This window comes from Grammomys surdaster, unplaced genomic scaffold, assembly GCF_004785775.1.
Source record: "Grammomys surdaster isolate TR1022 unplaced genomic scaffold, NIH_TR_1.0 274, whole genome shotgun sequence".
In the NCBI taxonomy this organism is placed as follows: Eukaryota; Metazoa; Chordata; class Mammalia; order Rodentia; family Muridae; genus Grammomys; species Grammomys surdaster.
The window spans coordinates 1,449,282-1,521,370 of NW_021604715.1; positions in this window are offsets into that span (position 1 = coordinate 1,449,282).

Here is a 72,089-nt window from a genome sequence, read left to right on the forward strand (position 1 = left end):
TAAGAAAGCAAGCTGAGCAAGCCATAGAGAACAAGCCTGCAAGCCAGTAAGCAGGGCTCCTTTGTAGTCTCTTCCTCATTTCCTGCCTCCAGGTTCCTGCTTGAGCTCCCACCCTGACCTCCGTGTACATTGTAAGCAAAATGAATTCTTTCCTCCCCAGTTAGGTTTGTTTGTTTTCTCACAGCAATAGAAAGCAAATTGCAAACAAGGACAGCAAGCCAATTTAAAACTGAGCAAAGTACTTGAACAGATTCTCTCTCTCTCTCTCTCTCTCTCCCTCTCTCTCTCTCTCTCCCTCACACACACACACACACACACGCACACACATGTTCACATACAAATGGCAGTTATATACAAGATAAAATGCTTGACATCATTAGTTGTTAAGGAAATACAGATTAAAAGTACAGTGGGATAATGAGATACAAATGCATACCCAGTCACCAGGATGGCTGAAATGGAAGTTACAGAAAATAACAGTCAATGATGACTTGGATCAGTGGTAGCCCTTGTGCATTGCTGCTAGAAAGCTCAGATGATACAGCTAGTATAGTAAATCGTTAGATGCTTTCTCAAATAGTTAAATATGGAACTACTGCATGACCCAGCAGTCTTTTCTTTCAAATCAGGGAGTTGATGGGTATTTGTATACTAATATTCACAACAACATTATACACAATGACTAAAAGATGGGACATAACCCAATATCTATCAACAAATGAATGGAAAAAATATGGCATGTCCATATAACAGAATATTACTTGCTCAAAAAAAAGAATGAAAGTGTGCTGGATGTGATGGCACATGCTTTTAATCCCAGAACTGAAGAGGCAGAGGCAGGGGATCTCTGTGAATTTGAGGCCACCCTGATCTGTGTAGTGAGTTCCAGGACAGCCAGGGCTACAGAGAGAAACCCTGACTCAATTAATCAATCAGTCAATAAGATGATATATGCTATGACTTGCATGGACCTTTAAAACAGGATGTTGGGCTGGCGAGATTACTCGGTGGTAAAGCACTTACCATGAAAGCATAAGATCTTTTGGATCGCCAGTACCCATGTAAATGCTATGTGGGCACAACAGTCTGACTGTCGTCATAGTGCTCAGGAGATGGACTCAGTGGATTCCAGGACCTGCTGAATCAAATTGGTGAGCTCTGGGTTCATGTGAGAAGCTCTGTCTCAGTATATAAGGTGGAAAATTATGGAAAAGAATATGAGATACCAACCCCTGGCCTCGTTATACACACACAATATATATATGATACCCACATACATGTATAATGAACACAAAATTAAAATAACAGTATTCAAAGTGAATATCATGCGAGCATACCTTTATGAGCTATCTGTATAAAGGAAAACGGACAGTACCAGGGGTTGTGAGGAGGCAAAAAGAGACTCATTGTTTTATAGGTACAGAGCTGTATGGGGCAGATGAATAGTTTACAGTGAGATAGTACTTTGTGCAACATTGTGGATACATGTAATGCTGCTGAACTGGATATAATGAATCCCTCTGTCTGAAATGCCCATCACCTCTATAGTTGCATGATTATGACCTATCCATTCTCAGAGCTGAGATCAAGCATCACTTGTCGAAGTCTTCTTTCCTTGAGCTCCTGCCTTCAATGAGACCTCACAAAATCCTGTATTCCTTCCTGTTGGAGCACCTATACAACTCCACTATTGCATAGCTGCAACTGTTCTACTGAAACGTATCTTCCCTTAGGACTAGAAGTTTCAGGAAGATACTATATACAGGTTTTGCTCATCTCTGACAAGGCTGCCTCAATTATGTTCCAGAGAAACACCTGTTTGTATTCATTCTTGTCCTGTCTGAAATGACTGTTCCCTTACCTCTGCTTACTAGCTTTAGAGCTCCAGAGCTTGGTTCAGTTAACAAGCTCCTATTCAAGGAATAAATGGAGGCATCATAGAGTTCTAAGGCTCTTCCCAACCAGCAGTTCTTTCTCCCAAGGAAACTAACTGGCTACTATGTACTTTCAGAAATTCCTTTCCTGAACAGGTCTTGTTTCCTCTTAGAAGCCTCTACCTTTGAGCTTGGGCTGACCTAAGCTCAAATCCTAACTTTGTTATTTGGTAGCTTTGTAGCTTTGGAAGATTTCTTTCCTATTCTAATAATTGTCAACATGATATTTTAGGCTACTTAATACAAAAGGTTCTAGAAGCTCTGTAAGGTACTGTTTGAGTAACATCTTTCTTTTTTAAAACAACTTGAGACGTCACTGACATATGAAACATATATTCTTAAAGTGTCTAAGCTTGATGTTTTGATATACACTGTGAAATAATTGCCACAATCAAGCTAATTACCATATCCACTGCCTCAATATAATTAGCTCTGGATGTGTTTTGGGATATTTAAGATATATTCCTGTAACACATTTTACGTCTAATAATAATTACTATGGGCTCCCTGTTGTACATTAACACTCTAGAATTATTCATCCTACAAAGCTGAAAATGTGTGCCATTTAGCCAGTGCCTTCTTCTAGAGCTTCTTGCTCCTTGTGACTACCAGCTTATTCTCTGACTTGCTGACAAGGGACAGGTGGGAAAAGACAGAGACAGTTGATAGACTATCAGAAGTGAAGACATGTTCAAAAATTTAAAAAAAAGAATATTTATTCTTGGCCAGGATTGCTGGTGGCTTCTGTGTTCTGCACATCTTCTAAGGTTGTCTTTCCACACTATTCTACTCTATTAAAAGCAGAGATGGAGCCCAACTATTACCTGTTTGTAGATTCTATACACCTTCGGAGCTGCTTGCAGTGGGAGGAGACATAATAAACAGCAATTATCTGAGAGCCTACTTCCATATAGGTCCTGTGCCCAGCTTAAGAGTAGTAGGTAGAACGATTCAGAGAACTGAACAGCTGCTTCCACATAAAGGTTTGACACTTGTTCTGAAACATGTCCTAGTGCATGGTCATAATTGCTGTGTGAGCATTCATCTGCACAGCAGCTAACAGTCACTTGGTTTCAACCAGGTTTCAACCCCCTATTTCAACCAAGTGCTCCCCCCACCGCCTCTTGTTCCTGTGTATAGTCAACTTCTCCCCCTGATCTGCCTCTCTCTGGAATGGGCTTGCTTCTTTTTCCTTTCCTCGTTCATTGTTCAGACCTAACAAAGCAACAGCAGCCAAGAGGAGCAATTTCTCCTTGGTTTTACAGATCTGGCCGGCTCCCAATAACACTCTTGCCCATTGCTGCTGAGGAACAGGAAGCCTGAAGTGAATTTGAACTACTATATTGTGCTACTCACTTTCCATGAAGTGTTATGAATAAAAATAAGCGGCTAGTATTCAGATGACCCAGCTTCCAGCATACCGTGGCTGCTCATTAAGTGGTAAATAATAATAACATGTTTGGTGATGCAGGAAGTTTGATTTATACTCATTATTATTATTTTTGCTTTCTTCCTAATCTGTGAACTTGGATCATGTGGGTTGGACCACCCCATTGTTAGGGGAAATTAGTGAGGGAAATTAGTGACGGGCCGCACACATTTCCCTCCACCTAGCACACCACAATGACAATTTACCTGTCAGCCTTCCTGACACTAATCTTTGCCTGTGGCTCTTTCTGGTCTGACTTTCTAAATCCCCTTGTAGTTATTTAAATCTTTGAGGCTGCTTCTTTAGGGAGATTGAGAAATGATGGTCAGGGGTAATATATTATTTCTGGGGTGGAAAAAAACAGCCTTTTCAGAGCTTTCTCTCATTTCCACCAGAGCTTGAACTATATTGTACTTCTTCCAGGTATCAGCAAATACGTGGGTGGTTTCAGAGAGGCAGCTTTATAGAGTGTGGGTAATTGCTTGGTCACGCCTATCAATCAGCAAGGCTGTACTTGAATTTCTCTGATTAACTACAGACATTTGGTGGCAACATTTGATGTGGGTCCAAGTTTCAAAGGTACACATTTATTCTTAGCAGCGTTTTCTCCATCTCTTAAGCTATCACAATTATCCAAAGATGTATTTATTTTGCAGCTTTTGTAAATTTCAATGGTCAAATTGTGAAAACCAGGAGAATGCAAAATCTTATGTCCAAAACATTTGTGGGGGAAGGTGTGGATATATTGGATCCACTGAGTGACCCTGCTGCACTCTCCTTGGGACTCTTCACTCTATGACATGTTTGTTTCCAATGGCTTTTCTTGTATCCCTGCAAACTGTTACTTTTGTCTTTATCTAAAAGACAACAGTGGTGACTCTCTGCAGTCAAACAATTGTGCATTCTTTGCATACTGACCAGACCAGAGGAGCTCTTCAAGGACAGACATTGGAGTCTCTTATCTCTTTCTCCTTCCCATACTGCCCCAGAAGCTAACTGCCCTACTCATAATGGAAGAAAGGCTCAGGACTGGCAAACTGGGCTTCCCATACCCTAAATTACAATATAGCAGCCCAAAGGAAAAGGCATATGCATATGGATACAGACAATGAAGTAGATGGTGTCAAACAACGGTCAGCATGGAAGTTTTCAGTGTTAGCGTCACTATGTGCTCAGTCCAATAACCCTGTATGTTGATGTTTCAGTATCTTGAGAGTTGACCTATCAAGGGCACATTTTAAAGTATTTTATTTTAAATTAACACATAATATTTACATTTATTTATAGAGTATGGGATGTCATTCCAATACATGGGGCAATTGGTATACCAACCACCTTGAACATTTATGATTTCTGATTTGTTTATGTTATGAACTTTCTGCTCAGTAATTTTAAACACATAAGTGATTCTCATCCACCATAGTTATGCTTCCTACCATGCTAGTCATCCTTCCCAAGTGCACCCCCATTCCCACTGACTTTACCCTACTCTCTTTCTCCCATGCCCTTCCCAGCTTCCAATGACCTTGGTTCTACTCTGCTTCTATGATCTCAACTTTTTAGCTTCACATCAAGATAGGAAGATGTGGTATTTGTCCTTACTTTCCTAAATTCTTTAACTTACCACAAACCAAGGCTACATTTCTCTACAAAAATCCTGTTTTAGGAAACAGAAGGGTTTGCCCCATTCAGTTTGCTTTTGGCTGGATACATATTCATACCTTTGATCTATCCCTTATTAAATGGGAAACCATCGACAGGTGATGACCTTGAAGCCTGTTACTGTAAACTGAGGAGTCACAGCCTTGCTCTGAGTTTTTAGGAGGACCGTATGTGATATGTGGTAATGCCTGTCACATTAAAAGGCCCAAATAAATGCCTTCTTCCATCTTCTTATCTCTAAAAACAAAACTAGTCTGGCTACACTTGACTTAGAAGTAGAAAAAAGAGTAAAAGAAATATTGCCTAATGAAAAGCCAGCCGACTCTGGGAGTCAGGTTATCAGGGTAAATTCACAAAAGGCTTTTTAACCATTTGATTTAGAGACTGAAGGTATGGAAACTTGGTTTTTGACTCACCCCTTTGCTCATGTTATCAATAGTTGTCTTCCTACCAAGATACACATGGGCTTTTGTAGTTTGGTCTCAACGACACAGATAAGGACATAAGGGACCAGCCTGGCAATTATATTGCTTCTGTTGGAACCATTCAGATAACTTAATGTTTGAAAACTGGTGGCTTAATGTCCTAAAAATGTCTGTCCATGAAGGGGATTCTCAGGGTGTGATCCATACTAATTTAGCCTCAATTCAAACTTAAAACTAAACAGCAATCCATGTGAAAATTACTAAGGAAGAGTCAGATGTGGTAGCACTAGGGCCTTTAATTCCACACTAAGGAGGAGGAATGAAGCAGATCTCTGAGTTTCAGGGCAGCTAGGACTACATAGAGAGAACCTGTCTCGAAAACAAAATAAAAATAAACAAAACTAATTATTAAGGAAGAAGAGAGAACCATTGCTAACCTAATATTCTCATTACATATCAGCAAATATATAGTTTTGGTTTTGTTAATGTCATCTGAAGTCTATCATCTAAAACATGAGACATGTCGAAAAGAAAGTGGTTTTTTTTTATAATTTATTTTTTCTCAAATTGTAATTCATTCACACAGGGGTTATAAACACAGAAAGGCAGGATGTGGGGAAGGGAATGACACTGGAGTGTGGGTGTTCAGGGGGAATACAGATATCTTCAGAACCGGGTATCGGCTGGGTGAAGGTTCAGGGGACAAGTCACTATGACTCTGCATATGACTCGCTTGACCTTATCTAAGTTGGTATTATCTGCCAAGGCTACCTATTTACAGGGTCTATGACTACTCAGGCTTGTAGATTTCCACAAAAGGTGCCTGTTGTTTTTAACAAGGGTCACACCCATTGTTGTTGCTTTTGAGTTATTGGGCTTGTTCTTTCTCTCTCTCCCTCCCTCCCTCCACCTCCCCTCTCTCTCCCTCCCTCTCTTCCTCCTCTCTCCCTCCCTCCCTTCTTCCCCCCTCACCCTCCCTCTCTCTCTTGCATGCACATGCACACACAGTCTCCTAACATTAAACCCAAAATTGGGCTGTCATTCTGACTGAGAATTTCTAGTTCTGTTTTCTCACACTGACACCTGCCATCATCTTTATCCTGCCCTTGCTTTAGCCTTACCCTTTTGTGTCCAACCATCATGTTTCTTAAAACAGCATTCTCTAAGCCTCCATCTCTGCACTTAGGCATTTCAGCCCAATGCGAGGTCTTTTGGCTAGGAGGAACCCTGGATGTGCAGGCACTTAGATATAAAAACCTACAAGGACTCACTAAGGACTATTTGTGTTGCTGTTAAGATTCTATCAATTTAGTCCTGGCTGGCCTTGACCACCACCACTCCCCATACATACACCTCTGCCTCTTTAGTAATGGGATTACAGCTATAAGCCACTACGTTTGACTTGCATTTGCTTTGCTTAGCCTTCAGCAGACAAAAAGGAAAAGAACGCATGCTCAAGCACTCCAGTCTGATAGCTGAATGATAAGCTGTCTGGGAGGAAAGAATGAAATGAAAAGAAGCCTAAGTGTCTATAGGTTGGAGATCTGTCAGCATCAAGGTTTGAAATGCCGCTACAGTCATGTGGAGTGTGGTAACTCTTAAAAGGAGCACCTAACCTTTTCCAGCTTTGTCATGAGAGCATTTAAACTGAATTCATATCTCAGTGACATAAACAGAGTCCATTTCTCAGACATTTCTGGCCCACGTCAAACATTTGCAGCAGTAGTTGAGAGCTTTGGCTTTACCGGATGGTTGAATTTAAGAAGATCTTCATTAAAATCAATGGAGAAGAAAATTAAGTCATTTAAATTGCTATTTCTGGAGTTGTGGAACTTGAAAGTGTCCAAACAAGAAATATTCTATTATTTATCATGGTGCCTTGATTCATGGCCCTTTAAGTTCTCAAGCTAGTACTCTTCCATCTTTCTAGCTTGTCTGTGTTCCTGGTAAGGCTAAGAAAGAAAGACACAGTGCATTAAGCACTCAGTAGCTCCGGCCAATGCTATCTTCACAGTGCAGACGGTTGAGATATGTGCAAAGGTCGGTAGCAGATTTCGTGCAGAGGTTCTGAATTGATGGCTTGTGCCCACCAGGGAAGAAGACATTGCCAAATTTCATTCTTTGTTTTTCTTAATAAACCAGCCTTGTGAGTACAGAGGAAATCCACTCATGATATAACCAAGAAGGTGCTTGGGATTCACTTTGGTGGGTACTAGGGATTGTTGGTTCATGGACAGTTGCCTGTGATTCACAGGCCCCATGCAATATGTGAAAGTTTTACTAGCTTCATTTCAAAAGCACTAAAACTACCTGGGCAACTTTTTGATTATCTCCTGTGGTTTACAGCTTCCAGCTCATGTTTTTTAATATCAATTCCAATCTAACTTCCACCAAAGATAGCATAGGTTTGTAATGTGAGTTTAAGGGGATACACAAATCCACCACCATTGCAGCCAACCATTTATAGGGAGGTAGAGATCTGATTTTTTTTTCTCCAGAGAGCATGGTACTTTCACTAGGTTTTTATAAAGCATCACAGCTCCAGAGACTCGCGGCAACTTCCTTGTTTACAAGAATTTGATATAAGCATGTGTCTTTTCTTGTTGAAATTGCATTGCCTTCATCAGAAAGAGCTGCTATGCAAGCCAGTCCACCCTTCCTCCCAGCCTCTGTCTTGAGGGCATCGTTTCTTTCTCTTTCTGGTTATGTTTTTCTGACCATGGTCTTGGTCATCACATCTGCCTGCTTTTTAATCATGTATGAGTGCTCTTCTTTCCCTGCCTATATTATACCCTCTGGTCTTTTCCTGCTGTCCCTGCTGTTGGAGTTGCAGAACCGAGGCCCTTCTCTGGAAACTGGAGGTGATATAGGGAGATCAGTCACGTTTAGAAGCTTCCTTGTGATCCATTATAATGGATCCCTAATTATGTAAGCTGCATCTTACTGAATGCTTCTTCTGTTAGCCATTCTGTTTAAATTCCTTCTTAGTCACATGACCTTCAGGTACGGGAAAGGAATGTGGTTTCTGTACCTCTCTACTTACCTGCTCTTGTACATTGAATCTGCTTTCCAGAGTAACCATATCCTATTGCTGTCACTCTGCTTCCTAATAGCTACCTCGGAGTATGTATGAATGGTTTGGAGGATTAAAGAATCTTGAACAGGATTTAGCTACTCTATATTGAGTGCTGAGCATGTCCCAGGCACTGTGTCAAGAATCTTATAGATGTGCTCTCCTGAAACCTTGGGAGCTGTAAACATTCTCATCTCTGAAATTCCATCCCCATCTCCAACGGTAGTGCTTACATCATCCTTATTTGTCTTACTGCCTTCCCAGTGAAGGGAGAGCATAAATGTGTTTCCAGAAGGAACATGGCCATTGTTAAATAGTGTTCCTCCACTGGTGGACTTGCTGCCATCGGCCTCCTCTTTCAGAAGTGCTACTGAAATCTTCTCTGTGGCTGCTTTGTTCATTTGCATTTAAATTCTTTCTCTAGTGTCAATACTGATAGTCACAAAGGTTACTTCAACTGCTACATCTCAAGTGAGTGTCTCCTCCAAACACAATTACTAAGCAATGTTATTTGGCCATCATAATTAGCTAAGTATTTTTCAACCTTGAAAATGCCTGTTTCAGTGGTTAATAGCAATGGGAAATAAATTCAGGCATATATGCTGTGGTGGTGGTGGTAGTGGTGGTGGTGGCAGTGGTGGTGAGGGGTGTGTGTGTGTGTGTGTGTGTGTGGTCATTACTGCCCTATTATGTGCATCGGCTCTATTGTCCACCCCAGAGCTGTAATCGCAGACAAGCTCCCCCTGCTCCTCAACACACTCCAGCAGCCGCCTGCTCCTGCTGTTCAGCCAGTGTGTGCTTAGTGAATGCAAATTAATATTAATATCAATCAGCCTAAGCCAAATCAGCCTCTCTGGAGTAGGGAAGTGAATCTGCATAAAATCAAATGAGATAATATATGAGAAAGGACTCTGAAAATTATAAAGTGCTATACAAATCAGGTATTTTTATAATAAAATCATAATTTATTACAAAGCCAAGTATGAATTATTTTTAAGATGGTCTCCTAGTTTAGATTAGCAAGTGCTCAATAAATATTTGTTCAATTGCACTGTTGAATTGTGATAATCAAGAATCGGCTGTTCGTGAAAACAAAGAGTTCTATGAAAGATTTAACTAAATGCAAGAGGTTAGAGAACACGTAAAAATGAAGATTAAAAGAATCAGGATGGTTTCAAATACAAAAGGAAATAATTTATGTTTTCATTCAAGAATTATAATATGAAATCTCTTGCTTTTCAAAATGAGGCAATTTGCCATTTACCACATTGTAAAATTCTTTTAGAAGTTACTACACAAGGTCTTTAATGAATTTTCATTTGAATCAAAATTGTACAGTCCTAATTAAATATTTTATTACATAAAATTAATGTGTGTGTGCATGCGTGTGTATGTGCACGTGCATGAGCGCAATGGTGTGTGCATGTGGAGATCAGGGGAGAACTTGAGGAAGTTGTTCCTGTCATTTCACCATGCAGATGCCAAGGAGCTACCTAGGTCACAGGTTTGGCAGCTAGTGCCTTTACCTGTGAAACCATGTCACTGGCCTTTAATGAAATATTTTAAACTACAGTCCATGATGGAAAAGACATCACCTCATGTCAAAAGCCTTTGGATGCAGAAGTACAGTTTGTGATTAGGTTTCTTAATATCACACCAGTCTTTCACTTCTGGTCACTTACTACTTCATAAGTAAATGTAGAACTTACTTAAGGAGAATTTTGGTTCATCCCAATACATGTTTATAACAATGCCCTCTTTATTAGTTTAAATAAGGGAAATATAGTACTTTCACAGTTAAAATAATATTTATGAGAACTACGGAGTAGGAACATTGGATATTAAGATATAAGGCTTTGTTGCCTTGTGTGTATTTACCCAGTATTTAGAGGGAAAGCAGATGTCTGAATGATGCAACTGAAACTGGCCAGTGGGTAGAAAGAGCTTTGTGTCTGGCATTTAGAGAATCTGAATAGCTTGGTCTGTGTGTGTCTTTACAGTTTAAATTTATATATTAATTTCAAATATTTTAGAGCTCTTGCCACCTGAGAGCTATATATAAAAGCATTTGGGGCTGAGGGTATAACTCCATTAGTATAGTGCTTGTCTACTATACTTGAAGCCCTGGGTTTGGTCTCTAGGACTGCATCAACTGTATGTGTTGGTATGTCCCAGTAATTGCAGCAGTTGTTAGGCAGAAACAGAAAGATCAGGGTGAGTTCAAGGCATGCCTCAGTCACACACCAAGTTCAAGGCCAGCCTAGGAAACATGAGGCCTCTGTCTCAAAACCTACTCAGAAAAGAAAGGAAGGAAGAAAGGAAGGAAGGAAGGAAGAAAGGAAGGAAGGAAGGAAGGAGGGAAGGAGGGAGGGAGGGAGGGAGGGAGGGTGTGAGGGAGGGAAGGAAGGAAGGAAGGAAGTAAGGAAGGAAGGAAGGAAGGAAGGAAAGATTGAAGGGATTTTCAAACATTTTGACCATTTAGATTCTGCTTAAATGTGCAGTGGGCAGCCTATTGAAAAATGGTCATAAACCTTGAAAACCCCTTCAATCTTGCTTTACATAAACCAGTAGCTTATGAAACTTGTGAGCAAAGCTTCCACAAAAACAAGTTCAAGAGATTCTACAAATAAATTTTCAAAAAATGCACTTAAAATTCATCTGGGAGTTGACTCCACAGGTTACAACTCTTCCTTTGAGAACATGCTAAATCCCGAGTTCCATGTCTAACACTACAGAATCTGAATGCAGTGGCTCATTTCTAGAGACCCAGTGCTCATGGAATGGAAGCAGGAAGGTCAGAAGTACAAGGTCATCCTTGGCTACATAGTGAGTTTGAAGTCAGCCTTGGCTACCCGCGACTGCATATTAACAAATTTTAAAAATATGCTTCTCAAGTACATAAGTAAAACAAACATAGGCAGGAGAGCAAATGTAATAGATGACAGCTAAGTCCTAAAATCTTGATGACTTGTAATCATGGGTAAAAACCAAAAAGATGAAAGGTGACACAAAATAATATAAAAGCTGAATTTATTTTTGAAACTGTCAACTGATAAATTATATAATGAGGACTATTTGTCCTGACAGCACACCAAAGTGACAAATCTCTCAAGGACAGCATGAGTCACTAGTATTTTGATGATAACAACAACAAGTAGACCAGAGGAAATCTAATAGCACAATCACAGCCCACATTAGTGTCGATGGACAAGAACATAGCTCTAATCTAATACATTGCTTGAAGGCATGAGTCTCAGAAAGTTCTGTTTCTGCCTATTAGGCCGCCATGCAGATACTTAGACTACATAGTTGGCTATAAGAGTATGTGGTTGGCTATATGAAATGGACAGATAAGTTTAAGATGTCTCAGCAAGTAGATGGCATTTAGAGCCGAAGGGGCAGATAAAAATCAAAATGACAGTGATCATCACCACTGAGAACACTGTGGTAGTGTAGATAGGTGGTCATAACAGAACATCACAGGCTTAATGATATAAACAAAAGAAATATGTTTGCCCACAGTTCTGAAGGGAAGAAGTACAAGACCAAGATGTTAGCAGGGGATGATTTGTTTTTAGGCCCCTCTCTTTACCTTACAGACATTCATGTTCTCCCTGTGTCTGTTGACATGACACTTGTGCATTTCTGTGTCAACAGTTTCTCTTATAAGAACACCAATCAGATTAGGTTGGAATGCAGCCTAAAAGTTCTATTTTCATTCACTAGCCACATTAAAGGCCATATTCCTGTATACGGTCACACTGAGTGACTCAGGGTTGAAGTTTCAACTTGAGACTCTGGAAGGATGGGACTGGGGATATAGCCTTGGTTTCTATAACCCCTACCCAAAGGTAAAGAATGATCAAGGCACAAGTAATCCCATAATGGAATCTAATAATTGCATCTTGTTCCTATACCATCCAGAGGTCAGTAAAGAGGCATCAACAAAAAAGGCAGAATAGGAGTAGCCAAATGGAAGAAAACTCAAGAGAAATGGGATGTTTGGAAGCCTAAAGAGGAAAGAAGTTTTGAAAAAGAAGAATGATCATCCATGTCTAATACTGTAAGAAATGAATCCAGATAAGAACTGAGTGTCTAATGGAAACCTGTGAATACGAGCAAAGTGATGGCGAGAAGTGGGAAATAGGAAGACTGTAAGGGCAAAGCCCTTAGAAATGGGAGATAGACTAAAATGTAGTTTTAGGGGTGAGTCAGAGAAAAACATTTTACTCATAGCAACAAACCCCATGTATCTGTTGAGTGGATGACACTGAAAAAAAAATGAGTCAGTTCTCTGAGTCTGTCCATACCAGCGTCTCTTTGTCCCATAGCTGCCTCACACTGTTCTTTCTAACTGAACCCTCTTTACCCATCCAGACTCAACCTGTTTGCCTGAATCCAAGACCTTGATCTTCTAATCACAAACTATATGACTTTAAGCAAGCCACTTCTCTATGCCAATCTTACTTCCTCAGTTCTACATTCTGAACAAAACTATCTATAATATACAACAGTGGGTCAGGTTTCAGGTTTCATTGAATCTGCCTCTTCTCCCAAAATAGCTGAGCAACTGCCCTCATCAACAGCTTCCACTTCTAGTTTATTCATGCACTCTCAGGAAATGTCTTTATGAAGGACCAAGCCAAAGGGACATGTAGATGAATAGTGGGTGACACTAAAAGCTCAGAGGCTGTTCCCTTCTGTCCCAGCTGAGCTTCGGCTGATCTTTCTCTATTGGATGTGTGTGTGTGTGTGTGTGTGTGTGTGTGTGTGTGTGTGTGTATGTATGTATGAGAGAGAGAGAAGATAGATAGATAGATAGATAGATAGATAGATAGATAGATAGATGCAAATAAAATATGTTCTTCCTACAAGAAATTTCTGTGACTATACAAGTCTATTTTATACATTTTGGGCCTTTTACACATTTTGGGTGATGGTGTTATCTACATTTGTATTTTTACTGATCTGATTCACTAGATTATATATTATATATTATTGAAGAAAAGAGACTAGATTTTCTGAGGATTACTTTGGGAAGGTAGGTTTGAAAGGGAAAGGAAATAACTTACTGGTTGGCTGCTACTTGCTGGGAAGTTAAAGTAAATTACATATATTAATTTTGATTGAAACGAAAAATAAAACTCTGAAGAAACAGACAGTATTCCACATATAAACAAATGGAGGACCAAGATAGGTATGGTAGCACATGACTTTAGCCCCAGTACTAGGGAGGCTGAGCCGGAGAGTTTGTGGCCAGATTGGGATACACAGTGAGAACCTACCTTTAGAAAAGAAAAAGAAAGAAAGAAAGAAAGAAAGAAAGAAAGAAAGAAAGAAAGAAAGAAAGAAAGAGAAAGCTTTATATTCTCCTTCAACCCCTTACCCCTGCTTCAATATTTCTCTTTCCTTCTTTCCCCAAAGCCACATAGCTAATCAGAGACTGAGGCACGATTTGCCTTCTAGATCCAAACTGTAATGTAGCTCTTCCCACTACTTTGTCTCACACACGTTAATGCCAAGAAATGTTGGCTGCATTTGAATTTCTTGCTGGGGCTGTAATTACTGAGAGGAAATGACATTTTGATTAGCCCATGTTTTTGCAGTTCTACCGCCAAACAAACAGCTTCTGCTTTTCTCATAGAAATTTATGATAGTCCTGGTCCATAGCCAGCTCTCTGGAAATTGGTTATCTTGATACAAATGACAGTATTTGTGTTTGCTTTCCTTGTACCATCATCAGAAGATTACAAATGGTGATGACTCATGAACTGGTGACACTCAAAAGGACTGCTGAGAGCATCCATCTAGAGTCCCTTCCTCTAGAGGTGAAGAAACTGAGACCCAGACAACGAAAAGTACCAGAGTCAGGATTGATAACTCTCTTTGTCTTGTGGTCTACTTACTCCATGTTAGAAGTAGTCCCTTTGTCCCTCAAGCAGCCCCAGATCCCTTAATGCCCTCAGTCCCTTCAGTTACCATGTTTAAAGGGTAGACCCTTGTTAAGTGAATGCTGGATGAGGTTAGGAGGGAAGAGCCATGAAAAAGATATAAGTCCGAGCTTGGGACATCTATAAGCCTTAGACATTTTTGTTGTTAGAATCTTTTTTCTTTAAGAATTTTTTTATGCTCTCCTGAGCGGTCAAATTTGAGGTGCTTTACCTGTGCACTCTTTGGGAACATCAATCAGTCTTAAGTTTACTTCTGTGACATTTTCTTCTTTAAGAAACAAGCAGCAGCAGCAACAGGTACAGTTCCAGATTTGATTGAATCTGCCTCTTCTCCTAAAATAACTGAGCAACTGCCCTCATCAACAGCTTCCGCTTCTAGTTTATACACGAGCTCTCAGGAAGCATTTCTATGAAGGACCAAGCCAAAGGGATATGTAGATGGAGAATGGGTGGTGCCAAAAGTTCAGAGGCTATTCCCTTCTGTCTCAGCTATCTTTCTCCTGACTGTTCTCTGTCTTTCAGTGCAAACAGATTGGCTATGGTTTGAAGAGGCTTCCTTCTTTGACTAAGCCTCACTATGGTCCTGCTGCCTCTGCAAACATGTATGTGTCCATCTGATCCACTGTGAGCCAAAAAAGTACATGCCTTGCCACGCTATAGGGAAAGTGTTTATCACACATGTGTCACCTATGACATCCTAATTCATGTTGGGAATCAAAGCCAGCACACTCTCTATGGATCTGCACAGAGCAGTAAATGCCCCATGTGTGAAAGGGAATACTAGCAACAGCAAATACCAAATCATTACAGCAATTTTTGCTTCATTCACAAAAGCCTCATAAATTGTTCCTTTATGTCCTCTTTTATGTTTCCTAAGTCCTTCCAAAAGACAAGGTTCAGTGCTTTGAGCCTTGGTGATTGGAACCAAATCGACCTGTCAGTCACTGACTGAGCTAACAGTTATGCAGCACCCACCATATGCTATGCTTGACACACCAGGAGACTGCAAAGAAGGGTCCAGAGGACACACAGTAGGCATTCTGAGATAGTGTGCAAGCATGGACTAGTGAAGCTCCAACCTAGCTCACTGATGTTCATCTGTGACTTGCCCCTCCGCTGGAGCAGGCCAGTAACTGATCTTTTGCCTTCAGATATCTCTATATCTGTACTGACATCCATCCCAAAGAGCCTCACCACTGCCTTTTACCAACATATCAACCAAGATCAGGGACAGCAATCAAAACATATTTTCTTGTTTTTGAAAGATAGCTTCCTGTTATTGAGAAGTATTTCAAAACTGTGCTTAGCTTTTTGCCAGTAATGGATGTACCATGCAACCAGTGCCTAAAGCAGCCAGCCAACTCAAATCTATTGAACCATTTTGGTACAGAGATGGCTGTTCTGTGCCTCTCTATCGATCACTTCCATTTGCTTGAGTATGTCCATTATGTAACAGCACATCTAAAATGGGCTGTTTTAAAGGACAGAAGATTTTCTTTCTTCCTCTTCTGTTTAATGAATAAGCCTTGCAAGACTAACCCAGGATGACTTCCTGCTCAGCTCTTGTTTCTAGGTCTTGTTGAAGAGGGAACATTGATTTAGTTGTCCAGAACATACTCTATTTCCCTGAAGAGCTTAGATGCTGGAAGTTGTAAAAAGAACATTGAATTAGGGGTCAAAGCTGAGGTTTCAGCCTTGACTTGCTGCTAACAGAGGTACAACTTTTAAAATGTAATTTATTTTCTCTGGCCCTGTTCCTCTGTCTATAATGAAGGAGATGGACAGATGTTAAAAGCAGCTCCTCCACTTGGCACTTGAGTAAATTTGAAAAAGCCAATTCATTTCCTTTGCCCTTGGTTTATAAGCTAAAAAATGAAGACAGTACCAGTAGCTGTTCCCTTCCTTTTTCATCAGGATTAGATAAGAGAGCACAAGTGAAGAGTAAGCACATAGTAGGCCTGCCACATTGTTAATCAACTACTAAAAACTAATCATTAAGATTCTGCTTCAGAGTTTTTATGAATCTTTAAGATTAGTAAATATATTGTCCATCTTTTGAGTCATTTTTCATCCCGACTATAACATCTATGAACTAACAAAAGCATATTAAACAACTGGCCAGAATTGATCAACAAGAAAGCTCAGATAATGCAATTCCTTTCATGTCATAGAATTGTTTCAGAAAATGCTATTTCTTCCAGCTCAAAGAACAAGGAAGTGAATACCTGATACGTTATATCTACAGAAGAAATGCCAGAAGACAGAGATCACTGATTCTCGTATTAGCTTGTGCTTTGGCCCATATGAAAGAAAATGGTAAAGGATTTGCTGCATTTGTTGGGAATCCAGTGACTTTTCTGTTATCTCCCTAAATGTAAGACTGTGGAAATTCACTTTGACGTATACCTTTGCTTTATCAGAATTCAATGAACAATGTGTGATTTGGGAGACATTCACAAACATTCCCCCACTTGAGAAGATTGACAGACAGAGGCAAGCCTATGGAACTCACTAAAGCCAAACTTATCAAAAATCCTCAGCACACACAGCTTCCTTAAAATGCTAAGCCTTATAGAAAATAGCTATCCCATATGGACCTTCAATAATCAGTACATATAAAGTTTTTCATCCCAGTGACCATATAGATGTGCTTTATAAGTATATATAATGGCAATCCCAATCTCTGCATGAAAATTTTACTATCCTTTTAGTGTCAATAGAATTAGAATAACAATGGTCATGTGAAACTACGTAAGTTCTTGACATGAAAAGATAGGAAGCTGAGACTGGAGCCAGGAGACTTTCACTCAGTGACTCCTGAGAGCAAGCCATGAGATGATTGCCATCCCCTCTGTTGATGAAGAGTCCTTTGCTCCTGTCAATGCTCCCTACAATAGGAGGGCCAGATTCAATTTTGGTACAACTGTTTCTTCGCTCTTGATGGAGCTCTCTAGCAGGATTGCATCATTTCCCAGCACACTCTGGCAAAACTGACTGCAGCAGTCATTTTGCATGTCAGTATGTGGAGGTGTGAGGTGAGGCTCTGTCTTTAGACTGAATGTCCGTGTAACAACATTGCTAAAAGCTTTGCCTTGTTATCCCATCTCCATTTTCTATTATGTGTACTAAACTAGTGACAGTACAGGAGGTAATTGCCAGGCTGCCTAGGAGAGCCAATTTGTGCATTAAAGTAATGCTGTCCTGATCTTACAGCGTTGGTTTGTTTATTGTTTCTTTTGTGATACATTTTTTTTTGCTCACCAGCCCATACCTCCATACTCACCACACTGAGCTTATAATAGGGCAGATCTCCCACTCGACATAAAAAAAAAATCAAACTCTTTTCAAAAGTAGTAATGAACTGAAGAAATGGGAATTAGTGGTTGGAGTAATGGGAGAAGATGATCTGGGATGGTGTCTTTGGCATTGGTGTCTCAAGATGAACGTGGGCCTAAGCAGTAAGAAAGAACCTTTCTGGACAGGGGTCAGAACATATAAAACATCGTGTTAACATATAGATATTACACTTAGAAGTGAGAGGAGAACTGCATCCAGAAGGAAACCAGGATAAGGAGAAATGCTGAAACCATGTAACAAAAATAAAAAAGATAAAGTAACTATGTTTGGCCTGAAAAGAAGAAAACTAAGCTATAAACTATTGACTCTTTACAAGATGGGAAAAGGAAGAGTCACACAATTGTTTTCTGTCACTGCAGAAGAGAAATTGAAAACAAATAGGTGGCCATTATAGGAAAGGACATTTCAAATCATCAGAACACATAAACCTTAGAGAAAGAAAAACCACCCAGCAATAGACTTCATTGACTCAGGAAGCAGAAACTACTTCCTTGGGATGCTAAAACTGGCTATGCCTCTTGCAAGGATGGATACTGTATAGTCAATGTTTGTATTCTCTGGTGGTATAGCCTCAAAATTATCTTTTTGGTAATTTTAATTAATCTTTCTATAAGGCTAGCAAGAACAAGGAACATAAATTCATATTTCCTTTCATCCACACACTCAGTTAGCATCCATTAATTTATTCAACAAATGTGTATTGAATGGCTGGCTACTATATCTCAGGTACTGGGCTAAGTAAAGGAATATAAGATTCTGAAGTATAGGTTAGAAAGACAAACACGCATAACTCCGGTAAAGGATAATATATGTGAAAAAGACAGATTAACAGTTAACAGGGTCATAGAAATACTGTGGAGAAATATCTAAAAACAGTTGGTGGAGTAGAAAGTCCAAATTGGCCTAGTTCTTGTCAAAGAGGCAAGGTAGGGAAGACTGAAAGGCCATAAAAACTCTTCTGAATGAGAAAACCAGTATGATCAAAGGCATAAAGATATACTACTGCCCAGCAAGTCTATAAAAGATGGAGCAACTTAGCCACTGCTGAAGAAATATAAATTCTACCATGACAGAGATCAAGAGAGAGGAAATATAGTGCTGGGCCATGCCATAATAGACCATGCCCAGAAGCCTGGGGATGTATAGGATGGAGGTAGGAAGCTGGCTATATTGACATTCCTTAATTTTGTACTACCCTGGGCTTTCCCTATACAATTGTTGTATCTCAGTTGGAACCAGCATAGCAAAACAAAATGAAAATGTAGCTCAGCTATTTTCTGCTGCCACCAAATCAGGTAGCTTTCCAGAATGATACTTCCTGACCTTTGTGTCTATTATCATTTTGATCCAAATGGAACACAAAACCTAACATTGAAGCTATTCTTAGTTTATCACAAATTGAAAAATATTATAGAAGTTTTCTAAGTCATTTCAAATGTTTATGGGCAGGAAATGAAATATTTGTAGCATACCTTCTGGCATGGCCTATCTGCCAATTGATGTGATGGCTCATTCATAAGTTACAAACAAATGGAATCATTTTAACAACTCCAAAATAAAAAGCCTTCAAGATTTTAGCACTGTTTTGATTTTCAAAACAAAGCTCTTACCTCTTTAGAGTAATTCATTTTATATGAGCTTCAGTTTTTATCATGCCCCGATAATAGGCTCTATTAATAAGGCCAGCCACCCTTGAGGAGAACTCAGACTTGTGGTGGTTTCTTTTCTTCCCTTCCTTCTTTTCTTTCTTCTTTCTTTCTTGCATTTTCTTCCTTCCTTCCTTTTTCTCTTTCTTTCTTTTAAGCTTCTCTTTTTCTTTTCCTTTCTTCTTTCTTTTTTCTTTCTTTCTTGCAACCTGCCATGTTATTATTTTCAAGTATTGTACTTGAGAATCCTGACGGTTCTTTCTTTACACATCATCAGCTCTTGGTGAAATGCAAATGCTGCTATGACAGCAGTTCTTGAAAACAATGCATCTGTGTTGCGTTTTTACTGTTCATCTTCATTAACTTTATTCTGAATGCACATGATGTGTTCTGGATCAAAGAGACATTATTGTTACTCAGTTATAAAGCTAATAATGGCCTCAGTTTTCCACACCCTGATTCTCATCTATCAGGTGACACTATGAAAGCAGGTCAGATATCTTATGCATACTGTATGACAGGAAAAGAACAAAGAAAAGTGAATTTATCTCTACATGTAGGAAAAAGAGGCAGCAGCTTCTTCTTTTCCTCAGAAGGAGGAGGAGGAAGAGGAGGAAGAACAAGAGGAGGAGGAGGAAGAGGAGGAAGAGGAGGAGAAAACAGGTAAAATGATTGCTGGCTCTTCCTCTAGACTAAAATACATAAATTAATCTTACTAAGAACCAAATAAGTCTTTGACTTCCACAACTTTGAAACAACTGTAAGATCCCTAGCTTCATTTGCATTGAAATGTAAACATACAACTCCAAAGCCAGAGACACAGGAGTTTTATCAGTAGCTAGCTCTGTAAATTACCATATCACCTTACTGAAGCTAGTTGTAGCCTAAGATCCTAAATTTCCTGCAAGTTGTATTTATTCTTATATACCTAAACTCTGTTGATACACATAAATATGTGCTATATGCTCTGAGCCAGCCAATGGACTCAATGTGATGAATGCATCTGTGTGTTAAGGATAAATGCTTACTTAGCAAGTCCCTTTCCTCGTGTGCAATCAAAAACCAGCTTGGGATGTCAGGATGATTGTGTAATTCACCAATCAATTCAGCAAGTATTTATTGAGTGTCTATTGGGTGTCATGCCCTGTTCTAATAAGGTGTTTTAATACAAATATACTTGCTGTTTTACCGTCTTCCCGCAACCCCCCACTTACCTTCTCTCCTGTGAGAGCAATCCTTGTTCTACATGCTATTTCAATTGGCAGAGTGCAGTTTAGAAAGTTCATGAGTAAGATGGAGAACATTGTTCTTTGAGGACTATTAAGTTCAATAGTCTTTTCTTTGTACTTTACTTCCCTTCCATGTCACATAATCCCAACTGATGATCTCTCAGACGTTCACATATCTTCCTTCACTAAACTCAAGTATATATATAGGCTAACTTGAGTGACTTCTCAGCTTCCAGTCAAGGAAGATTTTACTGGAAAATGTTTTCAAGAATCAAATTGTTTTGCTTGCCACATTTAAAGCCCCTTCTTTATTACCAAATCCAGTGTAAATTAAAAGCAGACAGGCATTTCAAAACGTATTTTGCCTTTAGTAAAAGAATATGGAAGAATTTCCAAATCAACAGGTAAATAAAAATGAAAGTGACCTTTTGTCATTTTGTATTTCTGGGTCAGTTTATAAAGTGACATCAAGACTGAGTAAGTGACATATGCTTAGTATGCAGAAGGCCCCAGATTTTATCTTCAGTTTCAGAAAATAAAGAATTTGAGACATAATAGAAGTTTAATGTAGTTTAATTTTCATAAAATACATGAAGACTGTAACAGAGTTTTGATATTTCAGAAATCCAGTGAATCCATTGTCCCTGTTGCTATGGTTCAGGGCAAGTAAAAAAGCTACATAAAAATTAATAATAGCACACATATTGCTATTTTTCCTATGTGTATGTGAGACTATATACTTGAGCCAGGCTCAGCCAGAATTTGTCTTGCCTTGATGCACACATAGAGCCCTATGACAAAGTGGGAATAATAATTGTGTCTAAAGGATTTGAGTTAAATTCTATCTAGCTGTCATTTAACTACTATAGTAAAGAAGCAGCGACTTCAGTGGATACATATACCAAAGCACACAAGCTTTAAAAAACTGATTCTGAAATGTAACCAAGAACAGATGATGACAACAAGGAATCTTGACAAGGAAGGAACCAGATTCCTAGACTCAAACTGCACTATGTGATACAAAAGCAGTCCAAGTTTTTAACAAAAACTGGACGCATAATAAAGTATCGCACAGAGGAGACGGCTAATTAACAAAATTTTCCTGGGTAAGATAAGATTTGATTTCCTAAACAAAGACTTTTTTAGAAAACAATGGCTATCCAAATAAAAACTCAAGAGTGATATTGACATTAAGAAAAGAACTTAAGTCAAGATCTCAGAGTTGAAACAAAATAATCCATTAGTAGAATCTGTAAGCATTCTTCTGTGGCATTTGAACCACAGAAGAATCAGTAAACCTGAAGACACACAACTAAGATTGTCAAATCTAAGGAACAGGAAGGAAAAGATGCCTGAATTTAAAAACCAAGTCTCAGAAACTTGGGGCCCACTTCCACTACATGGAAGCTCCACATAGGAAGGAATGAAGACCAAAGATTTACAAGAAAGAATGCATGAAATTTCTCCTGGCTTAATAAAAATAGCTTATTATATAAAAGGAATCACAATGACGGTATGAGCTGAGTTCTTATAAGAAATCATGGAATTATGGTCAGTAGGATGACATAGCCAAAGATGTAAAGATACTATGAAAGTTCTGTATTTTCTGTATTGAGAAAACGATTCTGCAGCTGGAGAGATGTTTCAGCGGTTAAAAGCACTTGTTGCACTTATGGAGGACAAAAGATTTGATTCCCAGTACCCATACATGGCAGGCCAAAATTGTGTGTAACTCCAGTTCTGGGGGATCTGATACCCTTTTCTGGCCTCCACAGGTACCAGGAACACACATGATACATAGACATACATGCAGATAAAACATCCATACATATAAAATCAATTTTCAAAAGAGTAAAGTAACCCAGTCCCAGAAAGACAAACATGGTATGTACTCACTTATAAGTGGACACTAGCTGTAAAGGATAATCGTAGTACAATCCAATGACCCAGAGAAGCTAAATAACAAGAAGGGCTCAAGAGGTGGGGGATTGTGAGTCTCCCAGGGAAGGGGAAATAGATTAGATATCATGAGTAGAGTGGGGACAGGTGGGGATGGGAACAGGAGGAATCAGGTGGGAGGATGGAGGACCAGAGTTCAATTCCCAGAACCCACATGGCAGTCACACCTACCTATAACTCCAATTCCAGGGGACCTAAAACTCTCACACAGACATATATGCAGGCAAAATGCCAATGCACATAAAGTAAAAATACTGAAAGAGACAACTGAAATTGATGGGCATTTCAGAGGCGAGGTAAAAACCCTAGTGCAATGGAAAGTCCCAGGAATGTACGAGGGTGACTCTAGCTAGGACCCCTAAGAATAAGGAGCCTACACCAACCGTCTCCTGTAACCAGGCAAGACTTCCAGTGGAGAGATTGGGACACCAACCCAGCCACAGAACCTTTGACCAACAATCTGTCTTGCCAGCAAGATGTACTGTGGTAAAGGTAGTTCAGAAATTTGTGGGAGTGGCCAACCAATGGTTGGTCCAGCTTGAGATTTATGCCACTAGAGGGGTCCTATTCCTAACACTGCCTGGAGAACTAGAAACCAGAGGCTGGACAGCCCAGAGTTCTAGGATAGAGCAAACACGACAGGTAAAACAACAGTAACAACAAAACAACAACAAAGCAAAGCAAATGAAATGATTCCTAATGATACTCTGCTATACTTGTAGATGAGAGCCTATCCCACTTGTCACTAGAGAGACTTCATCCAGCAACTGATAGAAACAGATGCAGAGACCTGCAGTCAAACATTAGCTAGAGATCATGGAATCCTATGAAAGACGAAGAAACGTAGGAGCCAGATACAGAAATGTAGGAGCCTTTGCCTTTTTCTAAAGGGAAAAGGAGTGGATGGGGGAGGGACTAGGGGGAGAGGGGAAAGGGTAAAATGGGGTTGGAGTATAGTATATGAGAGAAGAATGTTTTAAAGAATTTAAATTGCTTAGTCTTTACTTGGAGTTCCTTTTTGTATTACTTAATTTTGAATTTATTTTAGTTATATGCAAATGCAATCCAATTACTACTTAAAAATAAATGAATAAGTGGAAAGGCAACCAATGTTCATTAGTTAGAATAATTATTATTGCTAACATGACAAAATTCTCTAAACTAATTTATAAATCCAAAACAACCTTTTCAGCCAGAATCACAGTTGTGTTTTTTAAAACAACAACAAAAAAAAAAACCAAAAAACTAGTAACCTTCTCTTTCCAAGTTTCCACAATTGTGTTTTTTTAAAACAACAACAAAAACAAAACAGAACAAAACAAGAAACTAGTAACCTTCTCTTTCCAAGTTTCATATGGAAATTCAAGTGACCTAGAAAGACTAGGCTGTATCTTGGAAAAGAATGTGAGAAGAGTCACATTTACTGATTACAACACACCAGTAATCAGACAGTATAGATTGTATAAGCACAGGCATGTAGAGTAAAGGAATAGAGCCAGACTCCCCAAAGAAACACAAGCATCTGTAGTCAATTGATTTCGACAATATCCTTCAATGAGGGAAGAATAGCCTTTTCAGCAATGGTTCTAGGACAGCTGTATAGCCCTCTGCAAAAGACTCAAGTTTTCTTTTACCTTCACATCATATACAACTATTAGCTCAAAGTGGATCAAAGACCTCTTTGCTCTTAACCTATATAAAATTGTCCAAAAGAGAGCAGGAGTAAGTCTTCATGGTCATGGATTTTGCAAAAAAGAAATATGAATGAGACTTCATTAAAACTAAAATAATTTTATATCAAAGGATACTTTTTAAAAACTAAATGCCAAAAAAATAAAAAATAAATGCCAATTCAATATTACATAGACATTTATAAATGATGTATTTCTCAGACTATCAGACTTGCAGCTAGAATATCGGTAAAATTAAAACCCAGTAAGAGGGCTGGAAATGTAGCTCAGTTGGGGACATTATGGCCTAATATGCATGAGACTCTGGCTTCATTCTCTAGAACTATGTAAGTTATACATGGGCTTGAATGCCTATAATTTCAGCAACTTACAACTGGAGAAAGAAGGATCATACATTTATGAGTATCCTTGGGTTTGAGTATGCAATATGTTTGAAGCCAGCTGAGTTTACAATAGAATCTCTCAAAACAAAACAAAACAAAAAACTATAACAGCAGTCTAATTAATGAATATGCAATGAACCGAAATAGAAATTTATACAAAGATGACATATAAATGGCTCATGAGAATAGACTTAACATTACTAAACACAAGAAAAATGAAAATCAGATCTGTAGTGAAATTCTGCTTTATGTTCAGTAGGATACACATAATCAAAAAGGAGGGTAAGGTAGAGCTGATCAGTGCCATAGTGTTTGTCTGGCAAGTGTAGATCCTGTGCTTCATCCTAGCACCAAAACACAAAGGTAAGATAATAGCAAACACTGGAGAGATTCAAACCCTCATGCACTGCTGATGGTAATGTAAAATTGGTCAATCACTTTGGAAAATAATGTTGAGCCCCCAAATGTCAAGAATAGAGAAATAAAAATATACCCTCACTTTAAAAACATACTATGTGCCTGGTTGTGTCATATATAGTAATTCCAAAGTGGAAATAAACCAAATGCCCATCAATTTCTGAATAAACAAATATAGCATACCCATGCAATGGAATGTTATTTGACTGTTAAAATGACTGAATAAGTCATAGATGTTACAACTTGGATGAACTATGAAAATACTATGATAACTGAAATATACCAGATACAAAGGACACTTCAGAGAGAAAGAAAGAGAAAAGTGATTTCCAGAGCTTATGGTAAAGAACTGTAACAAATGGGGTTATTACTAAAGAATACATGTCTTTTTTTCCCTTATGGTTATGAAAATACTATAAAATTAGGTAGCTGTGAATGTTTGTGTGCGTGCGTTCGTACATGCGTGTGTGTGTGTGTGTGTGTGTGTGTGTGTGTGTGTGTGTGTGTTGGTAAGTATGTGAGTAGACATGCAGATGTGTGCATGTAGAGACAAGAACTTCAAGGATTGGTCCTTAGGAACCATCAACTCTGATTTCTGAGCCAGGGTCTCTCACTGGCCTGCAGTTCTCCATGCAGCTAGAACAGTTGGCCTGCAAGCTCCAGGATCTGCCTGTCTCTACCTCCATAGATCTGAGATCACAGTGTTCTGCTTTTATGCACATACTGGGGACTGAACTCGGGGCCTCAGGCTTGCACAGCAAACAGTTTAGTGACTGAGCCATGTTTTCATATTTTTTGAGACATTGTCTCACTCTGCAGCCTAGGCTGACCTTGAATTAATGATTTTGCCTCAGCATCCCACATGCTAGGATTTTAAGTATATGGTACAACATTACAACATTTGACCCTGTTCATTGTTCCCATTGTGTCCCATATTTTTATTTACCAAAGTTTTACCAAAAGGTTAACCAAGAAAACGAAAAAGCTAGTATGAGTTCTAGTTTTGAAGGAACAATATATTTCTAGGATGTAGTTTGAAATAGCACATATTAAATTTGAGCTTAACTGCCACCTAAATCATAGGCAAGGTCAATGGCTTTGTATTCCTGAAAGATCCGAAAAGATCTGCCTAGGAAAGAGCAAGGCAGTGACAAATGGGCTGACCAACTTTCTTAACTTGCCCAGAACTGAAGGGTTTGAGGTGTGGAGGGAGAATACAGGACTTTCTGTTCTAAGGCTGGGAATGTTTTGGGCTAAACCAAGATGCTACCACATCCTATATAACACAGTTTTACCAACTGGATCTAATGGCCTGAATCCAGATGAGTCACAAGCTGGTAAGTGTGTTAGTATGTGCAACAGGCTCCTGCAAGTCTGAAAAGCATTGCAGACAAGAAGGGGACATGCTTGGGCCCTGACAATTAACAGCCCCTTTCTTAAATCCTATACACAAGAAGAATGACAAGGAAAGGGTGTAGTGGGAGATATTTGAATCTCCAACCTGAATAAGACTGGTCAATGCAAACACAACTCAGTAATTATGAATACATTCTGTAAGCCTAGATTGGGCAGATACCCCTACACTACTCTGTTCCCCAGCTATGAGACCCTTATAATTTGAGGAGTTTCCAGACCCTGCGTCTGTCCTTCTACCTCCTGCTTCCCAGTCGTCCTCTCCTTTGTTGTGTTCCTCCTCCGTTGTCATCCTCCAGTCCTCCCCTCTGCTCTCTTCCACCAATCTTTATTTCTCCACCTCCCCTTCCTCTGCCCAATCACTGGCTCCAGCCTTTATTTTACAAATTAAGATAGGCAGAAGGTTCACTAGAATTCATCTGTGTAATGACTCACACCTCCTCTGCAGCCCTTGACAGGAAAGGGGAATTAGTATCAAAATACAAGGCAGGGGCTATCCGCAACAAAAGGGGGCATAGATGTTTTTATTTGTGAAATATACGTGAAATGGGTGGACCACTATGCTAGGAGATACTCTTGTCTCTGCAGTTATTCTCATACTTTCTATTTATATAAACAAATACCCAGTGTAAGAACGGTAACACAAATTCTTTGCGTTCTCCATCTTTCAAATAAAGGCTTCATTTTAAAGAACAATAAACAAATACGGATTACTAACATATTTTCCAAGGTCAAGCCGTGCTGCAAGCAGTGCCAATTAAGCTCTACATGTTCTCTTCTAACTACAAAGTAGGTAATGTTATTATTCCCATTATATGTATAAGGAAACTGGTACACAGTCTGGATAAGTAGCTTACACAAGGTCATAGAGCTAATAGTCGCTAAAGGGTTCAAGTCCTGTCAGTCTGGCTTTGGACTTCAGGCACTTAGTTACAATGGTAAGTTGTGTCCTCAAATGAAATTAATGTGACTGGGCAAAGAGGTTCAGACTTCCTTGGTCAGGGAAAGTGAGGAAGGGCTTGGGCCTGCCCACCTCAAGTGTAGTAAACCAAGAGAATTACCGTCTCTGAACTCTATTGTGAAGAGATTCAAGGCCTGTAGTCACAACTCCCCTGATATGGGACTTAGACAATTTCTGCTGAGGTAATCTTCTTCCCACAGGTCTCAGTTGAGATGTTTGCACCATACACCATAGGCTTCTTTTTGCAGAGAGACATATATTATTTGGAAATAGGTGACTTTTAATGGTTGACTCTAAAACACTTAGAGTCTTCCAGAAAGCTTCCAATGTGAAATTTATGCTTTGCCTTGATGACAGTAAGTACAAACGTAGTGCTGAAGACGACATCTATAGGAGGGATGTGGGTGGCAAAGCCTGGAGAATGGAGCACAGTGAGGATAAGCCAGTAAGTACATTAGCAGAAAGCACAAAGCTATTTCCAGAGAAAATTCTCCAGAACACTATAGGAAATTAATACAAGGAACTGGTATAATCTCACCTAATAAAGCCAGGAGCAGGTGTCAGCTGGTCCTGCAGTCAAAACAACTTAATAAGATTAGGCTCTAGCACACAGAGAGCTTAGGGATCTCATGGCTTACACTAAGTAGGATTCCGTTTTCATTAAGGGGATAGACCAATAAACTTTCTGTTACAGCTGAAAATCGTTCATTCAGTTTAAGTTTTTTTCTTTTAAGTGAATACTATCTGTGAATATTCATGCCATTAAGGATTCTGAGACAGAAGACACCGATTCTCTGCTTTCCTGATCTTATGGTCCATTCAGTAAAATAGACATTTTCATGTCACAAGCAAAGGCATTCTTATAAGCTACGCTAAGTGCTTGAATGAAAGGAGTAGGGTTCTATAGAAAAGACTAACTATAGCAGGTAGCTGTGCTGGGCACCACAGAGCCTTTCTATTTCAGTGAGGTGTGAGCTGATACCTGGAAGAAGAGTAGGAAGGAGTTGGACAAAGATTTGAAGGTAGAGTTCAAAGGAGACATCAAGCTAATTGGGACTACAGGTGGGAAAGGGCTTTGTAATATTCTAAGAATGGAGTGGCTATGTGTCTGCTGAGTAAGGATCAATGGTCAGAGTGCCTTAGAATAAGGATTGAGCAAAAGGATGTTCACATCTTTTTAGGCCTTTGCAGACCATGGGAAGAGTCCGGTTTTACTCTGAGTAAAACAGGAAGTCATTATTGATGGATTTAATTATTATGACAGATAGTGACATTAGCCAGTGTATGATTTAAATAGACCCAAACTATATGTAAATTAAGTTCTGTATTAAGAAGAGATTAAGGCATGGAAAGATCAGCACTTAAGAGTGTGTTTTGCTCTTACTCAGGACCCAAATTGTAATCCTAGCATCTAACTGCCTGTAACAGGGGACTTCACACACTCTTCCAGAATCTTACAGCAAGCACGGCACCCATCCATAGCATGTGCACATATTGTTACAAGTGCACAAAAATAAAAGTAACAACAAATTCTTTTTTACAGAAAATAGAGTAGAGCCAGTGGGATGACTCCACAGGTAAAAGTACTTCTTTTTCAAACCTAAGGAACTGATTTTGACCCCTAGAACTCACAGTGGAAGAAGAGAACCAACTTCTAATGGTTGTCCTCTGACCTCCGTATATGTATTATGGCATGTGCATGTGTGCATGCACACACACACACACACACACACACACACTAATTTTTAAAAGAACAAATTATTTCTTGGTAGAACCATTAATGAGCTGTTGTCAGGAAAAATACTGGCAGTGACTGTCAACAATCAGTGGGTAGATTAGAAAAGGTCAATACAAGTGAGGATACTTTGAGCCAGATACTTTGAGCCAGAATAGTGGCAATATAGCTAAATAGTTTTCTTTTGACTATAAGAGATAACACAGGGCATGGAGAGTATTTGGAATCTGAATAAGAATATGGAATAGTGATTGAAACAGTCAAAGGTTAGCGCCATTGGACCTGGAAATATGTTGGCAAACAAACAAAATTGAATACAGTTAAAATGATCCCATTTCCAAACTCATTATAATGATAATAGAGGTTGAGTTCAGTGGCAGAGCACTGGCCTAGACTGTGCAAAATTCTGGACTTTAAGAAAGTCTAGCCATATAGATGAATGTAGCAAAAGAGTCAAGAAATCAACCGACATACACAAAGTTAACTGATTTTCAACAAAACTGTATTAGGAATTTAAGTAGGGTAAAGATAGCATTATTTAATTTTTTAACATAAAATATAATTATATCATTTCTTTTTTTCTCCCTCTAACCCTTCCCATGTACCTCCTGCTTGTTCTCCTTCAAAATTGTGGCCTCTGGTCTCTTTATGTTGAATTGTTGTTGAATAATTAACTAATAATAAATACAACCTGCAAAGTTTGTATGATATTCCTTGTGTATATATATTTCATAGAAGACAAATTGGTACTGAATAACCAATCAGTGGGCATAGGGGAAACTCCTCCTTGGGGGAAAACTCTTCCCTGCTCTCAGCATTCCTTACTTGGCTTTATTCTTTATCTAGAATTGAGGCCCCATGAGATTTCCCCTCCTGTGTTATCATGTTCATTGCAGTTGTTCTTGTTCAGGTCTTGTTTAGGCAGTCATTTTGAGACTTCATGGATTTTTTTTGTCTAGGACAAAGAAGTAATTCTAATAATCCTAGAATTACTAGATGTCCATATGTAGAAAGAATTAACCAATGATTACCTCAGTCCATAGATAATACATCACATCTCTAAGTATAATATCCCAAATTATAAAGCCTCCAAAAGAAAACGTTGAAATATATGGTCTTGATCTAGATATGTCTTACATCTTTTTTTCTCAGCATTTGAGAGGCAGAGGCAAGAGAATTGCCATATATTTGAAGCCTGAATGGGCTATACAATGAGTTACAGGCTAGCCTAGGCTAGCATGTGAGAACCTGCTGCCCCCCTCCCCAAATAAAAACTTTGACTTAAAAATTCTTAAATATAAAATAAAATTTGAGGAGCTATAGATAGGATATAAAGGGAGTTGGAGGAATACATTGTATGTTAGAATCTAAACTTTATAGCAATCATTACAAACTTGAAAAGATGACTATAGAAGTGACTGGGCAGTTAGGAATCCATGGTACTCTTTCACAGAATCCCAAGCTTGGTTCCCAGTGATTCCATCAAGCAGCCAACAACCACCCACAACTCCAGTTGCACTTATCCAGATACGTAGATTCATAGAACAAAGTCAAGCCACTAGCCAGAGGGAAATACTAGAAATGTATATTTGATATGAGACTTAGATCAAGAATATATGAAGAAGAGCCTGAAAGATGGCTCAGCAGGGAAAGCTGATGCTGTTGTGCAAGCCTGGACACCTCAGTTTGATTTCTACAAACTCAAAACAAGGCAGAAACAGTAGAAAGAGGGAACTGACTCTGCAAAGTTGTCCTCTGATGTCTACACATGTGCCATATTGTTCATATACCCTTCTCATCCACTAATAACAAAGAAAAAATGTTTAAATAGAAAAGAATGTATAAAGAAGTCTCACCATTCAGTAAGAAGAAAACAAACACTCTTCCACCACCAAATGGTCAAAAGCAGGAATAGAAATTTAATGATAAAAGTATGGGAATTGCCAACAAACACACAAAAAAAATTGTTCAGTATCATCATGATCATCATAGAGAGACAAATTAAAACTGTACCAAGATACTATTATACACTCTCTAGAATGTTTTAAATTAAAAGACTGCCTAATGGAGCTGGAGAAAGAGAGAGTGCAGCATTAAACGGTGGTACTGCTCTTGCACAGGGTCTCTTCCGAGCACCCATGTCTGCCATCTCCAACGGATCCGGCACCGTCTTCTGACTTCAGGAAACACGTGTGCTCACATGCATATACCCATGCACACATACATACATACGCATATACATAATTACAAATAAAAATAAAATAAATATTGTTTAGGTTGATGGCTTCTGAGAACAGAATTTTTTTTGAGGAATGAGTTCCCTAATAAGTTGTCCATGGTTCTATACTCTATACCCATGTACATACAGATGACACTAGCTGGAATATATATATATATATATATATATATATATATATATATATATATATATATATATGTGTGTGTGTGTGTGTGTGTGTGTGTGTGTGTGTATGTGCATGTGCATGTGCATGTGCATGTGCATATGTATATATATATATATATTCACACACATACACATTGGTGTGAGGGAAAATGATATGCATTCTCAATATTTGAAAGTTTTAATATTGTGTTGCCCCAAATATCACTATGTGATATTATTTTTTTTCTCTTGATACTGGACAGTGGCAGATATTGTTACCTCTCAGTCAGTCATGTTACAAAGCCAAGAAAAAAGCAACATGCTACAGTGAACTTGGTGGTTGAGCTAGGATGTTGAATAAGGTCTATCAAATGTACTGTTGATTTATGGCGTCTTTGACTTCCAATGCCATGATCTGGAAATGTGGAAAACTAAGTAGCATCTCTGTAGAATTCTATTATAGAAGATGTTTATTCTTCCACCCTTTCAACCCCCTCATACTAAATAGGAGAGAAAAAAGGATAGAGGGAAAAAGGGCAATGTTACCATAAGACTACTGAATGCTGATTAAGGCCATCGAGTTCCTTAGGGCAAAGTTGATCTTCTCAGTCAAGATGTCTAATTTCTTCTTTCTTCTTCTTCTTTGAATTAACTACTTAACAAACAGCAACCAACCAACAACCTACCAAGAACAACAACCACACCTCTTGAGGCCCTAGCATTTATATACCCTCTGTAAGTACCCAGAATTCCAAACATCACACAATAGTAGAAACTATCTGGCAAAATCATGCCCTGCCACAGCATGAGATAAATCATAGTCAGCTGCTTTGGACAATCAGAAGCAGTCTCACATCCCACATCTGGGATTAAAATGAAAACATATTCTTACAATATTTCTGTGGTTTTAAAAGAAACCAAAATTCTCACTATACCCATACAGTTTATTTCTTTACATTTCTTTTTGCTTTTGTAAACCAACTAGTAAGATCTTTCTATAGTCTTTGTCCATTAATTTGACACTATGCAGAATTTAGAGATATTTGCAAAAACAAGGTTTAAGTAACTACTCTCACTTTGTATTAATTAAAACACTGAGAGTTATTCCAGCACCCTGAACAGCCCATCGCTAATATCTGTTGAACTAAAAAGGTATCTTTTAATTCCTTCTCTTTTTGTACTGCTAAGATGCTTTCCCATGTGTCTCTCCTCCCATAACATAAACCCTCTGAGACACAGGAGCAAACTAATTACCTAGCCCACAAAAGGCTAGAAAAATAATAGAGGAGACAGAGTATCTACTGCATAGCAAGCACTGTTCTGTGAGCTTCCTGTGAAGTTGGTCCATTCATTCTCACAGTATCTCTATAAAGTAGCCACAGGATCATTATCCCATTTTCCTAGTGAGGAAGCCGAAGCCCACAGTGATTAACTATCTTGTCCAAGAACATCTGGTTGGAAAGTGTGAAAGGTTAAAAATGAAATACCTTCGCCTACAGAGAATTGCTTCCAAGTATAAAACTTTTATAATAAATATAAAAGAAACTAAGCAATGTGGCAAAGATGAACTGGAAAACAGCAACATTCTTCTCAGTGGGGGCTTAGGTACAATACAACCTTGATTTCTGTGACCACATATCCAAGGCACACATGGACAGACTGATGATAGACAGACACAAAGAACGATCATCTCTTGTTGATGAAATTATATATGATCTCCTTTCCTTCCTTGAGAATTTCTGGTTTTACCAAAAGCCATCAAACAAGTATGTGTTGTGCTAAATTTATCACTGAAAAAGTTGACATTCTAAAACTATATGTGGGGGTTAAATATTTTAAGTAGTCCTTGACATTATATAGGATTGAAAACCCTCTGCAATTAAGTCAAATTTCATTTCTTACAGACCACACATCATAGTAAAGAGTGGAAAGCATTGAGTTATCCCTGGTGTGTTGCTTATTTTATAGAAGAATTTCATATACCACTTGATACTACTCATAGCTTGGCAATGGGAATTTTAACAAAGCTGGCCTTTAAGCAAGTGTCACAAATAACATTGTGACAATCAACTTGTTTTGCCATGCATTTTAGAAAAGAGATGGATTAATTGAAAATTTATATGCAATAGCATGAGAGTAATTATATGTAGTAAGCCAAATTTACTTATGATAATAGACTTAATTGGAAAATTCTTTAATGTACCATTTTAATAAGGGCATTAAAGAAATTGGAAAATTTGAAGAACATCCAATCATTTCTGAATTATAATTGTAAATGAGTGCAGATGACCTAATCTGCTTACGTAAATGATAATTATTAATTTAGCAATTGCACAAATGAGCTCAAAACATGGACTGAAATAATTACAATACGAACCAATAACTTCCTTGTCTGCCATTTGCACAAATGATTAAATTATATGAGGAATGTTTTCCCTATACTTTAAAAGCTAATGTAAATTTAAGAACCCAGGGAAATTATTAGTATAATTAAAACTAATAAGTATACACAAATATGGAAAACAAACAGCTGGATTTATAAAGCTTGAAGTTCTAATATCATGCATCTTTCATTGTAGCTGTAATGAATAATGAATCACTAAAAATATAATACTGCTTCCTGTAGTAAGTTACCATGTACAGTATCGATTTTGTAGTGCAGTCTGCACTTCAGGCTTTTCCTCAAGAACACTATTTTCTCATTACTCTCTCACCACTGATTAAGTTTATGTTTTTAAATGCTGGTATATATTGTCAGTTAAGCAAGGCATTAAGTGGAAACCCGACATGATATTCAAAGCATCGTTAAAAGCCAAAGACTTTTCATTTACAGGAGTCGTGATTCACGTTGAATTTGTGCAGAACGATTTGGGGGGAAGGGAATATCAGAAAATTGCAGCTATTTATGGGCGGTGAAGTGAAATTAAGCACAAAATTCTCCGTCAATTAAAGAGTAATGGAGCCCAGGAAGTTCCTCAGATGAGGTGGCAGCCGAGCCATTGTGTTGGAAGGAGCAAGCCCTCACTGCTGGGTTAGGTGTTCCCAGAGGCTCTCCGCCAGGGTCCAGCTACCCTGCAGGGGCCCATGCCTGTCATCAGGACCTTCAGTGTTGCTCTGAAGGGCCCTCCAACAGATTGCTCCCTGGACAGGCCTGTAGGTCATGGCTAGAAACTTCAGGTGACAACGTGAGAGCTGTTGCTCCTTTGTCTGGCTTTGTGTCCCACCTGCTTTGGAAGGTCAGGATGGAATAGCAGGCCAAGTCCTAGGAAACTTTCTGATTTTTTGTAATTCCTTCTTGGCCATTTGTTTGAGATAAGTATGATATTTCATTCCCACACACTCCTAGAGGCTCTAGGTTGCCTCTGTTATTGATTTACAGTCTTCTGCTGTGGTCAGGAAGGATGGTTTGTATCACTTTGGTCTTTTCGAATTAGTTGATGCTTCTTTTGTGGCCTAACTTATGATGTACCCTGGCAATGTTCCATGTAAATTTAAGAATATGTATTCTACTACAGGGTGGGATGTTTTACATTCCAGTAAACCTCACTGATGGATAGCGATCTTCCAGTATTCTGTCTCCTCATTTCCTGTGACATATTTTATTTAACTATTATTCTGCTATTGGACAACTTAATCTGTTCTGGTTTTGTGTTATTATAAACAACACTAGGCTCTACAAAACTAAAATGATTCTTCACAGATAATGGAAATCAGACAGAGAAACCCTGAAATTGGGAGTGAATTTTTGTCAGCTATATATATATATGACAGAGAGGATTAATATCCAGAATATACAAAGAACTCAAAAACCAAAGAGCCAAAAACACACAAAAATGAACCTGACTAATTTTCAAAAGGAGGGGGGGACCTGAACAGAGAAAACATAGCTAAGAAATATCTAAAAAATATTCATCCTCCCAAGTAATTGGGAAAATACAAATCAAAACATCTTTGAGATTTCTTGTGACCCCAGTCGGAATTGCAAAGACCAGAAAACTGGCCAAATAACAAATGCTAGAAGGAATGTGAAGGAAAAGGAACATCACAGTCACTGTTGATAGGATTGCAAACTTGTCCAGCCACATAGCAAATCAATGGAAAGAATGCTCAAAAAATGAAAAATCAATCTACCACAAGACTAAGATATGCCAGCCCCTCCAATATCCTACTCCATGTATACTAGCTCAGCCATGCTCATTGTTGTATTCACCATGTCAAGGGAATAGCAACAATCTGAATGCCCTTTAACTGACAAATAGATATGAAAATGTAGTACAAATACACTGCAGAATACTATTTAGCTGTAAAGAAAAATAAAATCAGGAAATCTAGAGGTAAATGAATGGAAGTAGAAAACTCACTGAGTGAGATAACCAAGACCCAGAAAGACAAAAGTCACATGTTCTGCCTTATGGGAGGCTCCTAGCTCCAAATCTTGAGATATGAGTAGATATCCTAAACTGCAGAAACCAGGAAAGTAAAGAGGGCTTACTGTAGGAGTGGAGGGGTAGGGAAACAATATAGAGAGGAGTAGCAGGTACAAGTGATCTATGTGGGAAATTGGAAAAACAAGGGGTCTCTAATTAGTATGAGAAGTAATACAGATGAGAGAGAGTAAAATTAGAGTAAGGATGTCTGGAAAAATCATAAGGAATCATATTATTAACTATTTGCCTATAATATACATAAGAGTATGTGTGTGTGTGTGTGTGTGTGTGTGTGTGTATACACCATGCACTACAGACACAGGGCCCAGAGGCCTTTGAGCTGGAATTGACCTGAACTCCTCCTCCCTGAGGACTAGCTTTCATAGTACCAGAAGGCAGCATGTAAACTTCCAAAGGAGGGAAACAGTCAACAGTCTTACCCAGTTATGATGCCTATGAATCACAATGGTCAGCATGTCTCAATAACCCTAAGGGTACAGTAGTGTCTTCTCTATCTTAGGGATAACCAACAGCTCTGTAAATGGACTTAAGGCCCACTCATCAAGGGGCAAATTATACCTGCTACCAGAAACCGAACCAGCTACACAGGGTTAATAAAGTTTTGGATCTTGGTGGAGAATCTACAATTCCTAATATACTAAACCAATACAATCTCTAACTATGTTCTCAATATTTGGCCTTATACCCACAAATAGGTATAGTTCTCATCCTTCATCAAAGTGGTTTCTCTTTGTAACAAATGGAAACCATTACAAAAACCACAAATAACCAAAATGCAGAGCTGTGGAGCCGAGACCCAACTTATCCAACTACAACACAACTCCTGCACCCAAGGCTCAAGCATCATGTGGATTAGAGGGCATAAATATTGTAAAAGCCAGAGGAATAGGAAGTTTGCCATTAGACTGTGTCTCCTAGTAATGTCAGAAGCTAAATCTAAAAAGTCTCACCAATACAACTTCCTCAAACTTACTTCAGCATTAGGTTAACAAGGACAACAATATGGCAGCCAAAGTACATGGCTTGAAACTGAAAATGGACCCCCAGACAGAGTTATTAAATTAACAGGCTGGCAAGCCAAGGATGGGTAAGATTCTGCACAGAGCCTTACCAACCTAAGACAGAAATGCCTTGCTGTTGATAATGCATATTCCGTGAAGGGTAAGGAAGGTATTCTTGGCAGAATGACCTAAGACAGACTCAGTCTTGTTTATGAAATAAAAAGGGAGGAGAGGCAGAGAGCTTTGGGGGTTACTTGGCAAGAATCTGACATGGGTAACAGACAAGGAAATGGGCTTCTTGGCAGGAATATGACATTGGTCAAGGACAAGGAGATGGGTTTCAGGCAGGAATCTGACATTAGGCTAGAACAAAGAATTAATTTCAGAAAGGAATCTAAATCTTAGGCTAGAACACAGGAGTAATTTCAGGCAGGAATCTAAATCTTAGGCTAGAACAAAGAAGTAGGCTTCGGACAAGAAAATGACTTTGGGCTAGGACAAGGAAGTAGGCTCAGATATTTTGGTCATCCCGATAAGCCCTTAGTAACAGTGATCATGGGACTTTGTTTATTGCCTAGCTTGTTCTTTGACTATTTATGTTTATTGTCTTGCTTGTTCCTTGACTATTTGCATCTATTGTATTGCTAGTTCCTCAACCAAGAACTGACCTTAATACTTGCATGTAATTAAAAGGGTATAAAAGCAGATTGGGGGGGGGGAACAAGGACAACAATAATAGACATGCTAATGTGGTCATTAAGAGACCTCAAACTTTGACAAAGAACTACAGGCAACTAAGAAGTGCTGAGTGTGAGAAATGGTCTACCTCAGAAAAAAGCATACCAACTGAACATCCAGTACCAGATGATCATTCATCTCTGAAAACATACAGACAAGCAGACAAGTAACATTATACAGACCGAACAGGTTGTACTTACATACTTAGGAATATGTGTGTGTGTGTGTGTGTGTGTGCCTATAACTGGGAGTGGAATTGCTATATACATGTTCATTTTTAACTAGCCAAGTCACATTTTCCAAAGTATCTATATCAGTTCACACTCCCAGCCCCTGTGCATAATAAAAATTCTCAGTATGTGTGAAGAACAGTTTGCATTGTCAGACTTTTTAGATTTTATCAATCTAACAACTTTCGTATTTAACTTTAATTTTTGAGAACTTCATGCATGAATACTATATTTACACATTCATCTGCCATCCTCTCCACATCTAACTCCTCCATTTCTTCCCAACTCACTCTCAAATTCATGAGCTCTTTAATTATTACTGTTACATATATGCATATATATATATATGCAACATGTTGAGCTCATTTATTATTGCTTATATGTACATGTACTTAGGGACAGTCACTTGGGATACAATCACTTATCAGAATTCTCATTCCAGGAGAAGACTTATTCTCCCTCTCTCAACTGTGTGTGTGTGTGTGTGTGTGTGTGTGTGTGTGTGTGTGTGTGTGTGTGTGTGATGTTATGGAACCAAAGGCTTTGTTGATGGTAGGCAAGCCCTCTAACACCTATCCATATCTTCAGCCTTGGAAATCCATTTCTTCATTTGTGAAATGGAGATGATGCATAGATAACTCAAATTATAACATTAAATTATCAGGTTAATTATACAGTGAAATAATGTGTGTGCATAGCCTGTGGTAAAAGTAAACGTCAACCATGGTAGTTACTAGAGCCTTGCTATCAACTTTGAAAGCTGGCAAGGTTGGTGGAAACTATAGCAGGTAAATTAGGTCTGCAGACATTTTGGAAACATGCTAAGTCATCTATAAAAATGTGGCCATTCTCTGTAATGCAAAGCTGTGTACACATGCAGATGATTAATGCCATCTAATACCCTATTCCATAATGAGACTATATAGAAGGTTGGTACCCAGTACAGACTCTCCAGAGCTGGAAGGCACATTAAGGATCTTAGGGTATGCATGGATACCCTAGGATACAACTTATGACAGGTGCAACACCATAGGCATTGGTTAAACTCACTTTGTGCAAGGCAGGCCTTAAAAAATAGCAATCAGATGATTTTCCTCTTCATCTAGACAAGGTGCTGAGCAGGCTGGGTTTGTCTATACTTACTATTTTTTTCTCATTTGTTTTCAAGTGTGGATCAATTTTTGCCCCTTTAAAATAAAAAAAGCAACTGAGATGAGGGGAGACATACAGCCCTTGTACAAAACCCAAATATGTGCTGAATCCTGCTTGAGGCATTAGCAAACTTGCTGAGTGAGCAGAGTATTTCGGTCATAATACACAACTGAGCAGTTAGACTTCATCAGAGAAAAGAAAGAACCATGATATGACTAAAAAATCTATGCTCATGTGACAGTGGTGGCAGCTCAGAAACCAGTTGACACACCTGGTTTCTTGATCGTATTAGCATTATGAACAGCTTTCAGACCCTTCAGCAGCTGTCCCTTTCCAGCCATGAAGCTGCTCTTATGTTTTATACTACCACCACCTGCTGTCCTGTTCCTACCACACAGAAACTCCGTTTTGCACGGAGAAATGATTGAACTGAAAGCCCACAACGAGGGTGTCTTTGAAGGGGTTTAAGTAATCATCCCACCTTGGAAGGCGTGATTTTTGAATAACAGACTTTTAAAAATAGAATTGCTTTGATTTGATGCCTTTAAGTAAAGCATCCTTTTTTTCTACCAAGATGAAAAAAAAACCTCTGTAAACAACTGTACAGATATGCATTCATTAGTATTTGCAAATATTTATGTAGCATTCATTATATACAAGGCACTATTTTAAATATACTAACAATAGCATCTGTTTTACTCTTCATAACAACTTTATGAGGTAAGTTCTATTATCATTCATATTTTAGAGATGAAAAAACCAAGACAGATCAGACATACCACCAAGGTCACTGAAATGTATTGTTTTAAAGCTTTCTTTCTTTCTTTCTTTTTTTTTGGGGGGGGGGACAGGGTTCAAGACAGTATTTCTTTGTGTGTTGATTTGGCTGTCCTGGAACTCACCCTGTAGACCTGGCTGACCTCAAACCCACAGAAATCTGCCCTCTAAATGCTGGGATTAAAGTTGTGCACCACCTTCGTCCTGCATTTTGGATTTTAAAAACATATGTTCCAGGGCAGTTGTGCACATGAACACACAGTGAATATGACTATATGCATGACTGTGCAGATTCAAGCCAGACAAAATTCCTGCATAGTAGAGAAGAAAGAGGGCAGGAAGCCCTGCCATTAACTTAGGTGCTTTTGGTATTTGATAGCTGCTAGGAGAGGGAGAGTCAGTTTTCCTTAATGGTGCCATTATATACTAAAACTACTGATATAATGGAGAATTGGAACTAATTATTGAATCTGCCACAGATAGCTAAGTAATTGTCACTGTCAATAGGCAGAATTCACATCCAGACAATTTGATTTTATTGGTCATTACCTGTATGATTTTTCTCATTATTTTTTCATTTCAATATGAAACAACTATACACATTTATTGGGCCTACTGTGCTATCTTATTTGCCAAGTTTTAAATTAGTGTATATTAATTGGACAAAATATTGGGCTTTACTATGAGATTTTCTTTTGTATATACATACTATACTCAAAGATTATATTTCTCTCCTACTACCTTCTCTTCTTTCCCTTCTTTTTCTGGTTCCATCTCCTTTCCATGCTGTCTCATTTCTACTTTCAAGCCATTTAACAAGATCTAGATTCTACATATGAAAGTAAACATATACCTTTCTGTCTGAGCCTGGCTTCCTTTGTTAAATATTATCATCTCCAGTTTCATCCAGTTCCTGAAAATGGCATCATTTTGTTCTTTTTTATAAAACTACATTGTGTGCATGTGTGTCTGTGAGTATGCAAGTGTGCATGTGTTCATGTGTGTGTGTGTGTGTGTGTGTGTGTGCATGTGACGTTTTATCCATTCCTTTGTTTAATAGTGCTTTAATAAACATGGATGAACAAGTTCTATGAAGACAGGTTTCTATAGAAAGAGATGCCTTAGTTAGGGTTTCTATTGCTGTAAAGAGACATGATGACCAAGGCAACTCTTATAAAGGCAAACATTTAATTGGGGTTGGTTTATAGTTCAGAGGTTCAGTCCATTATCATCATAGCAAGAAGCATGGCAGCATCCAGACAGACATGACACAGGAGGAGCTGAGAGTTCTACCTCTTGTTCTGACTGCAGCTAGGGGAGACTGGCATCCTCAGACAGCTAAGAAGAAGCTCTCTTCCACAAGGAGTGGAGCCTAAGCATAGGAGAAGACCTCCAAAACTCACCTCACAGTGACACACTTCCTCCAAGGCCATGCCTTCTAAGCATATGCAAACCACCATAGACAGATAGATGATAGATAGATAGATAGATAGATAGATAGATAGATAGATAGATAGATAGATAGATTGAATTTATGGATTGTAGCTTCTGTCCATTTATTTGCCATGCACAATTCTGTGACTTTGGGTATATATACAGACTTATACTACCATCTCCACTAGTTCTAAAACATTTAATACCCCCTCAAAGAAACACCATATTCATTGTTCATTGCTGCTAACTGTGCCCCACTGCCAGCTCTTTTCAATGACTAATGTCTTTTCTGGCTATCCATTTGGCCTCTCTGGAAAATTCATATGGATCAAGTGATACACTCAACAGCTTGTCTTGTCTGACTTCTTAATGTGGTGTTTTCAGGACTCACTCACTTTGCAGACATATATCAGCACTTCACTTTTGGTGAACAAATAACAATTCATTAACTGTAGATGCCACAAATCATGTTCTGTTCGTCAATTAGATGGTGTGGACAATTCTAGTTCAATTCTACATGGGCCTAAACTTTCTCTGTTATGAAATAAGTTTTCTAATGTGTTGGCTTTCCTCAATATTCTACTTTTATTTCTTATATATGAATATATATTTATTCATATATATTCATGTATTCATAATGAACATATACTTTTATTTTGTTTGTTTCCCATATACTGTGGGGTTTTTTTTCCTGATTTTCTGGTCAACATTTAGGTTAGTGATTCTAGATCATTGTAGAGATTAGGTTATCAGTTGTTAATGATTGAAGTCAAAGTTTTGTGGAAGGTACTCTATAACTAAGCAGTATCCATAGCCTGATGATTAGTCTTTCAAATATATATATATACACACACACACACACACACACACACACACACACACACACATATATAGGCTATAAGTTCCTATTCAAAATCAATATATTTCATGAAGTTGGATAAGTTGTGTTTTATTTTGTTTTGTCTGTAAGCATTTTATGATTTCCTTTTGGATTCATTGATTTGGAAGTATGTTCTTTAAATACACAGGCACGTGTGCTCACGCACACACACACATACGCGCACACACACACATGTATATAAAGAGACAGATTTAATGAAACTCATTACTTTCTTTGCTAACCTAAAATTTTTTAAAAATTTTTATTCTTTCATTTCTATGTATATCTTAAATTTCCCCAATAGTTTATTTTTTTAATTTCATCACACTATGGGCAAGCAATATGTTTCATGATTTTATAGGCAAATAATAATCTATTATTTTTTATTCTTTAACTTGTTTATCTAATATTATTTAGCCTAATTATGTTCACTATTACAGAACATTCCATGTGCACTAGAGAAGGTTGTATATTCACCATTATTGTTGGGAGTATCCTATAGGTATATGAAAATTCTAGTTTATGTTTAGGGTTCTTTAATTTCCAATTTTCTGGCTCACTTTCTACCTCGTTACTATAGCCATTATTGAAAGTGTGTACAGATAAATTCTAAATAGTGTAGCTAAATTGTATTTTTATCCACACCTCTTTTTCCTCCTATCTTGAAAGACAATTGCATAAAGCAATTATGACTTGTTTTGATGAACATACAATGAATGAAGTAATTTGTACGACAGTAACATTACAGAGGAGGAAGGAAAACAAAAAGGAATTTAATAAAAGGGGTTTTATGTGCCATTGAAATTTTGTTGCTATTAATCTGAACTAGATTATTAGGGCAAGATATTATTTTAATTTCAGGGCAGCCACTAATAAAATAAGTTTCTTAAAAATACCATAAAGGTGCCAGGCGGTGGTGGCGCACGCCTTTAATCCCAGCACTTGGGAGGCAGAGGCAGGCGGATTTCTGAGTTCGAGAGTTCGAGGCTAGCCTGGTCAAAAGAATGAGTTCCAGGACAGCCAGGGCTACACAGAGAAACCCTGTCTTGAAAACCCAAAAAAATATATATATATATACCATAAAGGAAATGACATGTGCATTAAAATAGTACAGAAGAAAGCACATATCATATGAATCATAAAAGAGCAAGAGATATAAAACATGGAAAGAAAGTAGTAAATGAGAGATGAAAATCTGACCTTACCACTAATTTCACTAACCAACACACTGTTGGTTGCTCATATGCTCTATTAAAAGGACAGAAATTAGACTAATTGATTCTAAAAATGAAATGGTAGAATTATATTCTGCTTACAGGGATACACTTTAAATTCAACAATGCTCAACGGTTAATTGAAAGTATAAAGATGCAAACATATATACTATGAAAATAATGGCAGCAACTAAGCAACAACTGTAAGAAGCTGTATTAATTACCAGTCATAATATATTAAGGAAAATGTAATGCTAGGGCATGGAGGCACACATTGTTGATCCCAACACTCAAGAGACAAAGGCAGGCTGCTTTCTGCAAGTTTGAGGCCAGCCTGATCTACATCGTGAGTTCCAAGCCAGTCAAGTAATAGTGAGACAATACTTATTGAGAAAAATAATAATTATAGAAAGTTAACTTTTTAATTTTTAAAATACATATATGACAAGTGTAGTTGATCCTTCTATGTCAGTGGTTCTCAACTTGTGAGTCTCCACCCTTTGAGGTTCCATGATCCCTTCATAGAAGTCACATATCAGATGTTCTGCATATCAGATATATATATTATGTAACAGTAGCAAAATTACAGTTATGAAGTAGCAAAGAAAATAATTTTTATTGTTGAGGGTCACCACAGGAGGAACTGTATTAAAAGGCTGAAGCATTAGAATAGCTGAAAACCAATGTTCTATCTTTTCTACTATTTAAAAGCATAAAGCAATAAATGATATCAAAATCAAAATACTGTCAAGCATTTTAAACAGATGAATAAAGATGAAGGAAAAGGAAGTAGTGACATATGACACAAGACAGACATTTGTCTCTCTTTTAGAGGAAGGATTCAGTGGAGAATCAGCGGCAGTAGTTACAACATGGACTTCTGGAGTAGATTTACTGGCTTTCTTTTATAAGCTTATAGTTTCTGTTTACACTGTCAAAGAATTCTTTTTGAAGAATGTGATACTGCTTCTAGCTTGTAAATTCCTTGAGGGCACAGGCCGTGTCTTATAGGTCTTTGTATCTCACAGAGCATCTAAATAATTACTAGCTGTGGTAGCAGTGCTCAATAAAGAACTGTGGAAGGGATGACCACAGAAGGGGAAGGAGATGAAATATTTTCAAAAGCAATAGAAAGGGTAGTTTAATAAAATTCAAATCTCCTTTTTGGATCATTATTTTAGGTCAATCATGAATCTATATATTTCAAAATAAATGAATTTACATTTTGCCAATTCACATTTTTTACATATGAAATTTTATTTTTTAATATACACCGAAATGTTTATAGCGCTTTTGAACTTTTTTTTATATTTCTTTTATATTTCTCTAGCACTTCCTTTTGAAAAATGTAAAGCTACAAAACCAATTAAACATATGTAGCCTTTATCTAGCTGTATCAGTTGTTAATACTTGGCTCCATGGATCTTACACAGCTACTAAATAATTTAAAATTGGGGAAATTCAGTGACAGTGTTCACGAAGCATGTGCTTGTCTCTAGATTTGATCCTCAGCACTTGGAAGAAAAATTCCCTTGGAGCTCAACCAACAATACAAGAAATGCTGGCGCTTGCAGTAGAAAGCAGGGGACATGTTTTATCAACTCTGATGAAGGTAAACCTTAAGTATTTCTAAGACTTCAAGAGCCTTTATTAGAGACTAATACACTTAATTCAATTTACAATTTGAAGCAGCCTACAAAAAATATAATTGGGATCTGGTACATCAGGATGAGTTATGGCCACTGATAAAAACTGTAATTGAAACAGCATTTCAACATTTGTCAATAGTGTAAATACTTTATATAAAATAATAGTTTTTTATTGTTGTTGCAACTCTACTAATAAATTATATTCATAAGTATAGTATACAAATATTCTTTTATTCATGATGCATATTTATCTTCAATTTTTAAAAAATAAATATTTGACTCATCATAGTATCCAGCACAAAAGCTTTTCATTTTCTTTTCTATTTTTTTCTGGGATACAGAAGACAATTACATTTGTAAATCTAGAATTGAATGTGACATTTCTACTAGGCATGTCAAGGTTAAAGTGTGGGCTAGGTAATAAACCTTTGAAACCACAGCACACATATCCTGGCAACTAGTCACACATTTGAGCTGGTTCCCTGCAATGCTATTGTTTTTGCTCACAATGAATTTCCAGTTTTTAATAACATAAGACTAAGTGGCAGACTTTGGATTTTTTAAAACTTTTTTAGAAGTTTTTGTCACATGAACTTTACCCTAATCATTCATGTGCAAATTAGATTACTAACCATACTGTGTCATATTGTGTTTCCCAGTTTTCAGGAATGAAAGATATTTTTTATTCTCTCACACACTTTTCTGAGTGTGTTTTTTTTATTTTTACTCATTTATGCATTGCAATCAATGTTTTTGAGCAATTAGTGGCAGTAGGTACCCCATTTTACATACAAGGAAACAGGATAGGAGTTTCAGTGACTTTCTCTGAGACATCCTGCCATGATATCTAGGACAATCTAATTTCTCATTCCAATATTAGTGCTTTATCTATATTCCCATGACTAATTGCTATTAGAAAAGTCTGTGCAGTGGCTTATAAAGCTAATAATCATTTTTAGGGGAGGTGGTGATGTTTCTGTTTGTGGGTTTATTTTTAGGTGATGTGAACAATAATGTTGGGTGAGGGTTTTTTTTTTTTTTTTAGATGTGACTGATTCTAGAATCTATGGTCTTTCTTTTCTTGCACTTTACTGTATATACATGGAGAATAGTGTCATCTAAAGCTCTATGCATGGACTGAACACCATCTCAGGGTTGCTTATCATTGATATTGGCCACATAAACTAACTCTAAAATAGGTGTTTGCTCAAATGAACACTGGAAACTGAGTGGGAAGAATTTAGGTGCTCTGAGAATTCTAGCAGACAGAGGGTTAGTGTTGGCATTTGTCTTGGAAAAGGAGCAAAGACTCAGTGTGATGAACAGGTCCAAGAGGTCAGGAAGGCTTCTCCTATCTACATGGGTAAAGAACAAGAAAAAGCTTACCTTTCTGCTTTCTACCTCACTGCTCAAAGCCAAACCTGTCAGACATCACTGATCTGGTATGTTTCTTTTCTCACCTATCCTTCCTTGTCTGTTTTCCAAGGAGGTTAGATCATCTCTGTCTCCAGAGTACTTGCCAGTTCCCTCTACTTCTGTCCATTGTCATTGTCCTGGTCAGAGTCCTCTTTATCTCCCATCTAGATAAAAGTAACACCACGGAGTAGGCTTGCTTACTTCACTCTTGGCCCCTACAATTGGTTCTCAAGAAGAAAACAGAGTGATTATGTGAAGATACATACCAAATCATATCACTCCATGGCTCAAAATATTTCAGGGCCTCCCCTTTCTCAACTGACAAAAGCGATTTCTTTTCAAAGACCTATAAAAGTCTCCTATGGATGGGAAAGTGACTGATTCCCCAGTGTTCCTGCAAAGCATACTTCTTCTGACCTACACCATGTCACAAGCAATGCAATGTAGTTGTTGCTATCTACTGACTTCTATAATCAGACTACTTGGTCTTGACCATGTAAGGACTTGGTAACTGAGACGACTGACTTAAGATTTTTGTACCACAATTATCTACATCTGTAAAATGAAATAATAGTATCCATTTCATGGGATTGAAGGACTTGGATGAGGGTTTTTTTAATGAAAGATTGTTCAAATAGTGCTTGAAATATAGTGGAGAGGCTTATTATAATGTTAGTTTGGTCCAGTTCTGCTTCCAAGATTTACAGATGTTGCACCTTTTGTCTAGAATGTTCTTCCATGAGATTATCATTAAGCAGTACCTTCTGATTTCTTTGTCTTCATGACAAAGAAATTTGTTAATCTAGTTTTCCTAAGAGCTAGCTACTATAGTAGAATTTAGTTGAAATGAGGCTTGGAGCCTGGAAGGCTCTTTGCAACATTTACTAGGATAAAAGTGTCAGAAGCCTATGTTTTAGAACTCTATTTTTATGCTCTTTCCCTTTTTGTTTCTTCTTGGTGATTAGTAAGGTTCTCTTGGGAAAATGTCAGGTTTCCCAGCTGTGCTAAGGGCAAGGCTGAGGGGATTTTTGTACTTAGGTGCCCCTGAGTCATAGGAACTAGAAGAGAGCCTGTGTGTGGCATTGAGAATCTAAGGGACTGGCCCATAGTAAAGTGACTGAGCTCTGAGGACCAAGGACACAGTCATAGCCCCATAGAGCTTCTTAGAAGAACTGCCATGCCTCATTTGTGACTGCCTTAATAAAGAACGTTGGGCCCTTACCAGATATATCAGTCACAGTTGTGGAGTACTTCAGCTAAGAAGAGGAGAACTACACCCATAACTGTTGCTCAGTAAGCATCTGGTAATTAGTCATAGTAATTAGTATGTTCTAATGTTTGTATTACATTCCCACTGTGTGCCGTGCACTATGCTAAACCCTAGTTGCCTGTTATCTTACTGAGTCCTTATATGAATCCCATTTTGTTTTGTTTTTAATTTGCACTATTGGATATTGAGTCCAAGTGGCCTCTTACATACTAAACAAGTGCTGTATGACTGAACTTAAACTTTCAACTTCAACTCTCATGGATCTTGGAATGGCTTTTTCACGGGGAAAGTACCTGGGATTCAAAGGGGCTTGATGGCTTTCCTGTAGTCACAAAGATATTGTGTGAGGTTTATAGTAATGTCTGTGATCTGAACAAACTCCTTATAAAATAAATAATGAAACTTTATGATATTCACTGACCTAAGATTATATTTTACCAAGTTTATGCAACGAAACAACAGTTTGAGGTCAGGAGTGTAACTGTGGTAGAGTCCTTACCCAGCATGTATGAAACTCCTAGCTCTGCCAAACAAAAAGATTTAGCTCAAAATTAAACATGACTCTGTTCTGTAAAACTATTTATCAACTTGGGACATTCTTTGTCCTGAGAAAACATCTGTCAGTCTTTGGGTCTACTTTTGTCACAAATAATCAGAGATATGTTACTCATATCATGTGAGTAAAAGGTAAAGAATGCTGGGAAATATTCTGGAAAGTATAGGACAGTTTACACACACACACACACACACACACACACACACACACACACACGGAATAGAGCCCAAAATGCTACTAGTAAAAAGTTTGGAAACTTCTGATGTAGAAAAAATATGTTTAAGGCCAAAAAAGGAAACAGGTTGTGTTGAAAGGATAGTCAAAAGGGATGGCATGGATTGAGGTATTACTGTGCATTTCTCTCTCATGATGGAGTACCCCAAATTTTCAGTGCAAACTAAAATTTTTGTAGTATTCAGCCTGGGTCAGTATCAGCTAGCTCTTCTGACAATTATCATCCTCTAAATTGGATGAAAGAAAATGTTAACTTACAGGACTGGCCACCCAGGCTTTTGCCCACTGATATATTCTTTGCCCCCTTAATTCCACAGTAATGCAGGGAGGTAAATAAAGTTCAAAAAAATCTGCCTGAACTCATGACTCTGAGCCAACCTTGACCTCTTACAGCTGTCTTACAGAAATAGTTCTCCAAATTCTGTGGATGTTGAGGTCCTGCTTACATGAATAGTAGCTTCAGTTTTGATTAAAATTTTTAAGCCACAGCCGTATTTCCTTCCAGCTTTGTGGCCAGCCTGGGTGGAACAAGTGAAGGCGTTAGCTCACACAAGAGGAAGGAGAAGAGACTGGCTCTTCTCACTGGCCACATTATTTTCTCCTTCTCCTGAATTCAGGGCACTGTTTTGATGACCAGAAACAAATGGTTTGCCACAACCCATCCTATCACTCCTTTATTTTTCTAAAAGGTTGACTAGAACCATTGCTTTGTTAAACTTTATGAATTACATTTCAAAGGAGAAAATGCCACTCTAATCCACTTTCTATAGATAACAGCAAGATTAACTGTTGACCCAAACTCATGTCCCTTCCACAAATGACTACCAAACTATTTGTTAAGTGTTGCCCAGGGATCCACTGCTCATTAAAAAGACTCATGCTGCAAATATGGATCTGGAAACCTATTGGCTTCTAGAACAAATACAAATAAGTAGATTATCCCCTCTCTCTTTGTATCTGTAGCTAGCGGAGTATGAAGTAGATTGTGATATAACAGACTTTAAGGGGATGCTAACATGAAGAAATTCTGCTTTTTAAGAAATAAAATAGCAATAAAAAAACTTGCCTGAGGTTGAGAGAGGACCACCTGAGCACAAGGTTCTCCTTTTGGTAGATCAATGTGTTTTGTAACTATGGGGTTACAAAATATGGTTAGTGTATCATCAAATTATTTATTTAGAAATGGTTAATCTTACACTATGCCAATTACATCATTTTTTTAAAGAAAGGCTCTATAAATGCGCTAAGTCTAATGTACTTAGTCTATATGTGCTTGAGTCATTATTCACAGTACTGGCAGCATCTTCATTATCACAACATTCCTGATCCATGTTTACATCCTTGAGGTGTTTATTTATGTTATATTTTTCATTCCTTTTGATAAAAACAGAATTTAAATTAATAAGGGTATCTAAGTTACAAAAACTAGGATTTTCAAATGGTAAATTTATGTCATTGGGATTTTAATTGTTGGGAAACCTAACTACTATAAATACCAAGATAATGTCCTGACTGCTTTGGTTAATTCCTACCTTTCAATTCTATAATGAAGAACAGTGGGTATTTCACTCACTGGGACCTGCAGGATTGTTCTGTCCTGCCTTGCACCTCTGTTTCAGCTGAAAGAGAAAAGAGAAAACAAATTAGGAAATAAGTGTCCTTTCTGTTTATTGTGCACCCTCCCAACTTGCTTTAGAGACCTGGCTTTTTGTCCAGATATCTTAGTTATGTCTCCCTGTGTTACAGGGAGGAACAACTCAACCATTCTGAGCTCCTCCTGTGCAAAACCAGGTGTGAAACTCACACTTTTTTACTACATTCCTCCAGCACCCCCTCCAACATACACACACACACACACACACACACACACACACACACCTCAAATAAACAATAAAACAAAACAAAAAGACTTCCACAAAATCACTCCTCTCTTCTAAGGCCAGAATAACTCAAAGCAGAGAGTTCAGATAAGAATTTCATTTAAGGTTTAGTTGTCCAAACCTCTCCAACTTCCCCAAAGGTCAGTATATTTTTCCGTTTGATGTTTCTTTCCACTTAAGTCACAACATGGAAACACAAATCAATTGTTTTAGAACACACAATGCACAGAGTCAGAAAAATAGAAATATCCCAACTGTCACCATTAATATCTTGGTGAGGGTAGGTGAGCTCACAAACACAGATCCACGAACGTGGCTGTACACACCCCGCAAGGGCGTTCACACGCACGCACACACACACACGCACACGTGCACACACAGGCACAAAGCACAGAGAGCCGATCTATAAAGCCTGGTGCCTTCCCTCAGGGTGGGTTTTTTTTTTTTTCTATTCTTTTCTGCCGGGTTACACAGTTGGGGGAAGGGACCAGAGGCAAAGTTCGCGGAGCATTCTTTCTTAGCTCAGCAGGCAAGGCTAGGAGCTCCGGGCTTCCCTTCCCCGCCCCCTCTCCTCCTCCCAGGAAGGGCCTCACACATATTCCTCCACCGAAATACCACACTTCCCCTCCACCCCCAAAATCTGTTGATGCCACTGTGGACTTGGTTCCTTGAAAGAAGTCATCCTGCTATTAAGTGGAAAACTCTCCATAACACAGGGTAGGGGTTGTAGGTGAGGGTGAAGGAGCTACCAGGGGAGTGAACAAGCAGAGCCAGTAACGACAATTCACAACAAAAACGACCGTTAGATTATACTAATTTTTAATGATTCATAAAGAGAAATAACGACGTTTTCGTTTCCAAAGAATCCCTTCCTTTTCGTGGAAGTCTTGCCCTTACAGTCGTGCTTACTTTCCCCCGAGCCTCAGAGCTCCAAACCGAGCAAGGAGTCCCCAGATAACTATTTAGTATAAACAAACCGAAAGGCTTTAATGGAATTACCTCAGCTTGCTAGTAAATAATTTATAGTAGGCAGTAAATAAAATATGGTTCTGCGTCTTTAAAAGAGTTGTCAAGTAGAAAACACCCACCAGAGGGATGTAAACCCCAAAGATCGCCAAGCTCAAAGACACCGGTTGGGACCAAGAGTCGGGTGAAAAGAGGTGTTTTATAACTCGAAGGAAGGCGTGGGTGTTGCCAGTGCCGACGCTGAAAGCTCTCAAAGAAGATTCCCTCCAGGAAGAGGGGAGAGGCAGGATGTCCTTTTCATTTAGTAGAGGGGCAAGGGACTAAAAATCATAGAAAGGGGGCTGCTCCTTCATAAGAACAACTCCGTGACGCCTTGAAATTCATTACACCCTGATCCTCCGAAGCCACTCTCCCAACAGAGCAGGCCAAGGATTTGATTCCCATTTCGTGGATGGGTTAGGAAAAGGCTCTGAGGCTGAGGCAAGGTGTAGGTGTGCGCCTGCTGAGGATAAAGTAGATTGCTGGGGTACAGGTCTCTCCCGCTGGGACCAGCTCAGTTCTTCCCGGCGGAACCCGGGGCATGGACTATTGCTCTCTGCCAGCCGGCACATACGCACTGTCCAGCCCAGCGTACTAGCCCAACTTTACAACACTTTGGCATGTCTTCTTTTTTTTTTTTTTCAGTGACCTAAGACCTCTCTAAATAAATTTTCTGCGCCGCCACCCCGCCCCTACAAGACTCATCCCCAGTTCAGAGAGGACAGATTTATGAAGGTCTCCTCAAGGCTACCCCCAAGACACCCTTGACCACGAAACCAGAATCTTGAACACTTGACCTAAATTTCCAAGGGCATCTGTTTCCGTCTGTAATTGTCACCAGGCTTCATTTGAAATTTGATCCTGTGTCACTAATGGTATTAACAGGAGCTGAGGTCCAATCTTCCAAAGGGAGACGGCTGCATATGAATTTACATCCAAAGGAAAGAAAATCAGTTTCTGTAAACCTGCAGCAACCCCCTCCCCTAGTACAATAAAACTGTTGTCGCAATCAATAAATCTCTGGTTTGGGGCAATAAAAATTAGATAACTGTCTCTCTTTCTCTCTTGTCACCCCCCCCCCGTTAAGACAAAGCCACTATTCAAAGAATGAGGCGTCTCGTTAACCATTTCTGAAGTCCCTCGCTGTACCCGGCGCCTTTCAGACACGCACCTCTCAGTCATCGGAGAAAACCAGACGTTTAATTATGGTGACTTTTGTTAGATCATTACGGATAATAAAGGCAACCTTTTCGCTAGATACAATTATAACGCAAGCTGCTCCAACACCTGCACGGATCGCATTTGTCTCCAGCGTGGTTTTTTACTCCGCCTCTAAACTGCCTTTGAATTTCTCCTTCTCTTCTGACCAGAAGATTTAATATGTTGCAAGAGATAGATTTCACGAAAATGCGTTGTCCCTTCTGTAGCTACATCTGCTCCGACCTATTAAGAAAAGTAAGACATTTTAATACTAATTGCAAATAAATTGTGATGTGTTCACCGAGTAATTGATTTAATGAAGTTCATATGAAACTCCTGAGATTGGCCAAGTAAAAGGCCCCCCGGTGTGTCTATTGTGGAGGGAAAGGAAGGTTGGTTTTTCGTTTTCTTTCTTTAAAAAAATAATGGGTGGGGGGAAAAGAGGTGGCGTGGAGGGTGGAGGCGGGAGGGGCGGGGGGGGTCACAGATGTTACCTCCGCTGCGGAGGCAACCGCAGGCCGGAGCCTCTAGGGCAGCTCCACCCAGCCAAGGGCTGCTAACCTCCCTAAGGGGCCAAATGGAGTATAAGCGGCGGAGGCTCCAAGCTCGCCCCCTCTGCCTGAAGCGTGCAGACTTGGGCAGTGGCCTGCCGGGAGAGACAGGACACCCGCCGCCTCCCTGCCTACTCAGGGTTACAAAACCCTGCCCTAGGGTCTTGTTGATGAGCTAGGAGATCTCCTGTAACCCATTCTCAGGCCTTAACTCCAGAGGCTGGGAAGCTAGGCGGGGAGGAGTAGCCCCAAACCGCTGCCCCTTGAGTTGTGACTCCCAGGCTGAAGTAGCTACACTAGCACTACCCTACCCAGAGATTGTGGACTTGGAGCCCTAAACTCATGCGGCAAGCAAGAATTGGAACGTCTTTGCTACTCACGCGGGTTGGGTTTTTTTTTTCACTCTTTTTGACTAGCCAAGTATGTGAGTTATGGGATTCAAGGCCTAAAGTATGCAAAGAAAGAAGAAACTTTTGAACACCTACTGTGTGCTGCGAACACTGTACTTCATTAAACACTAGTTTCCTTTCACTAAGCAACGAGTGGGGAAATTACTGGTCTCATTCTTTAACAGACGCAGAAACTGGAGACATTTGGGAGTTATAAGCAGGAATAAGCCAACCTGGCTCTTATGGAGGAGGAAAGATGCCCGCAAAAAACTACATTAATCCCCCACCCCAAAAGCTATCCGAATATTTTACAGGATAACTTTGTGTATGGGACATAAAAGGACAGCGTAGAAGCAGCTGCAGGGCCCAGTTCATTTCTCCGAGTTAGAGGCCGAACGTCTTCTGGTCGAGTTTTGAATCTTTGTTTCATTTTGTTTCAAAGAAAGAAGCAGTCGCTCCAGTAATCAGAACACAAACTAAGCTGAAGACCGGCTCCAAGTTCGTCGGAGTTGCCCAGCTGGTGAACTGTCTCCAAGTTGTTTGCCCTGACTGACATCCTGAGGATCCACTACATTGGATTCTCAGTGTTGGCAAGGTACTTACAGCGGGGCAAGAGCGGCGGCGCTGACTCGGCGAGGCAGTAGGACGCCACCTAGACCGCAGGGGGGCGGGGGAGCGAGGGATGGCCCTCCCATCCTGGCTCGCTGGCTTTAGCGAGGCTGCACCGGCTTCATATATTAAAAGATCTCTAGCACCGAGCAAACTGGCTCTGAACATATCACCCCACCCCACCCCACCCCCTAATGCAGAGAATTGCTTAAAACCCAAGCAAATGCGAAGTGTTCAGGACCAGGGCCTTGTTCTTTTCCGCAGACGCAAGACGCGACGTAAAGGGAACAAATGAGAATTTAGCAACCCCCTTCACCGTTTTCCACAGGGTAGTGCTCTAGAGCGTTGGAAAAGGGAATGAATGCAGCTTGGGCTAGGCCTCCAGGCATCCTTCTGGCCCTGACTGAAGCTGGGAATCAAGTGCCCAGTTTCTTTCCAGAAGCTCTGCTCACCACGCTCCTCTTGGGACCGGTCCAGCGCCGACCTAATCTTGTCACTGTTCCGGGCCAGTTACGTTCGTTGCTCCGAAGTATTTCACTTTTCCTCGTTTTGTCCGTAGGTAGAAGGATAAGAGCTACCCACCCAAGTCCTAGGCTTAGCACCCCTAGAGCCCAAGAGTGGACACATGGCACTCCCTGGAGCCCTCTCCCCACACTCCTCCTCTGAGTAGGTGAACTAGAAGCAACTTTTTCCGCCTCCAGTCACAAGTGTACTTTCTTAGGCCATGAAATTCAGCCCTCTCCCTCCTTTTGGGCACAAACCGTGGCCTCGAGGTCCCAGGACGTCAAAAGAGGGGTAGGCTGCAGAGACTTTAGGCGGGGAGGCCAGGGGCATGGGCCGCAACGGTTTTTGGGATTGTTAAAGGTGGCCCCCGTTGGGAGAAAAAAGTTAAGATCTGAACGGCTTGGCTGGAGCGGATTGTTTTGAAGTGACTTTTTCTCCCCCAAGTAAGTGGGCATCGGCTACTTTATAAGCGCAAGCTAGGAGAACGCAGCTTTTGTGCAAATTTTCACAATCCGGAGGCTAGGGGAAGACTGACAAGGGACTTGGAAGGTGTGGGAGACACCATATCTATCCTGCTAGTGTTTCATTGCAATCTGTGTATCCCAGAACTTTTCCCGTCCAGTCGGCAGCTGCCAGTGGAGTCTGGCTGCTCCGCAGCTCCCTGGCCACAGCGCCCCCTACGGCCAGGAAGTGGACACCAGTGGGCTTCTAGTGCCGGAGACCCACTGGGGGTTGGCAGGAGGCGAGTGGACGTGAAACTAGTGCACTTGAGTCGCTCCTGAAATCGGTCACCCGCGGGGCCTTGGCTTCTGAAAAGTACGGTTTGGTTGGGTAGCTGGGAGTGGAGATTTACGATCCTGGAGGACAGAGCGTGAAAGGGGTATCATCATCAGTTTTGACTGAAAGAAAGAAAACATATCTTTAACAAAAAGAAGGGCCCTTGCCATTCACCCGCGTTGTTAGGACAACGTGAACTATCTTGAAATGATTAGTTCCACTTCAAAGGAATTTACATTCAACAGTGAAAACTCAGCCTCTTATTTATTCGAAAAGACTTCACTACGGAGAGTCATATGTCCGGTCCCTCTATTTTTCCGCGTTCACGGTGTCATTGTATTAAATCAACACTAAGAGCCACACAACACATTCATAGCGGCCAGCCTAGGATTCTGAGGAATCCAGAAATACAGGTAGTGAGGGAGAAGGGGCATGGGGTTTTGGTTCAAGTTGAGGTCTGGGACATCTCTGGCTCCTGTAGAGCCAGGAGGATGGAGAGGGGAAGGGCGGGGAGCGGATCTGGCGCAGGTGGGGAGCCGGCAACAGAAATAAACCTGTCGCAAAACCAAACAAGCATGGGAGAGAGGGATGCGAAGCAGCGCTCAGAGCACTAGACACTAGAGGTTTCTTGTGAAGAAAGTGGACCTGAAATTCCCCCAGGGACATTTCAGAAACGTCTGTTAAAAAACGGGTGGAAGTGGCACAAAATGCTTGGGCAGGATTCATGCCTGTAGCCACAGACTGAAAAGACTAACTCCGGGTCTTAGCAGCAGCACCGCCACCATCACCCCCCCACCCTCCCACCCCCCACCCCACCCCCGTGCGCGGGCACACATTGGCGCTCCGCCCATATCTCCCTAGCTACTCCCCTCCCCTCCCCCACGGTTTACCAACTGTGATCACCAAACCTATGAAACCTCTAACTAATGAACAACTGCACTAAGTTTACAAGCCAGTCCTTGGAGTTGCAGAGGAGTCCCGTTTCTCATCTAACTGTCCTTGCAAAGCCCCTGAGACAGGCGAAGTTCTAATTCAGAACTAAGCACCAGCCACCAACAGCCACCCGCCCCACCCTCCTCCCTCCTCCCCATTCCCAACTGCCCCTTTGTACAATCTACCCTAAAGTTTCCTCACCAAAACAAATGATGCTAACCTTTTTCTAGACGCTCTCTTTCCAGCTTCTAATTAAGCATACATCGAGAATGTATTCAACATTTTCTGGATTCACCATCACTCCTCCAAGCTGGGCTCATCCTCAAAATTCCTAACATGGATTCTGTAGTCTCCTTTCTTAGGTTTGAAAGCAGTGACACACATCCCTAACCCCCAACAACAACAATGTGCTGCGCGTGGAAACCTTTCGGTCAGGAGTTCAAAGCGGTGGTCCCTGGCCACCTAGTAATTGGTACTGTGACCCTGGGAGCCCTTCTTTCCCTGGCTTAGGGCTGAATAAGTAGTCAGGTTCTGTCGAGCTTTCTAGAGTTCATCCGTCTCTCTGGCTGGTCCTGGGTTTATTTCATTCTATTGGGTACATCTGGTGACTCTTCTAGTCCTTGTCCTGCCTGAATCAGAAGCTTATCCAGAGGCATCTGCTCCTCCCTAACCCCCAAGCTCTCCAGGAATCAGGATCGCTTTCCTGACCTCTCAAAGCCTGAACTTTGGAGGAGAATCCAAATACCACAGAGTCAGAACTTCAAGGCAAACTGTGGGTCTGTCTCCTCCCACGAGACGGTTTGAGAACATGTGAAGACAGCCATGACATTGTAGCCCACCCCTACCCCACCCCCCACCCCCGGTCCCACACGCAAATAGGCCCAAGAACTGAAGGCTTTCAAATGGGTTGGTGTTTGTCCCTCTGGTGGCTGCACTTCTCTGCAGGTGGTAAATATACTCCAGTGTCCCTGCCAAGGTCTCTTCCTGTGGGGTTGCACGTAACCTTGGAGGTGCCTCTCTTGATCTCAGGCAGGGAAGAAAGAAAGACGGAAAGAAAAGGAATGGGAAGGGAGAGGCCCCGGTAGAAAGCGGTGCTGGGAAGGCGCAGGAGGCCTCCAGCTGAAAAGGCTTGAGAATGAGACCGAGGCTCACAAGGCAGCTCTGGTGGGGGGAGGGCAGGGGGAGGCGTGTGAGAAAAGTGACACATCCTAAAGCACACCCCAGGAGAGCCGAGGATCTAGGAAGGACTCAAAATGTATTTCTAATTACTTTTCATGCTCCCAGAAAAAGAGTTCTTTTAAAGCCCTGCTTTAAAAGCTTGTTATTGTACTGAGTTATAGCGTGCACTGGACAGTGCTGTTTATATGTTATAGCTTTTTGTGTCAGGTGGGAGACTGGTAAGGGCTAGAAATGTACTTTTGTGGCTAAATTGGTAGAAATTCCGAACTTGAAAACTTTTGGAGCAAAAACAACGGAATTTTCTCATTATAAGGACAGATGAGGGGCGTTTGAGGTGACGCTTTGCAAGAGCCGGTATCCATGACTCCTCTCTGTTTAATGGGTCTGTCAGGTAACTGAGGCAGCAGATGTGACTGAATTTTGTGGTCGTGACTGCAGAGGAGACATCCGGTCAGCAGAGGGCACACTCGTCACTGTCAAATCCTATTTCCAGATTTGGAGGTGACATATAGGTAGAACTGGAATGGTAGGCATAATCACATTGGAATTGGGACCCAACATAAGCTGACGAACGAGAATAATTTATTTCTTGACCATATGTGATCATAAAAAGAGAAAGCAGAGGCACATTATATTTTATGCTCGTGGAATTCCCTGACCCAGAAAAGTATGGCAGCCATAAAAACAAAGAAACAACAACAACAAAAAAAACCAACAATAAAACAAAACAAACAAAAAACCAGACCTTTCAAATTCTTGGCTTAACTGATATACGAGATTGAGGTCAAAATAGCTACTGGAGCAAGGATCTAAGATTTGCTGTCTAGCCATAACACCTGGAAACACTGAGGCCTTTTCAAAACCAGCAAAGAGCTGGAGATGCCAAACGTGCTATACCTGACTTGAGACACTCCTCCTTGTAGTAAGCAATTAGGCAAATCACTTCCTCCTCTATGAGTTGAAGAAAGAAAAAGAAATAGAGCTAAGATTATCTTTAACTCTGGGAACAACAAAATGAAATGTGAGCCCGATTAGAATGTATTCTCGTATTCCAAAATCTCGAAATGATGGGTTCTTAACGAATATCATTCTCACATAAGAAGAAGTGCAGGTAGCGGGTCACTAGGTGATGTTTTGTGTTATCTGTTCTCACAGATGATCTGCAAATGATATTGATCTTGCATGGTAGGAATGACAGAAGCTAAGATCCTCTCCGTGAACACTGGCAGCAAATAAGTTATAACCAGAAATAGTTGAAGAAAATAAAACCAGATACAAAGGTCCTCTTCACAAGAAGGTGGTTGCAAGTCCGGGATTAGACTATAACTCTAAAGTTACTATAGTGATAACATTCTCCTTGGCTGGGACTGAAGACCTTAAAACCCTTCAGATTAACAAGTGCCACAGTTTCTTTCTTTGTTGATTCATATGTGTTCCTTAGATCTTGTCACCCTACATTAAAATTCTGGTTTTCTTCTGATGAGCTAATTTGAACTAATTTGGTCTCCTGAAGCAGATCCTTGAACTGGGGTGCTTGCTACTATCTAGATTTGTTTACCTAGGAAGAACGCAGCCTGGATAACAGAACTGGATTTTGTTATTTCCCCTCTTTAATTGGCATGGAGCTTCTAATACCCAGAATAGCAAAGCTATTGTGGATGCTGGGCTCTTGATTACTGGCTACAGTGACTTAGGACATGTTACAAATAGTTAAATTCATGACATCACCAAAGGCTTACGCTAGCCTATATTTGGGGCTGGGAAGCTGGCTTAGCAAATAAAGTCCAAGCTGTAATATAGGCCTGACAGCCTGAGTTCACTTCTCGGAACTAAAGTAAAGGCAGAGGAAAACTGACTTCACAGAGCTGTCCCTTGACCTTTACGTGTCTGTCATGACATGCATACAATGTCATATTTGCCTCTCACATACAATAATAGCAACTAATAAAAAAATTTAAAAGGTATCATGTATTCTGGCACCCACCTATCTCTGTCCTATCAACTCACAGCTCCACAGTTGTAATGGTTTAAATAAGCGGCCCTGCCAAGCCTGCATGTTCCAGTTAAGTATTGGGGGTAGGACGCTGCATGCATGTGTGTAGGGCATAGAAGGGGGCCTAGGAGAAGGGAGGAAGAAAGTCTAAGTGGATGGAGGATAATGAAATATTTGAGAGATGAAAGCAGATGATGGGATTTTTTAGGGTAAAGGAACCCAGTAAGAAGACAAGATGGCAGGGGAACACGGAGGGGGCCATGATCATAAAGTATAATGACATATGAGTGACAATGTCACAAGAAACCCCATCTCCTGGTGCACTAACTGAAAACTATCAAAAATGTTTAAAACAGGGCCAAGCAGAGGGGGCGGGGCCTGGCTAAGTAGGGAAGAGCACTGGCTGCTGAGTTTAATTCCCAGTACCCACATGACAGCACTACAACTCTAGTGCCAAGCAAGGGGTTCTGACACTTTCTTTCTGGCCTCAGTGGGCACTGCAAACATGTAGAGACCATACATCCAGGCAAAACACCCAGACACATAAAATAAAAATAATTGTGTCTAAAATAAAATTGAAAGAAACTTTGTTGTCCCCAATGCAATGATTCTGAGAGGCAGAGACTTTTGAGAAGTGAACTGAGTTAGTACTGCTCTAAAAGACCACTTAGGAGCCAGTTGGCCCTCTTCTGCTCCATCTCCCTCCCCCACCTTCAGCCCCTAGATTTTCCTCCTTTTCAGAGCAGACTGAATTCAAGGCTTCATCTTGGAAACTGAGACACCTGGCACTAACTGCTTGAACTTTGCCTCCAGAATTGAGAAAGAATACATTTTTAATTTTGCAAATTACTGAGTCTCAGGTATTTTCTCATAGCAGCTCAAAGTGATTTGAGATATCACTGCTATGTTCACAAGCTGTGGATTTATAGATTAGGGGGCTACGGGGAGATTAGCCTAGCATTTGGCAAAGCTAGGTGTTTGTAGACAACTATTGTCATTTTTTGGGCCTATAGTGTCTAGTATCAGTCATTGGTCACATGTGACTATTGGATACTTTAAATATGGCTAGCATCAGTTGGGGTGTACAGTAATTGGAAAATGCATATTGTATGTTCAATGCTTGTAACCAAAAAAGAACTCTACCTCATTGACTATTTTATGTTGATTACATGTGGAACTGATAATGTTTTAGCTCTAGTCACTTAATTCAATATATTATTAAAATTAATTTTAGCTGTTTCTTGTCATGCATTTTTAATTGGAGCTACCAAGAAATAAAGTTTATACAAGCAATTTGGGTTTGTTACTAAAATTCTATTTTTATTGGGAAGCATTTCCTGAGACACTTGACAGTTGTTATTCCATATTCTGTGCCTAGCCTTAGAACATGTTTTCTTGAACACTGGGTCCCTAGAATTAAGCACAATGCTTGATACACAATAGAAGCTTATAGTTATAGGGAAACAAACAACTCTCTTTTAAATGCATTTATTTACTGTGTGTGCGCATGGGCATGTGCATGCCATGGTGCATGTATAGAGGTCAGAAAATAGCTGGCTGGGGTTGGTTTATTTCTTATAACACGTAGGCTCTGGAGATCAAACTCAGGTCCTCAGACTTAGTAGCAGGCTCCTTTAGCCATTGTGTCAGTTTCAGTGGATGCTTACTGTTGAATGAATGAATGAATGAATGTCCTTCAAACCCTGCTGTACTACAATTCACTGACTTTTGAAAACAAAGCCAGAATTGAGTGATCCTTAACAGGCTCACCTGCCATTGCATGGTAAAAGCGAACTTAAGACATTTAAGGTCTTACTTAATTTAACATTTAGCTGAGCAAATGCCTCCTTGTGTACCTTGAGCAAGTCATTTCTTTCTGGTATCCTTTCCTTCTATAGAGTAACGGGGTTGGGCCAAATAGTTGCTCTAGGCATCTTCCTATATTCTGGGCCTATGACCAGAAAAGGGCAGAGCTGACGCTCCACTAGCACGCCCTGATTAAGTAGGGTTTGTTTTGTTTTGATTTGTTTTGTTTTGTTTTGTTTGCTTGTTTGTTTGTTTTGGTTGTCTCTTTCCTTTTCCTCTTTACAACTGTTCATTAAACTCTGAGCTCTTTTTTTTTCAGTGCTAAAACTGGAACCCAGGACCTTTTTTATGGCTGGTAAACACTCTGTGGCTGAGCCTCATCCCCACCCCGTGCTCTCTATTTTGCTCCTGTTTCCTGACCCCCAAGCAACTCTAGTCTATTCATTCATCTACGTTTGCATGTTTCTGCTTCTCCGATTTCTAGGGACAAAAAGAAAAAGAGAGAAAAAGGAATAATAAAAATAAATAAGTAAATAATCTTCCCAGTTGTTGAAGTGACTATAATGTCAACTTCATTGTGTGTATGTGAGAGGGAGGTTCTCATCTACTTTGAGCATGCTGGTGGAGGTGTAGCTGACTCATAGAGCACTGAATCCCATCCCCAGGACCAGAACAGAAAACAGAACCAAGTGGTAACACAATTCAAGCGGACTGGTAATGAGAAGGAATTCAGTTTGCACACAGAAAGCTCTGGAGAAGTAAGACAACATCCTAACCTCTATATTTAGCACAGCCAGCACAACCAGTATAACCAACATAACCAGCATAGCCAGCATGGCCAGCATGGCCAGCACAACCACCATAACCAGCACAGCCAGCATAGCCAGCATAACCAACACAACCAGCATAGCCAGCACAGCCAGCACAGCCAGCACAGCCAGCACAGCCAGCACAGCCAGCATAATCAGCACAACCAGCATAGCCAGCATAGCCAGCATAGCCAGCATAACCAACACAACCAGCATAACCAGCATAACTAGCATAACCAGCAAAGCCAGCACAACCAGCACAACCAGCATAACCAGCACAACCAGCACAACCAGCATAGCCAGCATAACCAGCACAGCTCCAGCCCCTGACCCCAAACATTACTAACCTGTTGGCACTTACAAATACCCTGTCACCAAGTGAAAAGAATATATAGCACCAATTTGAAGCATTGTTTATCCAGCTATGAAACTGGAAGGAAAATCCCATAGAATAAGGATCTCAAACCCAAATACTTATTCAAGGTTAAGCAGGCAACAGGAAACCAGAGTGAGTGAGTGAGCAAGTGAGGCGACAGGGAATAGTGGGAGCTGTGGCAAATCAGAGGGCTCATTCTTGCTAAAGGTATGAAAGTGCTTTTAGTTGTTTATTTATTATTGTTATTATTATTATTGGTTTCACTTATGTACTTAGTTGGTTACTTATTTGTGTGTGTCTCTGTATACAAATGTGCTCATGCGTTCATACCACACTGTCTCTCTGGAGGTCAGAGGACCACCCGCGGAATTCAAGGTTTCTTCTTACATCATGTGGGTTCAGGGAATCAAATTCAGGTTGTCAGGCTCAGTGACAACTACCTTTACCACTGAGCCACACTCTTGACCCACAATTTTGGTTTCTATTTGGCTGTGACAACAAAACAAAACATGTCTATGGGATGAACTTGAACCACACCCCTGGACCTTAACATCTGCCATTCCACCTAGTTCATCCATTATTACCTAGGTCCATTCTAGGTTCTTAATTTCTCCCATTGTGGTGGATACCACAATAACAAAAATAGCTTTAGCTCTAAGAGTCTAGCAGGGCATGAGAACACATGCCCATAATCCCAAAATTTAGGAAGCAAAAAATAAGACGATCACCACAATTTTGAGTCCAGATTGGTCTAGAGTTTCAGGCCAGCCAGGGCTCCACAGTGATACCTTATCTTAAACAGACCTTAAACCAACCAAGTAAAAAAACAAAAGAAACTAAGGGTCTGTATTCCAAGTCTAAGTTCTAATCAAAATATACAATTATTTTCCTCTCCCCTCTAGTCCTAGAAACATTCTTGTCCTTAGCTAGAGTCCTTAATTACTTTCATGGATTACTTAAACAAGCGGTAATTTTACTGAAACTTCAAACCAAAGTAAAGGATCTTCATGACATTTGCATCCCTTTGACATCTGGTTATATATTTGAGACAGATTTCTTTCAAAACCTCCAATACTAGTGCTTACATAGAAATAAAGTAAGATGCTTGATAAGATTAATTTTCTAGTTGTCAGGATTGCTGAGAATACGTCCAGGCTGTTATGGAAGAAGAGTGTTAGTGGATGCTTTGCCAAGCTACACCTGCCTTTCCAATGCATCCTTCTATGGTAAGAGTAACAGATGTCTTTCATACTCAAATGAATTAAAAGCACCAGGTCATTATTCCCACACTTCTCTCTACTGTCATCTCTAGGAGAAAATGAGTGGTTTGAATACATAGTCCATGCCCTAACCATCCCTAAGCCCCAGAACACAGTGTCAAGTAGGCCACATGGTATACTCAATGTTAAACTGGACTGGATAGTTAGGGAAGTTAGATGGTGCCTCCTTTCCTAAATAGCCGTTTCCCATTCACTTATTTATTTAGTGCATATTCATTGCAAGTAAGTTTTCTGCTGAGCAAATGGAAAGGAGAAGTATTGAGTCAATGGCATTCATTTTAATTATCATTTATTGAATACTTATGATACACTTCCCTAGGTATTGAATATACTCTTATAAACTGGCATAGTCATTGCTCTGTCAGGCCTGGTTAAGCATGACAAAGGCTGAACTCACCAATTGCTTCTGCAAGAAAGCCCTTCTACCATGAGTTTGGACCCTCTAAATTTATCTTTCCTATGCAGCTTGTGCACCTGGACAGTCTTTGTGTAGAGCCATTGAAACTCCATATTTTAATTGCCTGTCTATCTGAAAACTTCATCCCAACAGGGACACAGGCTTCATCACTAATGCATTCCCATAGCATAACACATCTCCAGACACAGAAGGAGCACATGCTAAATTAGAAGTATGCTAACTTAGAAGATGAAGAATTGGAGATTCTATATACACCTGAAAATACCCTAGGTAAGAATCACTTGTAGTTTTATAAGTTTGGGATATGACACAAAACAAAAGGTGTTACCAGAGGATAAAAGGAAGTACATCTTGGGTCTAGTGAGATGGCACATGTCTGTAATCCCAGTACTCTGGCAGCTGAGGCCAGAGGATTATGAATTTGAGGGTAGCTGGCCTATGTGAGACTGTCTGAAGAAAGAGGAGGAGGAGGAGGAGGAAGAGGTGAAGAAAAGAAGAAAAGAAAAAGAAGAGGAGGAAGAAGAGGGGAGAGGAGGAAGAGAAAAGGAGGAAAAGAGAAAGAAGGAGAAGAAGGAGCAGAAGAAGACAAAGAAGGAGAGAATCAGGGAACAGAAGGAGGGAGCAGGAAGAGGAGGAGGGGAAGAAAGAGTATCTTGGCTCTGGGATGACCTAGAGTCCAAGCTAGAATCTACTCTCACGGCTTTCAACACAGTAACACTGTAGGTTAGCAGAAATCACAAGGTTATGGATCCATTGATTCCAAGCAGTTTAAGAAAGTAAGGGGCCTGAAGACATGGTTCAGTACTTAATTATCAGTACTTTCTGATCTTGCAGAGAGCTGTGGTTTGGTTCCCAGCATCCATGTCTGGCAGCTCACAATTGTCTGTAACTCTAGCTCTAGGTGATCTGACCCACTCTTGCGGCCTTTGTGGCACCTACTCACAGGAACATGCACAATCAATCACTCAATCAATATTAAGGGAATAAAAGTATAACTGGAAATATATTTCAACCTTCTTTTTTACATATTTAAAGCTAGGGTTGAAGTCAGTGTCCATATCCATGTTTCTATTTCAATTTTCTCATATTCTTTTGAGTTAACAATGTTATTGTAAGGCTGGAGAGATGGTACAGTAGTTAAGAGCACTGGCTGACTTTCCAGAAGACCAGGGTTCAGTTCCCAGCACCCACATGGCAACTCAAAATTGTCTGTGACTCCAGTTCCAGGGGATCTGACACCCTCACACAGACACACATGCAGGTGAAACCCCAATGGCCATAAAATAAAAATAAGTAAATCATTTTTAAAAAGAATGTTACTGGGCCTTAAGAAAAAGAATGTATGAAAACTATCCCATGTGAAATGACAGCAAAGGAGTAATTGTGTGCGAAACAAGTTCCTTTCGTTGCCTGAATTTAAACAAGTTTTGCTTTGTGGTTTGGGGTTTTCAAATAACGTGCACAGTGAGGGTTTTTTTTTTTTGTATGTTTTAGATTAAAACTTTTCAGTTTTGTGGCTTTCTTAAATACTTTTAGTAAGCATACAAAATGATGGCTCCCATTATTTTTCATTTATATAAGGTACAACTATACATGCATTATATGCATGTGTAGATTATAATCTTAAGGTAACATTTGATGAGTGAAACTTTATTTTTTCCATTCGTAAAATATGAACTGGCAACTCAAGTAAGATCCATAGAAGGGTTGTATTTCCTTTTCCTATTTGCTTTTGTGGCTTTGTTCACATCTTTTTCCTATCTGTGTACAGAGAAATTTTCTAGAACAGCACTCTTCAATCTTTCCAACACAAAATACCACATACCTTCAGAAGCATTTTTAGGAGCACCATTTAGAAAATGAACCAGCCCCTTTTCCACCCTAGCATTTCTGAAGGAGTTTAAAAATAGTCTCCAACTTCATACCTTTTCATATCTTATTTCCTTGTTACTCATCTAATAATTGTCCCTGTGCTGTGCAGACTATATTGTTTTATGCTCTGTTTTCTTTCTTGTATGTCTTTCTTTTAGTTCTGTTTTCTCAGAGTCCCCAACCTTGGCCTTAAGCAGATTGCAATCAGCATATGTACCAGTGTCTAAGTCATGTAGCTCTGGTGCTGGGTAGTCATGACACCCATGGTCCCCCACCTGTCTCCCTGTATGTCTTTGGCACTCAAACATAGAGCCCCACTGACTTCCAGTCTGAGGGCCCTGTGTGAAAAGGGCAGTCTTTGGAGTTGATGTTTAGGCCCTTGGTGGGGAAGCGCCCTTCTCAGTGACCATAACTGAGTTCATTAAGCAATTTTTTCCTACCCCATTTTCTCCAGAGAGGAGGATTGGGGTCTGTCATGTTTGAAGGCTGCTAAGAATAGTATAGCTTCTGTCTAGACCTACCCCTTAATTCTTCTAGACATCTCAGCCCAGGTTTGCCTTTGCTTCCAGCTGAATGACTTCCTGTCATTTGAGAAATCAGCTTAAAGGAGATCCAATATGCAGTGTAGTGGCTGGCTTGAGCCTTGGCCTGGTTTTTTCCCCTAGTACAGAGGAACCAAACCCAGAACCTCCAGCGTGCCTAAAGCTCGTCCTCTTTATCAGCATTCTTCTATCTCTTCCCCCTCCTTATTGCTGTGACTTTCTAAGCTATGAAGAATACACAATGTGATCACTTTTCATGATGGATATCAACCAGGTAAGACATAAAAGAGGATCATTTTCCCTAGGTGTTATGAGGTATGTGTGTGTGTGCATGTCTGGTGTGTGTGTATGCAAACACATGTGAGTACAGGTACCCTCAGAGTCCATAAGAGGGCTTTGGAGCTATGGGTAGGGTTATAGGCCGTTGTGGGCTACCCTACATAGGTGCTGGGAGTCAAATTCGGGTCCACTTGAAGAGTTTTAAGTGCTCTTAACCACTAAGCTGTCTTTCTAGTTTTATATTCCCCACTCTTGACAGTAAAAATTTAAAATACTCCTACTCTGAAAAATCTCTTCTAGTGTTCATTTTGCTACATTAAGAATTTGGGGGAAGAAGGGATTTAATGTTACATTTTCCTAATACATGTGTAAGACTGTTGAAGTGGGAGTCATTAGTTAACTTTAGGGTATCTTCTGAACCTTGGGCAACCAAGACTAGGTGAATGAATGAAAGCAGTAAATAATTGACTTCTACATTATACAAGTTTTCAGTGAGTCAGAATGGCTCAGAATACCCCAAAGTCAGTAAGGTGTTTAGTGCCAGAAAGAAACATCCATTCAGCCCAGCCCAATTAAAAGTGACTTTACTGAAAATAAATTATTCGAGGGATTGCCTTGCAGCACAAGAGCCGTGAACAAAGTAAGTCAGGTCCCACAGGGGCTGAAAAGTCACCATAAATTGACATGGGCATGGGTTTTGTCTCAGTCACTGTTCTATTGCCATGAAGAGATATCATGACCAAGACACTATTGTTAGAGAAAACATTTAAACGGAAATCACTCACAATTTCAGAAATTTAGTCCATTATCAGCATGGCAAGAAACGCAGTGTCATGCAGGCAGGCAGGCACTAGAGCAGTAGGTTAGAACTATACCCTGATCTGTAGGCAGAAAGAGATGCTGAGACTGATGTGGGCTTTTGAAACCCCAAAGCCCACCCACAGTGACACACTTCCTCCGACTAGCCCACACCTATTCCAGCAAGGCCACACCTCCTAAGCTTTCTAAAATAGTACCACTCCCTAGTGACTGAACATCGAAATATATGGGCCCATGGGGGCCATTCTTATTCAAACCATCACAGGGTCACATAGTCTCTCATGGCACCATTAGTCTACTATCTCTCACTACAGAACTGCATTCTCAGTCCAGTCAACCCTTTACACAGGAAGCATCATGACTGTCTTCAAAGAAGTTTTTGTGTGAGTGTTGTAGTGTGGGTTCTTGGGATCTTGGTTTCATCTTCCTAGGAATAGGAGCGGATTGGACCAACTTGAGTTAGGCAAGTTCCATCAGCTGAAAAGGGGATGGGGGCTCCACTCAAACAGTTCAGATTCATCTCCTCTCTGAGAACTCTAAGTGGGAAGCAGCTCTCCAAAAGCATATGTATAGGGAGACACCTTCAACTTGTCTGCTCAATTAATCACTACATCAGAGGTGAGACATTTCTTAGTGGAGAGTAATGAATAGCATTTCATTTGATGGCCATAATGATTATCCTTGTAGCCCCATATGACCAAAGCTTACATAACCTTAAAACAGAAGCATTTTATTAGCCTGTGACTATTCTACTTCCATGACACTGGCACTTTAAATAGGCATAAGTTTGTGTCTTTGTGTCTGTCTGTGTGCTTGCACTTGCACACTCATGTATATATGTGAACATGAGTGTGTGAATACTATGGTACACAGGAGGAGGTCAGATTGAAACCTTGGACATTGGTTCTCATCTTCTACCTTGTTTAAGGCAGGGTTGTTTATATTATTTTGTTGGATACGTCAGGCCAGCTGGTACAAGAGCTTCCAGGAATTCTCATTTCTCTGCTCCCATCTCCCTACAGATGTGCTGGGATTACAGACATACATCCCCAGAGTCTGCAATTATGTCATTCTGGGGATTCAAACCTCAAGTTTCTTAGATTTCTTGGATTCTTAGAGAATCCTCAGGCACTAAGACTTCTGGATAGAACAGGAGGCTGAAAGAAACACCAGCTAATTGGAGCCCTTTATGAAGTCAGTGCCATTCTTGTGATTGTTTAGAAAGCAAATATTACTATGTAGGAGAAAGGGTATTTACGGGTGTCTGTTCTAAGCATAGTGTGATTTTTTTATTATTTTTTATTAGTATCTATTCATTGTACATAGTGCTCTTAGGTTTCATAAAGACAATTTCTTTCTAATATAGCATGATTTTGGTCATATTCACTACAATGTCCTCTTCTTTCTCACTCTCCCTTTCCCCTACCCTCTGTCCCCTCTCAATAGTGCCCTGCCTTTCTCAAATCTTCCTTCTGCTTTTACAACATATGTATGTGTTTTCATATATCTGTAAAAAAAACACTTCTAACACAAATGAGCGAAAATTTGATATTTGCACACTTAGGTTTACTGCAGAACTATTCATAGAAACCAAGTAATTGAACCAGCCTAGGTATCCAGCAACAGATGAACAGATAAGGAAAATGTGGCACATATATACAATGGACTTTTATCTGTCCATAAAGAAAAATGCAATTATGTCATTGATGGGAAATTGATGCAGCTAGAGATCATCATATTAGGCAAAATAAGCCAGATTCAGTGAGTATAGTTTTTTTTAAAAAAGAGATCTCATTATGAAAGAAGCTATATACTATGTATATTACTTCTTAGGAGACACTGGAGACAAAGAGCCTAGCCCTGAAATGCTCACACTAGCTGTTTCTGCTCAGCTGGCTGGTGGGAATCAGAGCAATGGAATGTAACTGCTCTCAAGTCATGCTGTTAAAGCATGTAATGTTTGACCGGAGAGGAAGTGATAGGAAAAAGGAAAGTTTTAAGGTCACTACGTGAGTTTAAATGATTCAGCATAGGACATGGAAGCCCCTAGCCCAAGCTAGCACTCCAAAGACGAGTAAAGTAGGTCTAGACAGAAAAGCATAAGTTTGAATAAAAGAGAAGTGTCTGTATGCCAGGTGCTCCATACTAAAACATTGTGTTGACTGTTTCTTCTGTGAGCACTGAGGTCAGAGGACAACTTGAGGGAGTGAGTTCTTTCCTTCTACCATATGGGTTCCCAGGATCAACCTCAGGTCCTTAGGATTAGCACCAAGTGTCTTTACCTAGTGGGCCACTTTGCCAGTCCACTTAGCATATTTTGATGGTTGAAATTCTAATTGATCACTCTCAAGAACTGAGCAACAAAAGGATGTATAGGAATTAAAATGTAAAATTTTTAGTTGCAGGGTACAGAGATGAGGAATCCCAATCAATAAGTACCAGAGGGGACTGGAGAGTGGCTCAGTGGTTTAGAGCACTGCCTGCCCTTCCAGAGGTCTTGAGTTCAATTCCCAGCAACCATATGGTGGCTCACAACCATCTGTAATGATGCACTCTTGTGGTGTGTGTGAAGACAGCGACAATGTACTCATGTACATAAAATAAATAAATCTTTAAAAAACAAGAAGTACCAGAGAGATAGAAAAATAGCTACATAGGTAAAAAAACTGGTTCTCTAAGCATGAAGACCTGAGTTTGAATCTCCAGCACTCGAGAAAAAAATGTAGACATGACCATGCATGTCTTCAACCCCAGTGGTCTGAGTGGGTAGAGACAGGAGGATCCTGAGAGTTCACTGGGCAGCCAACTGAGCCGCTAGGAGATCTTATCTGAAAGCAACAAGGTGGGGAGTGATAGAGAACAGCTGATAATCTGCTGTAGTCTTTGCTTTCATGAGCACATACTACAAGCAGATACAGATGGACGATAATTTCTACTAGATGGACCACAGCCAAGAAGTTCTGTGTGCTATTGCATGGTCAAACACTTGGAAGAAAATATTTTTAAATGTTTTTTTACCATAAAAATGATATATATTTAAAAAGATAGAAATGTTTACCCTGATTTAAGTAATGGATTATATCTGTGCATTAAAGTATCATATAAACCCCATAATTGACATAAATATAATTTTAGTGTTCTGTGCATCAATGAAAATAAATTTCAATTAAAAACATAAAATGTCTGGAGTTGGAAGATTTGGGGCACCAAAATTTCTTCAGGGGTCTGGAGACTCAGAAGTTAGGAGCTACAACTACTTTTGCAAATGAATCTTTGCACTGTGATTGGTGGCTGCATTGTTTGGGCACTAGAGGGTAAAAAAATCATCTATTACTATTCTTATTGTCATCTTATCTCATATGGTTCTCCTTTCTTCACCCTCCACTGAAGAGCCTTTCCAAAGATGAATTAAATCTGACTTCTCTCTTACCTATTATATGTACCTGGTTCCCACTGAACTAAATACTGTGGATATTTTTTCCTAGAAAAAGTTTTAACTCAAACATCTATTTACATTTCCAACAGGATAATATGAACATCATTAGGTCATCTTAAGATCAGAGCATGTATTGTTCATCTGTGAAGTAAAATTTAGATTCAACCAAGAACATAATAGGAAACAGCATGTTAAGATATTATCCAAGCCTTCTGTTAAACTTTAAACAATAGCAGTGATAACTCAATCTGACTGTTTTTCTCTGACCAGCAGCAGAAAAAAAAAGGCCTTTAATCCAGCTACTTAGGAAAACAAAATTTGAATCCTGCCAACAGGTACATGCTTGAGCATGGAAATAAATCAAACTTAGGGAAGACAGTAACCCCAGCCCCCATTTTAAATGAACCCCCTCAGAGAGCCTGAGCCAGAGAATCCAGTGATGCCACACCTACTTTTTTGTCCTGAAGACATTTGGAGATAATAAATGTATACTTTCTTAAGTCCCTTGGTCTTGGGGCCATTGGTTACACAGCAGTAAATAACTATCACATTGTACCACATAGAATAACAAGGGCAAGAGACAGATTATAGTGGAGTAAATATAAGGAAATGCAGGCAGGAAACAGGTAACCTCTAAAAACTGTGATGGCGAAGGGAGGGAAGAACAGCAAGCAACATTTACTACTCAAGATGACTTTTAGATGGCTTAATATCAATTAAATATTATTGAAAGCTATTATGACTATACAGACATACTGTGGCGTCAAGACGTTGAAGAGAGATTT